Source organism: Aotus nancymaae, unplaced genomic scaffold, assembly GCF_030222135.1.
Source record: "Aotus nancymaae isolate 86718 unplaced genomic scaffold, 86718_ANA_hifiasm-v0.15.2.pri h1tg000016l, whole genome shotgun sequence".
Classification (NCBI taxonomy): domain Eukaryota; kingdom Metazoa; phylum Chordata; class Mammalia; order Primates; family Aotidae; genus Aotus; species Aotus nancymaae.
The window spans coordinates 74,659,189-74,731,277 of record NW_026988428.1 but is presented as its reverse complement, the minus strand read 5'-3'; the positions used below and the strand labels follow the sequence as shown (position 1 = coordinate 74,731,277).

General features: G+C 40.1%; 5 protein-coding genes and 2 pseudogenes across 5 annotated transcripts; 3 read left to right on the top strand and 4 right to left on the bottom strand.

The window, feature by feature from the left end:
- Positions 1 to 3,699: 3,699 nt before the first annotated feature.
- Positions 3,700 to 5,364, top strand: LOC105704811 (salivary acidic proline-rich phosphoprotein 1/2-like). The gene is made up of 3 exons (XM_012434270.2): positions 3,700 to 3,763; positions 4,694 to 4,729; positions 5,090 to 5,364. Exons 1-3 carry the CDS (start codon positions 3,700 to 3,702, stop codon positions 5,362 to 5,364), a joined length of 375 nt encoding a protein of 124 aa, XP_012289693.2.
- Positions 5,365 to 21,295: 15,931 nt separating this feature from the next.
- TAS2R10 (taste 2 receptor member 10) lies at positions 21,296 to 24,796 on the bottom strand. The gene has a single exon (XM_012434290.3). It carries the CDS (start codon positions 23,642 to 23,644, stop codon positions 22,721 to 22,723), a length of 924 nt encoding a protein of 307 aa, XP_012289713.1. The 5' UTR covers positions 23,645 to 24,796; the 3' UTR covers positions 21,296 to 22,720.
- Positions 24,797 to 25,163: 367 nt separating this feature from the next.
- On the top strand, positions 25,164 to 26,988 carry LOC110568510 (putative POM121-like protein 1). The gene is made up of 2 exons (XM_021671985.2): positions 25,164 to 25,356; positions 25,661 to 26,988. The coding sequence occupies exons 1-2, from the start codon at positions 25,164 to 25,166 to the stop codon at positions 26,986 to 26,988; spliced, it is 1,521 nt and encodes a 506-aa protein (XP_021527660.2).
- On the bottom strand, positions 26,771 to 33,411 carry LOC105704817 (breakpoint cluster region protein). Its single transcript, XM_064376816.1, is given in 9 exon segments — positions 26,771 to 28,316; positions 28,319 to 28,351; positions 28,354 to 28,419; positions 28,900 to 29,013; positions 29,954 to 29,971; positions 29,974 to 30,087; positions 31,135 to 31,274; positions 32,544 to 32,680; positions 33,277 to 33,411. Coding segments are annotated over 9 exon segments (852 nt in total). The 3' UTR covers positions 26,771 to 28,221.
- A 10,517-nt stretch (positions 33,412 to 43,928) lies between these two features.
- LOC110568517 (E3 ubiquitin-protein ligase ZNRF2-like) lies at positions 43,929 to 44,903 on the top strand (annotated as a pseudogene).
- A 4,532-nt stretch (positions 44,904 to 49,435) lies between these two features.
- TAS2R14 (taste 2 receptor member 14) lies at positions 49,436 to 51,281 on the bottom strand. Its single transcript, XM_012434273.2, has one exon. The coding sequence runs from the start codon at positions 51,223 to 51,225 to the stop codon at positions 50,266 to 50,268; it is 960 nt and encodes a 319-aa protein (XP_012289696.1). The 5' UTR covers positions 51,226 to 51,281; the 3' UTR covers positions 49,436 to 50,265.
- Positions 51,282 to 70,062: 18,781 nt separating this feature from the next.
- On the bottom strand, positions 70,063 to 70,960 carry LOC135275309 (taste receptor type 2 member 46-like; annotated as a pseudogene).
- Between the last annotated feature and the right edge of the window lie 1,129 nt (positions 70,961 to 72,089).

Sequence of the window (72,089 nt, the reverse complement as noted above, 5' to 3'; positions counted from 1 at the left end):
AATTAACTGTGTGAGTATCTTTATATGAAGGCAAGGAGGAAAACAGGTTACTGGAAGCCTATGTAAATGTACTTATGATTTAAAAGAAATTTATTTACTCAGGAAAAAATTTATTTCTCACCCCACCTGTTAAGGTCTTAGGAAAGTATAACCTTAATAATCTCCTAATGCCAGAAGTTATTTTTCTTCTCTGGACCTCATTCCCTCTCACATTGTATTGAAATGAATAAATGAATTGCAAGTAAATAGGAGGGCACAGTAAGCTCTGAGAGCTGACAGCCTCTATTCCACTTACTACCTTTATAAAAACCTTGGTATGTACCTAAGTCATGTCATCTATAAAACTAAGGTAATAATAACAATCATATCTCCCTAATAAAATGGTTTTGATGATTAAGTGGAATATAGTAAAATTTTAAAAAATGTTTTCTATTATAACCAATTTGGCTAGGATAGGTGGAAAGAACAGAAATATACTAAAATAATTTTGAAATATATAATATATATTTATGGGGCATTGACATCAAGTTAAAAAATACAGAATCCATCATAACAGTGTAATCAAAATTTTTAGAAAGTCAAATCAAGCTGAAGTCTCAGCAACTATTATGCTTATTTGCTAACTGTACTATCAGAATGCTTCGCTAATACAATGAATACAGTAATTCTTCCAATTCACATAAACTGCCAGACAAGCGACTCAATGCAATTCACTCACACTCTGAGAAGTTTATCCACTCTGTCAATGTTCATCTTTCCTGGCAAACCATCCTTTAGTATTCCAAGCAAACTAGAGCAAGGTGAAGTTGAAGAATGCCCAGCCATGCCTCCAACCAATTCTACTTTCTGTCCCATTCAGAGAGCTTCCGGGTCTTCAAAAGAGAGGGAGTCATTAGGATGTGAAAGTGCTAAGGTATGAAATTTGGATCTTTCCCTAAGTCCAGAAGGAAAAACAGGGGATTTGAAGCACCGAGTGATATGACCTAATTTCTACTTTTAAATACTCACTCTGACTGTTGTGAGGGAAGTGATATGGGATGTGCTGGGGGAAGAATGTCACCAAGACCAGCTGGAGGCTGTTAAAGTCCTCCAGGAGACAGCTTCATGGGCTGAACAATCACCTTCCAGTAAACAACATACAAGTGGTCATATTTGCGACGCATTTTGAAGATAGAGGCAATTAGATCTGGTAATGGGTAGTGCCTGAGGGAAGTGAGAATTTTTGAACGACTGCTAGGTAAATGCCTGTCAGTGACCGAGAAAATGTTAGGATGTGTTATGAGGGAGTAATCCTAAAATTTCATTTTTTGAAGACTGACCTTTCAGGATCTCAGAATACGAACATCCATATAGAAGGCAGAGTGCCGAGGGCTGCCACTCACCTCTAGGTGCCCCAACCCCCACAGCAGTCCTGCTTCTCCCTTCCACCCACACTCACTCACAAACAGTGTCCGTTTCAGCTCTTCCATCATCTCTGTATTTGATCTCTCTGGTGAGTTCATAGCTGATAGTTAAGGATTCCTTATACACTAGTCTCTTTTGCTGATTGCTGACATTGGAGGAGGTCAGGGAACAGGCCGGAGCTGAGTGACCTTTAGGGGCATTACCTGTTCTTTTCCTGTACTCTCCTACCAAGGAGAAACCTTTCTTGCACCAGGCCTGCAGCTTCCTTAGTTGCCCACATTATCAGGCAATATCTGCCTGGCACTCCTCTTTGTTCCTTTATTCTGACCTTCCTTTTTGATATGATGGTTGACCTGAAGTCACCTAGACAGGACTGCTCATCTCCAGGCCCTGCGGAAAACAGTATCTGGTGAAACCAGAGACAATAATCCCAGTAACACCGTGGGAGCTGCTGGAATCAAACAACTACTCTCTGTCTAAGATACAACTCATAAAGGCCCACTAGAACGGATCCACTTCCCACAGTGCCAGAGAAGAACTGCCAATTAAGAATGTAATCCCTCTTCAAATATGTCTATTTCATTCAAAGGAAAATACCAATCTGCCTGGGTCTCTTGCAAGAACAATGTTGTCTGTAGCAAAATCTAATCTATTAGGAAGCCGTCCTGTATTATTACCTGCAACTCTTCTAAAGGGCCAGAGCAGATCCTCCTATGCACAGCAGAGGATCCACTCAGGCACACCTGTCTGGGGGCTTGTCTTTATGACTTCCTGTCACGGCCTCCCTAGTCATGCCTCCAACCAAACTATCCTCAAATTAAAATTAGCCATGCACAAAGAGTGAAAAATTACACAAGGTCTGAAATGGTAAGTGGCAGCTGGTGATACTGACTAGTATATTTTATGAACTGATGAACAGGAAATTTCTGGGTATCACGGAACAATCAGGAGATGAGAAGAGAACTACCAATCCAGGATCTTGAAAGGGCTTTGTGAAAACGTGATAGTTTACTGTACAATTGTACAGACAAAAATGAAAATAAAGGTAGTAAGGAGTACCATACACCATTACTTAGAAGATTAAATAAAGCATATTTCCCAAAAGTCACGTGGGGAGAAAATAAAAATATAGGAAGAAAATTACACATGGCAAGGTAGACTCAGAACATAAAATGTAACAAATAAGAGCCAGAAAGAGAATGAGGAGGAATTAATATTAGAATATCATAGAAAAAATCCTCTGTGTGAAATGACACTATGATGAAATGGGTGAATTTAAACACTGAGTAAAAAACAAAAGTCCAGTCAATGCATTTAGGCTTGCATTAGCATATCAAATAATCTTAGTTGAATTGTGGCCACTTAATTATCAGTGGTGGGGAATGCAATATTTCTTAGGGGAAATAAAGCAGAGGATGAATTCTATAGAATATTCTGGAGAAAGTGGAGGTCTTAGCGATATGACATCATGTGGCTTACTTAGGAAAACATGTATTCAGTTTGTTCAGGCCTAGAAATTCCTTGGTGGTTTCTGTGTTCAGTTTTGCCTTAATAACCCTTAAAAGTATTTTAAAAATACAAATTGTTTAGCTTTCCTGTGTTGTACAGCACCAAGGCTTGCCTGAGCAGAGTGAGACCACAGAAGTTTGGACAATTCCTGTAGCCCGTGCAGGCTGCAGAGTAGCTTTCTGTCATCTATTAGTGCCGGGAGTGTGCTGTGTCCACACATCTCACAGATACGGAGAGACCATCTCTATTGCATGAAAAATTAAGCCAAATGTGAAACTATTCATACACACGCAGCATGAGAGATGGAAATAGGCTATGAAGAGTGAGAGATAGTGATCGTCTTCACTGTTAGCTGTAGGATCGCTGTCCTCACCCCCAACATACACACACAAACACACGTATGTAGAAACGAAAAGCACGGTGGGAAGCAGAATAGCAGTCTACCAAACAGATTGAAAACCAAATGATGTTTAAAGTTCAGTGCTGACACTGTGCTGATTGCTTGGACACAGTTCCATCAGAATCTTTGTCCAAGTCATAAGTTGTGCCTTTAAAAAATGAGACATCAACAACATCCTACCCAGCCCTTCCTGCTGGGTTAGAATCTCAAAAGAAATGAGGGATACACTTGACCTGAAGTAAGCAAAGCAGAACCCAGTCTCTGAGGTGATGAGCTCTACCCAGTAGGGAGCTCAAATGTGCCTTTGTTCTGCTTGTCTTTATAAAGGGAGCTGCCATGTTTTCTCCCAGGACAAAGCTGGGAGCAACACCAGAGCCTCCTGCAAGATGCTTGTGATTCTGCTGTCAGTGGCCCTGCTGGCTGTGAGCTCAGCTCAGAGCTTAAATGAAGGTAAGACAAATTGGGGCAAGATCTTGTGACTCTGATTGGGGTTTAGAAGCTCATGCTATAGAGAGGGATAGTGAAGGGAAGAGAGGAGGATGAGAAAACAGATGGCACTGCAGAGTTCTCATGCCAAGGATCAGAAGACTTGTGCCCTCATTCCTCACCAAGGTCTCATAATTTGTTTATTTCACAAATAGAACCCAATAAATAATTTGTGTCAGGGGAGAGAGAGAGTGAGATTTGCATTTATAGAGACATGGGGCTGCCATGAAAGATGCAATGGAGAATGCAAGACAGATTCAGGGAACTCCAGCTATGAAGATCCTGTACTGATCTCAGTATACAGGGATGATGCTGGCCTTGCTGTACAGTGGATCAGCATCAATGAAGAATATAAACAAATATGAGAGTTACTGCAGAGACAGAGAAATGGGTAAAACATTGTCTCTGTCTACACAGAGAGAGAATAATCAGAGTGAAACATTGTCATTTTTCTCTTCCCTACATGTAGTATTTCAATGTGCTGGGAACGGCATGTGTAGGGTTGCATGTATCCAAATGTTTTTTCCTGGTGGCCCTTAATGAGAAAGCTTGCAAACATCAGCAACATGTTTACAGAAGAGGGCAAAAGAATCCCCAAGTATGACATTGAAATACTCAGGGCAGTTGAACTAAATAAGCACTAAGGCTTGAGGAATCACAGGGAGGACAAACAGGGGCCCTTCTATGTTGAGTTCCTGGTTGATGCTCAGCACAGTAACAACCCTGCTTCCCCTCACATCTTCCTCCACTTCCAGTAGCATCACAGACAGTGGCTGATGACGTCACTTAGGGGATGCACAGGGCGTGATCAGAAGTCCCTTTTCCTCAAGAACACTATGAGCCCTGAAAGATTCACCAAGTAACTTTTCCCATCATCCTGTACTTCTTTTCTAGATGTCAGCCAGGAAGACGTTCCCTCCTTAATATCAGGTAAATCCCAATAAATTCTTAGTAAACTTTGTCTCCATTTTTTCCTGAAGAATAGATCAGTTCTCCAGTGTCTTCTTATCATCATTTTCTTCTCAGGAATTGACTAATGTTAGTGCCCCCAGACATAGAAACAGTTTTCTCCCAACCTTGATTCTGGGGACCACGAGCAAAGGCATTTGGTTTTTCATCACCCTCATGTAAATTAAGGGGAGTTCTAATCAGGAAGCCTTGGAAAGGTGGGAGGCTGACAGCTGAGAGGCAGGTCAGGGAGACATGGGTTGTGTGGTGAACACAGAGAAGTATGAAGACAGGAGGGCCTTCCAGCACTGAGCTCAGCTCTTTTGGTTTCAACTCATACAGATGAAGGGGACTCTAACCAGAGCTCAGATGAGGAGAGTCAGAAACCACCTCTTGGAGGACACCCACCTAGACCCCCTGCTGGTGATGGAAACCAGGATGATGGTCCTCAGCAGGAACCACCCCCACAAGGAGGCCACCACCGCCACGGTCCACCACCTCCTCCAGGAGAGCCACAAGGACCACACCCACAGGGAGGCCACCACCACCGCGGTCCACCACCTCCTCCAGGAAGGCCACAAGGACCACCCCCACAACAGGGGCAGCCTCCCCAGTAATCTAGGATTCAATGACAGGTATGATTCCAGTTTAAACTCCATCAAAGGCCCCAACTACTACAGTTCTCCAACTTCATTGTGCCAATGAATCCACTGAAAGCCTGTTAATATTGCCTCGTCTGGGCACGCATTTCTAAAGATTTTTGTTCAGATAGTCTGGGGTAAGGTAGCAAGACCTTGTTTTTAAACAATCGCTTGAAGGCAGTTCTGATTTTGGGAATCACTGTCTTCAGATTGCCTCTCCTATGAAAGTTTGACAATGAGGACGTAGAACCGTGTCCTCCCTGCGGTGCTCTGTCTTCTTTCCTCAAACTCAAAGACCTCCCATTTATTTAAAGTTCTCACCTGAACACTCCTTGCTCAGTCCTGCCTCACACCAGCCTTTCAAGTCCAGTATTCCTGCTAAATGGTCCTTGGACTTTCAGCTTTTAAGTGGTATCTCATTTTTAAAAATACATTTAAAGTCATGCACGCTTAAGCTAACAAAAACTAATCTCGCTGAACGGAACACTTTTTACTCTGTGGATCCTTCTTTTTGAAATATTTTTTGCTACATAAATATATATAATGCCTTTTTTTCCCCCACCACTAATACCATATATTCAGATCTTTGTCTTACTCATTAGAAAAATTTATTTCTTAAAAAACTTTCACATGAGTTCATTTAGATCTCTTCAGTGGTTATCAGTTAGTTTGGTTTTATAATTGTATACTACGCTATTGTTTGGTTGTTCCATAATTTATTTAACTAATCCATGTCACTGGACATTAAGGTTGGTTTCACATTCTCGCTATTACAGGATATGTTGCCGTGCCCATCTTTGTAAAAAATAACCCTTAACATATCCAACAGCCGCAAAGCACGAACAGCCTAACAATAATCATTGACATAACCTCAATGTGCTGTTCCCAAAGTATGCCTGACCTATGAAAGTTAACAACGCCAGCTGGGCATGGTGGCCCACGCCTATAATCCTAGCACTTTGGGAGGCCAAGGGTCATCTGAGGTCAGGAGTACAGCCTGGCCAACATGGTGAAACCCTGTCTCCACTAAAAATGCCAAAAATATTAAAATTAGTTGAGCATAGTGGTGCATGTCTGTAATCCCAGCTACTTGAGAGGCTGAGGCAGGAGAACTGCTTGAACCTGGGAAGCAGAGAATGCAGTGAGTGGAGATTGTGCCACTGTACTTCATCTTGGGGAACACAGCCAGACTCTAAAACAAAAAAAAATAGAAGAAGGAAGAAAGAAAGTGAGAAAGAGAAAAAGAAATAAAGAGAAAGAAAGAAAGTTAGCAACATCAAAAAATAACTTTCCTATAAGAAAACATAGCAGACATTGTATAAACCTTGTGATCAAGTGAATATCACCTAACAAACAAGACACAGAAATATCAGGTATCCTCTGATGTGACACACTGAGGAAAAAAAAACAAAGTAATTTATAGATCCAATGCTGTCTCCATCAAGCTACCATTGACTTTCTTCACAGTATTGGAATAAAATACTTTAAACTTCATATGGAACCAAAATCAGAGCCTATATAGCCAAGAAAATCCTAAGCAAAAAAGAACAAAGCTGGAGGCATCACATTACCTGACTTCAAACTATACTAAAAGGCTACAGTAACAAGAACAGCATGGTACTGGTATCAAAACAGATATGTAGACCTACGGAACAGAACAGAGGCCTCAGAAATAACACCACACATCTACAACTATCTGATTTTTGACAAACCTGATGAAAACAAGCAATGGGGAAAGGATTCCCTATTTAATAAATGGTGTTGGGAAAACTGGCTAGCTATATGCAGAAAACGGAAACTGGACCCCTTCCTTACACCTTATACAAAAATTAGCTCAAGGTGGATTAAAGACTTAAATGTGAGATCTAAAACCATAAAAACCCTAGAAGAAAACCTAGGCAATACCATTCAGGACTTAGGCATGGGCAAAGACTTCATGATTAAAATACCAAAAGCAATTGCAACAAAGCCAATTTGACAAAAGGGATCTAATTAAATTAAAGAGCTTCTGCTGAGCAAAAGAAACTGTCATTAGAGTGAACAGGCAACCTACAGAATGGAATAAAATTTTTGCAATCTATCCATCTGACAAAGGGCTAATATCCAGAATCCACAAGGAACATAAAAAAATCTGAAAAAAAGAAATGCCATCAAAAAGTGGGTGAAGATATGAACAGACACATCTCAAAGAAGACATTTCTGTGGCCAATGAACTTATAAAAAAAAAAAGCACATCATCACTGATAATTAGAGAAATGCAAATCAAAACTACAACTAGATACCATTTCATGCCAGTTAGAACGGTCATCGTTAAAAAGTCAGGAAACAGACCGGGCGCAGTAGCTCATGTCTGTAATTCCAGCACTTGGGAAGCTGAGATGGGCAGATCACCAGAGGTCAGGGAGTTTGAGACCAACCTGATCAACATGGTGAAACCCCATCTCTACTAAAAATGCAAATCAAGCTGGGCATAGTGGCACATGCCTGTAATCCCAGTTACTTAGGAGGCTGACGCAGGAGAATCACTTGAACCTGGGAGGCAGAGGTTGCAGTGATCCGAGATCACACCATCGCAGTCCAGCCTGGGCAATAAAGAGTGAAACTCTGTATATATAAAAAAATACAAAAATTAGTCGGGCACAGTGGCAGGTGCCTGTAGTCTTAGCTACTCGAGAGGCTGAAGCATGAGAATCCCTGGAACCTGGGAGGCAGAGGTGGCAGTGAGCCAAGATCGGGCCACTGCACCCCAGCCTGGGCAACAGAGTGAGACTCTGTCTCAAAAAAAAAGTTCAGAAAAAAGTAGATGCTGGAGAGGATGTGGAGAAAAAGAAATGCTTTTACACTGTTGGTGAGAGTGTACATTAGTTCAGCCATTGTGGAAGACAATGTGGCAATTCCTCAAGGATCTAGAACCAAAAATACCATTTGATACAGCAATCCCATTACAGGATATATACCCAAAGGATTATAGATCATTCTACTATAAAGACACATGCACACGTATGTTCACTGCAGCACTATTTATAATAGCAAAATCTTGGAACCAACCCAAATACCTATAAATGATAGACTGGATAAAGAAAATGTGGCACATATGCACCATGGAATACTATATAGTCATAAAAAAGAATGATTTCACGTCCTTTGTGGGGACATGAATGAAGCTGGAAAACATCATTCTCAGCGAACTAGCACAGGAACAGAGAACCAAAAACCACATTTTCTCACTCATAAGTGTGAGTTCAACAATGAAAACACACGGACGCAGGGAGGGGAACATTACACACCTAGGCATGTCAGAGGGTAGAGGGCAAGGTGAGGGATAGCATTAGGAGAAACACCTAATGCATGCGGGACTTAAAACCTAGATGATGGGTTGACGAGTGCAGCAAACCGCCATGGCACATGTATGTCTGTGTAAAAAACCTGCACATTCTGCACATGTATCCCATAAGTTAAAGTATGTATATACTGTGTGTGTGTATATATATATATGTAAGTACATATACTTTATATATATACACTATATATATATTATTATATATATATACTTTAAGTTCTTTGAGATTATCAGTGGGCACAGGGGTAGTTTTCTAATTTTTGTTTCCATATATATATGTATATAGAAACAAAACCAAAATGAGATATCATCTTACTTCAGTCATAATGACTGATTAAAGGGGTGAAAAATAAAGAGCTGTTGGCAAGGATATGGAGAAATGAGAACTCTTACACGCCCTTGGTGGGAATGTGAATTAGTACAGCTTCTATGGAAAACAGTATGGTTTCTCAAAGAACTAAAACTAGAACTGCATTTCCATGCAGCAGCCCTACTACGGGGTTATCTTCCCAGAGGAAAAGTAGTCAGTGTATCAAATACATACCTTGATCTGTGTGTTTATTGTAGCAACATTCACAGTAACAAAGATTCTGAATCAACCAAAGTATCCATCAACGAATGATTGGATTAAAAATGTGATTTTATGTGCACAAAATAAACATATTTGGAATTTATAAGGAATCCAGATAGATTTCATAGATAGATAGATAGATAGATAGATAGATGCTGTCTTTTTCCTATAGTATGAAATATATTTTTAATATAATTTAGGAATTTTTGTGCTTTTAAATTGACATAACAAAAGTATCTGACAGAAAGACCAGTGATGAAAGTAAATGGTAATAGGAGGTACCTGTAACAACAACGGTTTTTGACTTCCTGAAGTGAAAAAATTACAGGTACTGCTGGTATGTTATGTGCTTGTTACTTACATTCAAGACAGCAGAAATACTAGATTTAAGTCAAGAATTAATAAAAATAAGTATATAATTTGGTGCCCCTTCCAGTTCATTCATCCCTCATGCCTATGGATCCTTTCATTTAAATACTCTACCACTAAATCCTGTGGCAGCTGTTTTCTCTCTCACACTCTAATAGAAGTGGGTCTAAAGCTGCGGTGGGTGTTTTTCTTTCTGGTTTTGTAACTTGCAGATTATTCTCCTTCTAAATATATATATGTGCTTAGGCTGTTCTTGAACTCTTGGTCTCAAGCAATCCTCCTGCCTCGGTCTCCCGAAGAGTTGAGATTACAAGTGGGAGCCACCGTGCCTGGCCAGATAATTTTCCCTCTAATTCCTCACAAGATATACAGTAGTTCATTATCTCCAGTCATTACTTTATACAAAACATTACTCCTTGTCACAATCATGAGCAAGTCTTCCTTCTTTGATTTTTGCTTTTTACGTGAAATTAAGTAGTTGAATATACTCAATTTCACCACCATTTCTCTCGCTAAAGTTCCCCCAACTATCTTTTTGTTGGATGAAATTATCATCTTCTGTTTCTAAAAAAATTCACTCAGTAATCTTGTTCATTGTATTTTTAATTTTTTAAAATTTAATGATTATGGACATATAATAGTTGTGCAGATTTATGGGGGTACATATGAACCTCATGAAAACAGAGTAATATAAAAACTGCCCTGTTGAGAGGAACATCACACACCAGGACCTGGGGTGTGGGGGGGCTATGGGAGAAATAGCAGCGGTGGGGGTGTGTTGGGGAGGGATAGCATTAGGAGAAATATCTAATGTCGATGACCGGGCAATGGATGAAGCAAACCACCACCATGGCACATGTATTCCTATGTAACAAACCTGCACTATCTGCACATGTACCCCAGAGCTTAAAGTATAATGAAAACAAAACAAAACAACAGGAAACAACAACAAAAAAACCTTCCCTGTTGAGAAGGAATACCATGAATGAGAAATATACATGTCTCTTTAAGAAAAAGAACAGCCTTAATTAATGGAGAACTATTTAGAGGCAATCATTCAAGCATAAAACACTTTATTACAATAGCATATAGGGAATAGTCTTGTCTGTTTGTATAAAAATGGTGGAGAAATAGAATATTTGGGACCCATGGAGACAAATAATTTATTTGCTAAATAACAAAGTTTGGGCAAGGCTTGAAATATATATAACGGTTAAGAGCTTCAGCTCTGATTCCAGACAGTTGAAGCTCATTCTCAGTTTTAATGGTTGTGTGATTTAGATTGTATCAAATGTGTAAAACATTGATCACAAAACTATCTCACAGAAATACTATACTTAAATAAAATCTTGATTTAAAACAGAACAGTTTTTACCATATATAGTAAAAAAATTTTAGGTATTATTACTGTTGATTTTTTTTGGCATTCAATTCAATAAATCATGATTCTCTTATCCAGTTGTTTTGCTATAGAGCCTTTCTCAATGTGTCTTAATTACAATTTCCTATCTATAATATTTGGCCAAATTTCACAGTTTATGATTGCCATATTTGAATATTTGTATTCTCTTCAAAATTCATGTGGAAATATAATCCCTAATACAACAATATTAAGAGGTGGGGTCTTTTAGGAGATGTTTATAATGGGTCTGTCATTATGAGGGGATTAATGCTTTATAAAAGGCCTGAAGGGAACTAAGCAGGCCGTTTAAACTTCCTCCTCTTCTGCTGTGTAAAGATACAGCATTCAAGGTTCCATCTTGGAAGCGGTGACCAGTCCCTCACCAGACACCAAACCTGCCAGTGCCTTAGTCTTGAACTTTCTAGCCTTCAGCACTATGATAAAATAAATTTCTGTAATTTATAAATTACCTCATCTCAGATATTGTCTATAGCAGCAAAATGGACTAAGACAATGCCAGTCATATGAAATCATAAAATATGGCAGCATAATAATGGTGATTTAACAATTTGTTTTCCATTACTCACTGAAAATGTAAACACATTTAAATGGACTTAGTTGTGTTTTTCCATCATATGTAGTTCTTCTCTTTATTCAACATTAATACCCACGACATCTCGTAATATTAATGGACAAGTGGCTATTTTGTTTCTCTTTGCAATGGCATAAATAAAATGATTTTAACAGCATTTCAACTCAAACACAATAATATATTTATTTATATTTGACAACACACTTAAATGTTCAGGTTAAGTAAAAATATTATCAGATGTATAGGTTTCAGATGTTTACTAAACATAGAACTTTTTTCAACATTTTGGAAGATGCATTAAGAAAAATTTAAATGTGGAGTAAAGTTTATAACAAATTGTGTAAGGCTTAGTATGTCAAGATTAAAAAAAAAAGTTAAGAAAAGAACATCTGTATACTATGAAAATCTTAAAACTCCAGTTGTAGGGTACAAGATCAACACACAAAACTCTGTTGTGTTTCTAAACACCAGCAATCTGAACAGTAAATATACAAGGTAAATTAAGAAAACAATTCCAAAATAATGAAATAACTAGGATTATAACCAAAGAAGGAAAATACTTACACACAAAAATGATGAAATATTGCTGAAAGACATTAAGGAAGACACAAGTAAATAGAAAGACATCCCAGGTTCATGGATAAGATAACTTGATATTGTTAAGATATCACGCTATGGCTCATATGTGTAATCCCAGTACTTTGGGAGGCTGAGGTGGGCAGATCACCAGTTCAGGAGTTCAAGACCAGCCTGACCAATATGGTGAAACCCCGTCTCTACTAAAAATACAGAAAAAATATTAACTGGGCATGTTGGTGTGAACCTGTAGTCCTAGCTACACAAGAGGTTGAGGCAGGAGAATTGCTTGAACCAGGGAGGCTGACGTTGCAGTGAGCCGAGATCGTACCACTGCACTGCAGCCTGGGCAATAGAGCGAGACTCGGTTTTTTTTTTTTTTTAAAAAAAGAGAGATCAATACGACCCAAAGCAATCTATAGATTCATTAAAATTCCTATCAAATATTTCCACAGACATTTTTTTCAGAAATAGAAAAACTAATCCTCAAATTCAGGTGGAATGACAAGGGACCCTGAATAGCCAAAACAATCTTTTAAAAGAACAAAGTTGGAAAACTCACACTTAATATTTTTCATTTATTTTATTTTATTTATTTTATATTTTTTCTGCAGGCCTCATTAAGGCTCCTCTGATCCCTGGGCTGCCATCTGTCATGGCAAATATTAGAAGGAGCAAGCCTGGTCCTGTTCACGGAAGCTTCTACTCAGGGCAGAAGCAGAAATAACAAAAGGGGGAGAAGTCCAACTCACATCCCCAGGCCGTGGTGAGGAAGGTCTGGTGTGAGGAGAAAGCCGATGGTATCGAAGGGCCTTCCAGTCCTGCTCCTTCTGCTTGGAAGTGGAGAATCTGGAGAACCTGGGAGATGCAAGATGGACAGGTTGTTCCTTGAGAACATCCGGTCTCCTAGAGAAAATGGTTGCTGTTTAGGTGACTGAATGAACTCAACTATGCCTTGTTCTTTTAAAGCCTACTGCCTGCTTCCTGAATTTTCAATCATTGTAGTAGAACCCATTGGGAGAAGCCTCTTGGCTCATGAACTTTAGCTACAGCTGACTGAATTAGGGGTGAATACCTAAGCCAAGTGGGGCCAATCTTGTTCTGTACCCACTGCAATGTAATATGTAAAACAGGTATTTTTGTCTCATTGGATCAGTGCTGAATCTTTAGTGTCTAGAATTCTGCCTACCACACAGTAGAGGCTCCATGAATATTTAATGACCAAAAGAATGCATAAATAAGTTTCTGTGAGGAATTTGGAATTTTGAACTTGGAAGCACAGAGAATGGGAGTTGTGGAAACTGAGTCACATTGGTTGCATAAGCTGGAAAGATACCCACTCCTTCCTGCGTCTGAGGTCCTTGGAGCTATCACAGTCCTGACTCTTTCTAAAGATAATTGGACTTCTCTTAACTTTCAGACAGATTGTTCAACATCCTAACTATAAAACTCCTTCCTCCTTTCACGCTTACATTCCTTTCTGTTGCAATCAAAAACCTTCACCAACATGCTGAGAAATTTTACCCTTTGACATATCCTGTTCCCCACCCTAGGAGCTTCTCTAGGAGTCATAATCACTCCTGCCTGTACCTTGGGCTGCATCTAAATCTGCCCCACTGTCACCACCCCAGCTCTGTAAGCTCTGGCTTTAAGACTACAGGGACCTAGAGGCAGAAAAGTGTGGCATCATGGAATTCCATGTCCTCTAGACTGTATGGGAGGTACTATACCTCTTCTCTTTCCAAGAACCCTCACTCCACCCTGGCCTCAGACATGGCTCTTGGGCCCCTCAGGTCAGAGACTCCTAATTTTTCATCTGATTCTACCCTACAGACACAAAGGGGAGGTGCCAAATAAATCTACAGATTTATTCAAATCCTTATTAAAAATTCCCACAGACTTTTTTCAGACACAGAATAATTGATCCTCAAATTCATATGAAATTACCAGAAACCTTGAATTTCTAGGACTAATCTTAAAAATGGAGAACAAAGTTGGAAGGCTCACACTTAATATTTTTAAAATTCACTACATTACTTCTCAGCTTTTGGCTAAGATCAAGTATAAAGCTTACTACAAAGCTATGGTAATCAAGACTGTGTTTTATTGGCATGAGGATAGATCTATAGACCAATGTGATAGAACTGAGTCTTGAAGTAAGCCCATATATCTTTGACTAATTGATTTTGACAAGTGTGTACAAATTCATTAGGGCATAAAGAGTCTTTTTGACAAACGATGCTAGGACAATTGGATATCCACATGCAAGAGAATGAAGCTGGACCCCTACCTCGTATCACATACAACACTTCATATGGATCAACGATCTAAATATAACAACTAAAACTAAATACACCTAGAAGAAAATCTAATGGTAATCTTTATGACCTTGGATTTGGCAATTGATTCTTATATGTGACATGAAAAAATAAGCAACAAAAGAAAAAATAGTTAAATTAGGCTTCCTGCGGAATAACATGTTTGTGTATCAAAAGCCACTGCAAGAAAATGAAAAGACAATCTACAGACTGGGGGAGAACATTTGCAGATCATATATTTGTGAAGGGTTTAACATTCGGAATATGTAAAGAGCCTTTACAACCCAACAAAAAAAATCCCATTTTAAATTGGGCAAAAGATTTCAATGGGCATTTCTCCACTGATTTACAAATGTCCAATAAGAACATAAAAAAGGGCCGGGCGCGGTGGCTCAAGCCTGTAATCCCAGCACTTTGGGAGGCCGAGGCGGGTGGATCACGAGGTCAAGAGATCGAGACCATCCTGGTCGACATGGTGAAACCCCGTCTCTACTAATACAAAAAATTAGCTGGGCACGGTGGCGCGTGCCTGTAATCCCAGCTACTCAGGAGGCTGAGGTAGGAGAATTGCCTGAACCCAGGAGGCGGAGGTTGCGGTCAGCCGAGATTGCGCCATTGCACTCCAGCCTGGGTATCAAGAGCGAAACTCCGTCTCAAAAAAAAAAAAAAAAGAACATAAAAAAGATACTAAGCATCATTAGTCATTGGGGAAATGCAAACCAAAACCATAATAACATATCACTTCACATTCACTAGAATGGCTACAGTAAAAATCCTGGAAAAGAACAAGGTGGGCAAGGATGTGGAAAATTTGGAACTGTCATACATTCTGGGTGGGAATGTACAATGATAAAGCTACTGTGGAGAACAGTTGGTGGTTCCACAAGAAGCTAAGCATAGCCATTGCTATATTATCCAGTAATTCCACTCCTCATGTATATTGAAAACAAGACCTCAAACAGATACTTATGTGCCAGTGTACTTTGCAGCATAATTCACAATAGCTAAAAGGTAGAAATCACCCAAGTGTTTTTCAACTGCTGAATATCTAAACAAATTGTGGTGTGTACACACGATGAAATATTATTCAGTCACACAAAAGAATGATGGTCTGACATGTTAAGATATGGGTGAGCCTTGAAAACATGCCCTGTGAACTAAATAAGACACAAAATGAGAAAATCTGTGTGATTCTACTCATATGAATTATCTAGACAAGGCCAATTCATAAAACCAAAAGACAGATCAGAGGTCAACAGGAACTGTGGGAAAGGAAAAATAGGGAGTTACTGCCTAATGAGTACCAAGTTTCTATTTGTGGTAATGTAAAAGTTTTGGAAACAGTGGTGATGCTTGCACAACATTGTGAGTGTAATTAGTGCCACAGAATTATACACTTGAAATAGTTACAATGACAAATTTGTTATACATATTTTATTAAAATAAAATTTTAAAAAATGCATAAATTTAAAAAACCTTAATATTTCAGACCATAACAACATGCAGCGTGGAAATGACTATTGGTAGATAAGAACAAGTTAAAGTTTTAATTTTATATAAAATGAAGATAAGAATATCAATTTTAAATCAAGCACATAAAATTTGATATCAATAGAAGATAGGAAGGGGAAATAATACTAAAATAAAGCATTAAAATACAGTAAAAAAAGAAATGAGAAGATAGAAAACAATATAATCACAATTACATTAAATGTAAAAAATTTTTTTTTTTTTGAGACAGAGTCTCACTCTGTCGCCAGGCACCAGGCTGGAGTGCAGTGGCACAATCTTGGCTCACTGCAACCTCTGCCTCCCAGGTTCAAGCAATTCTCCTGTCTCAGCCTCCCAAGTAGCTGGGACTACAGGCGCACGCCACCAAGCCCAGCTAATTTTTGTATTTTTAGTAGAGACAGGGAAATAATTTTGAGATGACATTATTAAAGTGTCAAAAGTGAGACATTTGTTTTCTACAAGAGATATTTAAAACATAAAAATGCAGAAGTGTTGAAAATGCAGAGGTAGAAAACCCATAATCTAGAAATGATAAATGTGCAAAGTGATGGATATCCTAAATATCTTGACTTGATTATTACACATTATATACATGAAACAAAATATCTCATGTACCTCAAATATTTGAATAAATATGTATCAAAATAAAGTAAAATAAAATGTAACAAAATAAGGGAATTTGCCAAGGGCAAAATAAAATTTAAAGCAAAAACTTTCATGACAAGAGTTTTTAATATCAGTAAAAATAATCATGAAAAAGTAATCACCATGAATAAAAATGCAATAGTCAACAATGCTTCAAGTAAAATGCAATTAAAAGTGAAATAATTATGAGCATAAACAAATAAATCATTAATTGTAAATGTGTGTTTATTAATTATTGGAAATTGTCATATATCAAAGGTGTAAACAAGTAATACCATTAATATTATTCATATAATGTATAGTATCTAACACCATCAAACTCATTTATAGAAAACATGACTCATTCACAAAAATGGATCATATATTGGGCCAAACAGATCTTAACCTAGGTCAGATATCACACATATATGCTGTCTGATCCAACTTAAATAAAATATCAATACAAAAGTTACCTTTAAAAAACTCATATAGCCAGAAAATTATTGTTAAATATCTTTTGCATTAAAAGGAAAGTGTAAAGAATATTTCTAAATTCGTTGAATTGAATGACAATATAAGAACCACGTGCCAATGTTTGTGGAGTACATAAAAGTTGATATTTGGGCAGAAAACATACAATTATGAAAACCTTTACTAAAAAAAAAGAGAAAGATTGAACAAAGCTAGTGAAACAAACTTTTGCCTTCAAAAGTATGGCAAACTGTTACCCTAAGCAAATTAACTCAGAGACAGAAAACCAACAATCACATGCTCTGGCTTATAAGTGGGAGATAAACATTGGAAACACACGGACATGAAGATGGAAACAGTAGACACTGGCAACTACTAAGTGGAGAGGGAGGGATGACAGGGGTCGGGGGGCAAGGACTGTCAAACTACCTCTTGGGTGCTATGCTCAGTACCTGGGTGACGGGTTCAATCATACCCCAAACTCAGCATCAAGCAATATAACCCTGTAACAAACCTGCATGTGTCCTCCCTAATCTAATATAGAAGTTGAAATTATTTTTATAAATTAAAAAAATCTGTATGAAAAATATACGGAAAACCAGATGTCTGGAAAAATCCTTCCAGTCCAGAACATAAAGATACCGAAAAAAAAAAAAGCCTTCAGAAATATTTTTAAAAGTGCATGGTCCAGCTGTCAAGGGAGTTAAAAATAAAGAAATCCTCTAAATCCTCAGTTGCCAAAAATAGTGGAAAAGTGCAAATCATGAGGGGAAACAGTGCTAAAGTTAGAGTTAGTCCCTAACTAACTATGTTGACATTAGATAGAGGTGGTTATCTAGGAGAGGGTGTTGTCACTCTCCTTTAAACCAGTGTTTAACTATTTTTTATTTTGTTAGTTTTTAAAATTTATGTTCTGCAGTGAGAAGATATATGCCAAGCTACCCCTAAAGGCTAAGGGAGCTGAGAAGCCAAAGAAAGAGGCTAACAAATCCAGTTTATCAGAAAGAAATATTCATTTATTTATTTATAATTTTTACTTCAACAACTTTTGGGGTAGAAGTGTTTTTTGTTAAGTAGATGAATTATTTAGTGGTGAACTCTGAGATTTTAGTGCACCTATACCTAAGTAGTATAATTGTGCCTAATATGTAGTGTTTTTTTGTTATCCCTATCCGCCCTTCCAACCTCCCCTTTGAGTCTCTAAAGTCCACAATATCACTCTGTACATCTTTGCACACTCACAGCTTAGCCCCCATTTATAAGTGAGGGCATACCGTTTTTGGTTTTCCACTCCTGTTTTACTTCACTTATAATAATGGCCTCCAGGTCTATCCAAGTTGCTGCAAAAGATTTTTATACGTATACATATATATATATATATATATATATATATATATATATTTTTTTTTTTTAAAGAAAGAAATATTTAATAGAAACTTACAAACAGAGGCAATGTCTTGGGTGCCCACAAGACATTGGATCCCCACATGCATTCTCCAGAAAATATCCTTTATATGTTAAGCTTTTTGGGTAAACATGTGCAGCTGTTCATACCTCAGACTCACTTGCTAAAACTTGTGACCCTTAAGAAGGTTAGATAAACATCTTTATGACGGGCTATCTATGTCACAGGCATTGTTTAAAGAACTTGCTGCAGAACACCTTGGTCTGCAAGAGTTAAACATCAGTCTTCATGGTAGTTTTGCCTCAGGATGGCATCACTCTTCCTACGCAACAGGCTGTTTTTTTACATTATATGATAATAACTGTACATATTTGTCAGGTACATAGTGATGTTTTGAAACATATAATGTTTAGTGATTAGATAGGTTAATTAGAAGATCTGTCATCTCAAACGTTTATCATTTCTTTGTTGGGAATATTCAAATCCTCCTTCCTTATATTTAAAACTATTTATTATTATTGGCTATAGTCATTCTACAGTCCTATAAAACACTAGAATTTATTCCTCCTATCCAGCTGTATTTTGTATACTTTTATAAAGCCCTAGCCTTCCCAGCTTCTGGCATACTCTGTTCTTCTTTTTTACTTCCACCAGGTCTTCTTTTTTTAGTTTTCTTACGTGAGCGAGAATATGTGGTGTTTAACTTTTTGTTTCTGGCTTATTTCATGTACAATAATGTCTTCCCGTTTCATCCATGTTGATGCAAATGACATTTCACTCTTCTAAGAAAATTGTTATGGCTAAATAGTATTCCACTGCATACATATACCACATTTTCTTCACCCATTCATAAACCAGTGTTTAGGTTTTAAAAGACTGTATGCATTTAGGATAATATACCTGGCTTGGATCTCTCCAAAATTAGAAGTGTGGTTGGATACTACCAATAAACCAAGATCTCTGAAAGGCAAAACCTTAACAGGCAAGTGAGAAAATAATGTATGTCCAGCAAAAGGTTAAAGAAGTTCTTAACACTCAGCCAGGGTACTGAGATGAAAGCGGAATGTAAATATTTGTTGCTCTAAGAATTTGTAATAATAGCCTTTTACTCATGTATATTTGGGGCTAGAAGTTAAATTTTATACAGTCTAAAACATTACAAACTGAAAAGTTTAGCTTAAAGAAGTTGAGACTGGAAGTTACCCCAGTCAGCTTTCACAAAGTCAAACTCTTTCTGGCAGACTACGCTGTAAACCTGACCTCAAAGAATTCCCACAGATAATATTCTAATAAAACTGAGTTCAAAATAAAATCATAAAATGTGAGGTCCAGGTCAACATAATTGAAAGTAAGTACAAACAACAGACCTACAAAGGCAGCAGACATCAGAATTAGCGCTTAGACAGTCTGCACAAATGCAAAGGAAGGTTCTTTCTCTTTCTCTTGTTTCTCAAAGCAAGTATTACTAACAGATATTTCTTCACATGCCTCATCTTTAATTATATTTTTCTTATGACATAAATTATTGCACAGAAAATTACATCATACTATAAGAAAATAAAAACTACGTATAATCCCAATACCCACAGATAAAGAACCTGTCCATCCAGTTTATATATAAATCTCACCAAAACAGATTTTTAAAAGTAATATGATTATTATCTAGCTGTTATCTATCTTGAGATCTGTCTTACAATGTATGTAGAAACACATTAACAATGGTTAGTTGAGTACTGTAAATGTGCATAATCAAATCTTCTTTATACATTTTTGTGTTTTCTAATTTTAGATGCAATGAAACTGTATTTTATAGTACAAAATGGAGTTTTTGATAAAAGGAACAGGTATCAATTAAAATAAGTGAATATTGGCAAAAATAGCAGAAGAAAACATAAATTAATATGAGATCATATAAATTACCCACCTGTTTTCCCAAACATTATAAACTGAGTTACTTACTAAACATCAAATTAAGAAAAATCATAACACATATATAGCATAGTGTTATTATATAAAGTAGTTACAAAATTGGTAAGAAAAACTATCAGACATGAAAAAGTAAGAATAAACAAATGAACAGTTCCCAAAAAGTATATGCTATTGATTAATCCTGTAATAATGCTTAACTTCACTAGTAAGCAAATATATGAGAAGTAAAGATATTTTTGTAATCAAGGTAATGACATTAAAAATAGTAACCTTCTTAATTTTGAGATTGGAACAAGAGGAATATTTTCTCACTATTAACATGGGTTTACTCTTTCTACAGGGCAATTTATCAATTCTGAAACGAATTTATCAAATTTCTCCCCATTGGAATTTTCCTTAAAAACAATTTTCATACTGTTCTGTCTGTGTACTAGTCATACCGAACATTTGGTTTCTGGAATGCCCTCCATTCCTTGTCTCAAGACCTCGACACGATGCTTTCCCATCCCAAATTTCTCCTCCTTTGTCCACCTTACTCCTCCTACACATTATTCAGATTTCAAACTAAACCATCTTAACTTCAGTGACATCTTGTCTATTCCCAAGACCAGGTCAGGTCAGCATCTTATAGTTTTTCTCTCTCAATATCGTAAGTTTATTGTTCAAGTTAGCTAGCTAGTCATTTGCTTTCTATTAGAATATATTATCCATTATATTGGTTTCTTGTTCACTACTATATCCTCAATACCTAGCAGAGTTAGCATTAAAAATATTTATTGAATGAATGAATAGCATTCGTGCTCTGTAATACTGTTTATTTCTAACAGTGGAAAACCAAAGACAACTTAACTGTAAATAATATGATAAACATTAAGTATATTATTGTATATTTGCAAGGGGAGCTATTATGTACCTCTTAAAATTATTATTACAAATAATTTTTTGAAAACATGAGAAAATGAATAAATTCTACATATTCAACATAATCTATATGGAGAGCATAGTTCTTTATACAGTATAATTTCAAATAAGTTAACCTGATATATTTGGTTGAAATAGGCAGTGACATTAGGTTTTTGTTTTCCTGTTATCTTTTAACTGTCTGTATATTCTAACACAATAGTTTAAAAATATAAAAATATTGATTTGGAAACCTGACATAGAAAATTAATTAGTGGAAATTCTTATATTTGGAAATATTTCACTCATCAGGCCATAAGTATGAGATCAAGGCACTTTTGGAAGTTGCCAAAATAAGTCACTGAGTTTATAACCTGGGTTGGACATAAAAATCCACTTTAAAACTCAAAATTTGAAACATGTCTGTGAGTGCAAGTCTGTGTATATGAATGTGTGTGTGTGTGTGTGTGTGTGTGTGTGTGTTTGCATATATGAAACCTTAAGGCAGAACATTTCATATTTCACACACATTCTATCCTGTGTTCATCTTGCGTCCTTTGGTCAGGGACTGTGTTGAATCTTGCATCCTTTGGATTTATGCTTCTAGAAAAATCTTAAATTTAATTGGTTCATAACCTGCCTTATCTCAAGTCACTGATTTTTTGAAGAGTACATTTATTTCATCAGTGTTTTGATCCCATATCCCCCAACTAGACTCTTATTTCCCTAGCTATATTTCACATGACTACATCTATTACTATGACTATTTGCTACACATCAAACATACAACAATAAAAAATAATGTTAGATTAAAAAAATGAAAACAAAAATAATCCTTTAAATAATTAAAATAGCACACTGAAAAGAAGCATCCCATCTGTCCTCACTTTCATGTCCTAAATGTCAAGATTGATCTAACTTTCTTTCTTTCTTTTTTTTTTCTTTGGGTTGTCTTGGAGAATGAGTCTCCTTGCTTCCGAAAAGTCAGGTAAAGCACAACAAGAAGTCTTGTTTTCCAACTGCTTCTCACTGTTGTAATCTTTACAGCGAACAATCTCCAGGTTGATGTTTTTCCTCCAGGCAGTTTCTAGAAAGAAGTTGCAGGGTAGGGAAGCTGACCAAGCCACTGAATTTGCATGTAAGATTAAAATCTCCTCAAAGACTGAGATTCCCTGAAACGTAGTCAAAACAATTATGGAAGATTTCAGTGATCTTTAATGACACTGTTAAGAAACAACGCGAGAATGCAGTGCAATGAAACATATCTTCAAGGATTTATTCGCTGGATTATTTTCATGGAACATTCATTTGTCCTGAAGATGTCTACGTGGCTCTGAGACTGTTCCGTTTTTCACAGCACTTTAATTGCTGTAGTGCCCTCGAAGAGGCTTGCTTTAGCTTGCTGTTTCCTAGAATTAAGATAAATGAATGACCCCAGGGATAGATGACACTGGTTGTTATTCCAAACATAAGCAGAAGTTTGTTTTCTGGCACAGAAAAAAATGATATTTCTATGGTAATTCCTACAAAATACAAGATAAAGAGGATGATGAAAGATATCAAAACTTTCATTGCCTTCACATGAGCTTCTGTACTGACATCTCTGAATCCTGTCAGATTCGATTGCATCTGCCTGTTGTGTCTCCAAAGAGAAATGATTAACAAAACACATGTGATTAGGGATAGTGTAAAGAAAAAAATGACTCCCAGATTTAGCAAAACCTGTTTAATAAAGTATTCACTTCTACTCACGTTGAAATGCCAGACTGTGGCATTCTTCATTTTATGATCATTAATCATCTTCGCAGTGTGTGGAAAACTAAATAACCATGAAATAAGTAAGCATCCCATCAGAAAGGTAGGAATCCTGTTTATTCTGCTCTTCAACCAGAGAAATATGGTGTTGGAAAAATTTGCTATCTTCAGGAAATAGAAGATGCTGAGGCTTGTGGCAAACCATATACTTGATTGATTAATAATTAACCAAAAGTAACTAATACATTCAAGTAGGTTACCAGATAAATATATATCTGGAGAGAATATATGTATAAATCCATCTGTAATTAGTAACCATATCAGACAAATTCTAGAAATAGCTAAGCCAGTTAGAATAAAGCCAATCATAGAGAACTTATGCTTGACACAGTCAATGCAGTTTACAAGTCCAATAAATCCATTCCCTAAAACCCCCAGTACTGACTCACTAATTACAACAAAAATGAAGATGCCATCCACTACACTTAGCATATCGGCTAATCCTGAATATTACTTCTGTTACATCTGTCTTAGATTACCTGCTGCAGAATGAATCCTATATTGGCTGTTTGATGGAAGTGTGACTTTCTTCTCATTCATTATATAAAGACTTGAAATTGCCCCAGTAATGGCTTGTGATGGAATCAGAAATATCTTGATGAAGACTTCTCCAAATATTTCTACAAAATATAGCTAGTCTAGAGAACGTATGTTCAGACTGAATGCCTATCTATAATTTGTTAAGATGCAAATGAAAGTTTCTGTTTCATGGATTTTACATGTCCTCCTGAGACTATTTTGCATTTAGTAGTTGAATTTTGGAGGAGTGACAAACATATACCTATAGAACATAATGCATAACAGAAACAAAAATTTGACTTTATCTTTTTAAATATCAAATTATAATTTATGTTGTTTATAATCAATTTATATATGTAAAGGAAAATATAGAAGTGAAAAACAAATTTAGCCATTGTAGATACCTACTCTAAATGATCAATTTAATTTTTAATTAAAATTTAAGCTCAACTCTGGGTATGGCAAGTTTCACAAATATATCATAAATCTGTTGCTATTGTCAATTTTTTTTATTTAGTGAATTTTTTTAGATATTAAGCTAGCATTCCCTCCTCCCAACAAATAGTTCACAATACTTATGAAGATTCTTGGTTGTATAACTAGAAATCAATTTAATTAGAAAAATAATTCGTTGGAAGGTTATGGGTGCTCTCTCATGATTGTGAATAAGTCTCACGAGATCTGATGGGTTTATCAGGGGTTTCCACTTTTGCTTCTTCCTCATTTTTCTCTTACCACTGCATTTAAGACATGCCTTTTGCCTCCTGCCATGATTCTGAGGCCTCCCCAGCAATGTGGAACTGGAAGTCCAATTTACTCTCTTGTTGTTCCCAGTTTTGAGTATGTCTTTATCAGCAGTGTGAAAACGAACTAATAAAAGCTGGTTGTTGCTCTTTATCTAATGGGTGACCCAAACCTTCATTTCTGAAGGTTTTCGGCCCTGCCTGTGAGTTATTGAAGTTTTCAATTGACTTAAACACAGGAACATGGTAATACTAAGATGTTTCACACACACACATGCATGTGCACGCACAAGGACACATATATATATTTTTTCATTGTTTATGCTAGACTTTACTCTCCTGTTTATATGCTCAGTGGAGCCCCGTGACCAGGTTTTTTTGTAACACCAATAACTTGACCAACTTGACAATACAATCCTAAGATATTTGGAGGAAGAAAATGCTAAGAGGGATCATTACATGGTAAAATTGATTTTTCACTCATTCAGCTACTCTGTGTCTTTTGATTGGAGAGTTTAATCCACTTACATTCATTATTATTATTGGTAAGTAAGGACTTACTCTTTGTTTTCTGGTTGTTTTGTGGTCTTTTTTCTTGCCTTCCTGTCTTCCTTTAGTGAAGGTGATTTTTCTCTGGTGATATCACGTGCAACAATCGCTTACGTGCAACAATCGCTCAGATTTGAATGATGCATTTCCTGGCAACAGGAGAATGTTCTCTTAGCCTTCGGCCGAGTTGGCAGCAGACAAGAGGACGCTCAGAGCCCAGCTCTCGAGAGTTCAAGGGTCTGAAAATACCCCACTGCTCCCAGGAGCGGTTACCTGGACACTCTGTGCCCCTTATCCCTGTCCCGGTCCCGTCCCGGGGCCGAGGACCGGCCAGTAGGACTCAGGTGCCTTGAGCCTGCTGCCCGCATCCCTCAGTTCATTTTCCTTGTGGGACCTCTCCGTTGCTCCTGCCCCTGGACGGAGTGGCAAGCCATCCTACGAGTACCCAGACACACGGAATCAGCCTGGTGTCGAAAGAACTCCAAGGTTTTCTGTATCCTACAAGCCCTGTGTTCCGTTCCGGCGATCCTGCCTTCAATTTGAGGCACAGGTACTGCAGCAAGCCAGTGCTGTGTGCTCGCAATCCTGCAGCTCAGCGAGTGCACTGAGCATAAGGACTCTTAGTGAGGCACTGGAGCAGGTAGTCACCGTTTCGGGGCCCACAACACCCAGCTGTGCCCCACATTCCTATCCAGAGAAATCATGTCGAGGGCCCTCAAGGTGAGTGGGACAGGGATGCCTGAGCAGGACAAGGACCCCAGAGCCCAAGAGAAGCCTGATGATCAGAAAGGGGGCCCTGAGGGCACCAGGGATGCACTGTCTGCATTTAGGCCGCTGCGGGACAATGGAGGCCTCTCTCCCTTCGTGCCCAGGCCTGGACCCCTGCAGAGAGACCTCCATACCCAGAGGTCAGAAATCCCAGCTGACAACAAATCCCAGCCCTCCGGGATGAGCTGCTGCACCCAACGAAATGCCATCTCCAGCTCCTACAGCTCCACGGGAGGCTTCCCGTGGCTAAAGAGGAGGAAGGGGCCAGCCTCATCCCACTGCCAGCTGCCCCTCACTTCTTCAAAGACAGTGAGTGAGGTCAGCCCTCCGGCTGTCTCTCGGGGTCAGACCCAGTGTGAAAAGGCGGCAGATTCAGCACCTGGGGAGAAACCGACCCCCAGGAGTGGCTCCCAGACATCTCAGGCCTCTAGGCCTCCTAGACGAAAGTTCCCTCTGCTGCCACACAGGCAAGGGGAGCCTCTGATGCTGTCACCTCCCTTACAGCTGGGGTTCCGGGTCACTGCTGAAGACCTGGACCTGGAGAAAAAGGTGGCGTTGCTGTGCATTGACAGTGCACTGCGGGGTGAGGCCAAGGGCATCTCTGACTGCAGAGCCTCACTGCTTTCCCACGCTTTGTCCTCACCTGCAACAGGGACGTCTTCTTTGCCTTCTGTCCCTAAAGCACCCAGCAGGGATGCACAGCAGGAGAGATGCAAGTCCCAAGACCGCCGGGACCCTGTGGCCCTCCTACCATCTGCTGCAGGGTCCCCCTCTAGACCTCCTGTGTCTGGGAGGAAGCGCAAGTCAGCAGACCCCTTGGTCTCCTCCTCAGACCCCCTTCCTGCCACCTCTGCACACTCGCGGGACTCAGCCCAGGTCACCTCGCTGCTTCCTGCCCGCTTCCCAGCTGCAAGCAGCACCTTGAAGCGGGCTCGTCCATCTTCAGATCTAGCTGCTTCAGCTGCAGCCCAGGCCTCATCTTCTGCTCCAAGACAGCCAGCCCAGGGCCCCACAGCACACTCAGCTGCAGGGGTTTCCTTACCCACCACTTCCACCTCGAGCCCCCCCGCCAAAAGAAAGTCGGCCCGGGCTGCAGGCCCGGTTGGGACCCTACCTGACCCAACTTCTACCTCTCTCCGTGATGCACATGCTGCCTTCTCACGCTGTGGCTTGGCCAAAGCTAGGCGGCTCCGCTAAACACTTGGAAGCAGGACCCTGGCGCCCTCGAGGTAGGTGGTTTCTGTAACATAAATGGGGCTGCAGCAGCAAAGTGGCAAAGAGAAAGGCCCTGAGACCCACAAGGCAATGCAACGTGAGGGGGCCTGAAAATGAGGCCCCCCACCAAAGGCAGAGCACCCCCATGGTGACTGGGGGACCCAGCACCAGGAGCAACTCTGTTGGGTGGCACTTTTGTCTTTACTTTCCATCATATCCCTGGGGGACCATTTAAAGAGACACCCCGAATTGCAAGGCGGAGACCCAGTGCCACTGCAAACAAGGCAGGCTTCAGGTGCAAGTCTGGGCCAGCCTCTGACCCTACAACCCCACTTCCCACATAAGCATAGCAAGGAGGCCTTTAAGGTTTTCTCATGCGCTGTCCAGAGTTCTGCTGCACACAGGTCGGCTGGGCCATCCTCCAGTTCATCCTTCTTTATATTGGAGTTTTGAGGTCTTTGACATCAATTCCTTGCCTAGAGCAAGGTCCGGAAGAGTTTTCTCTAGGTTTCTTTCTAATATTTTTCTAGTTTCCTATCTGACGTTCAAGTCTTGGATCTATCTGGAGGTGATGTTTGTATATGGTGAGAGATACGGATCCAGCTTCATTCTTCTGCATGTGGTTATCCAGTCCTCCGAGTACCATTCATGAAGAGGGCGTCCTTTCCCCAGTGTGTGTTTCTGTCAGCTATGTTGAAGATCAATTGGCTGCGAATACGTGGCTGTCTTTCTGGGCTCTGTCATGTGTCCCATTGATTTATGTGTCTATATTCCTGTCAGCAGCATGCTGTTTTAGTTACCACACACTTGCCAAAAGTTTTTTCGTTCTAATTCGTAGTGAAATGGGATGCCTCTAGTTTTTTTCTATTTGCTGAGGAAGGCTTTGGCTCTTTGAGCTCTTTTTTGGTTCCATATGAATTGTAGGATTTTCCAATTCTGTGAGTGATGACATTGGTATTTTGGCAGGGGTTGTATGAATCTCTAGACTGCTTTGGGCAGTACGGTCATTTTAATGTTACAAGTTTCTTCCATCCGTGAGCATGGGATGATTGTCCATTTCTTTCTGTCTTATTAAAGTTTTCATCAGTGTTTTTGTAGTTTTTTTTGTAGAAACCTTCCATCTCCTTGGTCAAATTTATTCTGTGGCATATCTTTTTTCATTTTGTTGCTACTGTAAATGGGATTGTTTTCTTAATTTCCTTCCCAACTAGACCATTATTGGGTCGGGGTGGCATGGGCTGGATGGAGCCTGTCTTCCCACACCTGGGACATGACCTCCAAGGACCAGCTGTCAGTCATGGTGATGGGCCGCTGGGATTGGAAGAAAGCTTGCTCTCCTTCTCTGAGGCTGGAGCAGCGTGGGGCCAAAGACCATGGCGAGGTTGTGCAGGGACTTTTATTGACTGCCTTTTTCTTACCACCCTGTTGAGGACCAAAGCAGAGGGTGCTGTTTCCACACCACCACCAGGAAAGAGGCAGAGGGGCTGGGCCGTGCTGGAGTCCTCAGGGAAGGAGTGACCTTGACCCTGGCTGTGCTGCAAGCTGATTCCGGCCCTGGTACTTGTGGGTCTCAGTGGCCCAGGATGAGGGGTTAGCTCTGGGCTGGTGGGGAGGTCTCCTCCACATTTGGGGAGTGATGGAGTTGTGGGGTTCAAGTGCACTGCTGGCCATGGCCAAAGCTCTGAGCTCTTTGTGAACCCACAGTGCAGAGGGGGGAGCGGGGCAAAGAGGAGAGGCTGGGGCAGGGGTGACAGTGGCGCTGGTCCCCAGAGGCAGTGAGGGACTGCAGATGGGTTGGGGTAAAAGGTCCTCGGTGCTGGGGGTCTGATGTGAGAAGAGGGGCACCCTGTGGCCTGGGTTTTTGTAGCCCTCCCTGGGCAGCCATGAGAGAGCTGGGCTACCTTTCCAGGTGGTCCAGAAGGAAAAGGAAGGTGAGCAGGTTGGCCTCTAGCTGGGACAAGGGCAGGTTAAGCATGGAGTTCTCCTTTGCAGTGGGGTCTGAAATTACTGCAGAAGGTGGTGGGTTACTCCTCATGGTCACAACGAGCTGGAGACCTCTCCTGAGGTGGTGACATGGAGCACCCGGGACACGTGTTCGTGAATACTCCAGGCTTGTCATCATCCTCACTCCCACAGCGCTAGCCCCCAGTGAGGACCCTGTGAAGGGCACCAGTGTGGGGTATGACCCACCTGAATGCCTTTTCTCTACCTCACAGGGGTCAGCAGCACCTAGAGAACAGTACCAGGAGGTGGCATGAGAGCAGTGGTTCATGGGCAGAGCTGCTGGTGGGAAACTGTGGCTGCCACCCCCTCCCCAGGGCAGCCCAAGTAGTGGAGGCTCAGTATAAAATGACAAAGGGGAGTGAGGGACACAAGGAGGTGGGAGGTGGGTGGCCCCAGCCCCACACAGTAAGCAGAGACCCTCTCTTCACCCTAGACTCCACAGGGGCACCTCAGGCTGGTAGACCAGGTCCTCTGTGTGTGGCCCCGGGAGGCAGACCGGCTCTAAGGGTCATGCAGAGGATACAGGGGCCACACACGCCAGTGCCCTGCTTAGACATCAGCCTCCAGGTTGACTCAGGGTCAGGCCAGGTTTGATCATGTGCTTGACTGGGCCAGGACCCGTGGCTAGAGCACCTGGGGACCCTCGTTCAGCCCTGGTCTGCAGGAAAGGGGACAGCAGACTTTAGGACCTCACAACACAGCAATGCTGACCATTTTACTCTCTTGGTCTCCTCGAAGAATAGGACAAGGAGTCCTCTGGGGACAGACAAGAACTTAAACAACAGCCTTGGTTCCGGCCCCTGCTTTCTGAGCTTGGTTAAAACACTGACCATGGTAGAAAGGGCACAGTTTGGGTTCCCACACCTCACTTTTCACAGCCCCCAATGGCAGCAGTGCACATGGAGGAGACGCCTCCTATGATGCCAAGGCCTCCAGTGCTCACCGATGCCCTCAGCAAATTTGGGTATAACTCATCGGTGAAGAGGGGCTTGGGCAGTTCACAAAAGTAGAACTTCAGCGTGTCTGTGATGGCGTGTATGTCCATCTCACTCATCATCATCAACACGTCCCTGTTATCTGGAAAGAACATGGAAGTGCTGCGGCCTCCTTGAGAATCCCGAGTGGGTTTCCCACCATCCCTGCCTTGGCTAAAGCACCGTCCCTGCAATGCTGACCACTGTGCGGGTCCCTCCCTGGCTTTGAGCAGTTCGCCTTACTCCTCCCAAGAGCTGTGCATGGTTCTGTGTCTGTGTAGAGGTGATGGAGGGGTGTGTGCATCCCCATATTTCTCCCCTACTTGGCCCAATGTGATGGCCAGGAGGAGGCCAGTGCAGCAGGACTCAGAGCCTGCATGGGAATCGGGTGGCTCTGCCCTGTATACAGCAACCACCCCTGTACCAGTCTTCTGGCAGCAGGAAGGCTGAGGGAGAATCCGATAGGTTTCAGTGTTTGAACCGGTGTCTTCCTTTGGATCCAGTTGACCACTGGAGCTGACCTCCCCACCACAGGCCAGGTCCATGCTGGGCCCCCAGAGGGAACTGAAACTACCGCATGGCCCAGCCAGGGCTGCTGGGCATTCTAGGGGTCTTGGTCTGGGTGGGTGGTGTGTGCCCCAAAGAAAGGTCTGCAGGCACAAAGTCCTGTTGCTTTGAAGTTGCTGGACAAAGACACTCTGGGTTCTCAGTGCCCTCCCCTGGCATTTGGGACAGGTCCAGGTCCTTCATACCCCATGAGGGTTGGTGAGATGGAGGTGGAGATGGTGCAGCCCTGGCCTGAGCTGGGTCCCATCAGTGCCCTCTGCCCACTGCATCCTCACACAGGGCAGTGGACAGAATGCACTGGGTCCTGGGCTTCCACACCTCCTGTCTACCTTCAAGGGAGGAAGGCCAAGGCCCCATGGCAGCCCCTCATCCACACAGCAAGTGGCATGGGTGGGTAGGATGGTTCAAACACTGGCTTCTACAGAAGCTCCTTCTACAACTCTTGTCTTCTCTTTCTTAAAAATAATAAAACAGTAAATGAAGAAAAGACACAGTGAAGAATGTAACGTGACCCGGCCATGGAGCACTGTGAGATCTCATCGAGGACACAGACGCCGATACCTCCATCCTGACCCGATCCGGCTGGTGACAAAGGCAGCCTTCAGTGCCTGGATGTCCGTGGCCACTCCAGACACGCAGTAGATGCCCACCTCCTTCATGCCGTGATGCTTGATCTACTCCACACATTGGTGCAAGGTAAAGGGCACCTTGGACCTCTGTCTCCTGTGGGAAAAGGAAATGTTCTCAGTGTCCTGACAGCCCTACTTGGGCCACAGCACAGAAGACCTGCCCCTTATCTGCACACCCGGAGCGGGGCTGAAGTGGGTGACGAAGGTGCCCAGGTCAGGGGCTGTACACAGGGCCTTGTGCATGCCCGCCCTCCCTCTGCAAGCTCAGTCCTCATTGCATGTACTTTCTCAGGACTTTTCTAAGAGGCTGAAGCATCCATACCCCTGCGAGTCACACATGGTCATTGGGGGAAGCTCAGGAGGGTTGTCTAAGTCAAGTCAGCACAGGAAGGGCATCTGAAAGATTCCAGGCCTGGAGTTAGCAGCCTCTGCTCCCAGCTGGGAGATCAGACACAATGTTGGTCCTGCCACCCACGTTCTGTGCAAGAGGAGATTCCCTGACCACTGACATGGACCCAGGCCTTAATACATATCCGACGAATGAATGAAGTGGTGTCTCAGCACCAAGTCCTGCTCCAAGTCCTGCGAAGCTAAGTGCTTTTCTCCTCTGACTCTTGGCAATGAACAATTTCAATACCCCACACAGGACACTAGAGTAAGAAAACTTCAAAGTTAGAAGGCAGTGCTGTGCTGAGACCTTAACTTTAGTTCTGTTTTGCCACTGGACTTAGGAGCACATCGAAGCTGCTTCTCAAGCCACCCTTATTAGCAGTGCTTATGTGGGGGAGCTGCTGAGGGAGTCCTCACTGCGCATGCCCAGAATTCTCCCAGAGTGCTCTGCAAGTGGCTGCTGTACAGTCACGGGAGGGGAGTGGGGTTCAGACATAGAAAGGATTCCAGGGTATGACGGATGGCGGCCTGGCCCACATGACCAGGAAGTTCAGGGGCCCAGCCGGATTCCATCCTGGGGAAGCAAAGAATTCTCAGAAGATGTGGTCTGTGTCTGCAAGAACTGCTCTCAAACCAACAAACTGGCTTCTCTTGGCAACTAACTCATGACAAAGGGGCAGGGGTTATGACCATTCAACAGGAACCTGGGACCATGACAAATTCCAGGTGAGGGCAGAAAACCCTGCACTTGGGCAGCTCCTGGAACCAGATTACTGCTTCCAAGCAAGACGACAAGAACATTCCTGACCTGGTTTTGAGTAAACACAGGAGGTAGCTAAACAGTTCCCTGGGGTCTGACTTCACTGTGCAGAGACCACGCACAGAGAGGAGAGACACACAATGCTCTTTCCTGCAGAAATAGATGAAGGCACAGGCACCCTCGCTGCATGAGCCGAAGCCTCTTCCCTCTCACTTGGCGACCACAGCAATCTTGACTCCGAAGATCCCTGTCTGTTTCCGGGATGACATTGTCTTCAAGCTGATCTCCCTGCTGGTGAACTTGACCGAGAGCTTTACTTCAATGACAGTGGAGAGAAGGGGCACAGTCCTCTAATCCTCCTGGTCCTCAAATCCAGGTTCCCAAGGCCCTCTGGGGGGTCTCATCAAATATTTCAAACCCCAAGGCATGCAGAGGTCTCAGCCTCAGGTGGGGCCAGCCCTCGGGGAAGCCCCTAGTCTGCTTCAGCAAGGCCAGGATTGTTGAAGATGGTGTCAAGGACTGGCTTCTGCAGAGCCACCTCCTAAAATCCCCATTGCTTCTCTTGCTTGCTTCTTCTTCTTCTTCTTTTTTTTTTTTAAGATAAAGGATCTTGCAGTGTTGCCCAGGCTGAACTCAATCTTTTGGGCTCCAGTGATTCTCCTGACTCAGCCTCCAAAGTAGCTGAAACTATAGGTGCACTGTACCGGGCTATCTCTTTCTTAGTAACAATTAAAATTAAATAGGAAAGACAGAAAAATATAAGAAAAAGCCAAGAATTATCAGCTATTAACATTTCACCATACATACAGGCCTTTTTGAATGTGTCATGCTTTAAATGGCTACACATTTCCAGGGTACCTAAAGACAAGGCAACGTTCTCCATTTCTTCAGCCAGCCCCCAGGTCCTCAAGTGGAAGCCCCACCTGTCCTGGTGGTGCCATCAGACCTCCCTGAGAGGAGGGATGCTCAGGGCCTGACTGGTACCTGCATCCCAGCCAGTGAATGAAGATTCCTGCGCACGGCTATTCTGCTCTTTGGGGCCCTCCCTCCTCCAGCCAGGCTCCCTTTCAGATGCTGGCATAGGCTTAGTTAGCCACTTCTTAGTGGTTTGAAATGAACACAGACCACCTTATCCTTCTGGGGAAAGTCAGGGCCGGGAGAGTCCCATAGACATGTACCCCATTCATGATGATGATGGTGCGTTACCAGTATCTGTCCTGCAGGGCCTGTGGGTCCAGCTGAAAGTGCCAGTCATGATTGGCAGAGGCCCTGGGGTCTGTGCAGAGGCCCCACGGGGAAGCAGCCCATACCCGACACTTCTCTAGCTCTTAGTCAGAGGCAGAGTCCTAACTGCAGCCAGCACCTCCATCCAGAGGCCAAGAGAGGTGGAGTAAGAAGGGGACCTGCCAGACACCTGTGGAATCCAGGGCCCCACTATTCCCAGAACCCTGATGCCTGGGGCCTCCACCCACTCCTTCCTCTGCCCCTCCCAGTTGCTAGCTGAGGTTCAGGCTAGCAGGCATTCTCCAGCCCACTCCCATTACCACGGGTGCTATGTGGAGCTCGGTGAAAGGCGAGTTGTTCAGCAGCAACTTCAGTAGCAACTCCTGGGGGACTGGCACCCACGGCTGCTGTCTGGGAAACTGTGTTCTCCTCCTGCACAATGAACAGCTTGTGGCAGGAGGAGCCTGCAGGCCATGCCAGTTCCATGGTTGAGTATCAGGCCTAGAAGGACCCAGAGCCAAGCACTAAATCAAGCAGCTGGTGAGGGGACCAGGAGGAAGCCCCTCTGTGATGCCTTTAACTGATACCCCACAAAGCACTGTCCAGGCAGCTAGCCTGCAGAAACTTGTCCTTTAGTGTCACCTGAACACAGTATTTGCTGGTAGGAAACACCCTGACCATCACGCCCAAGCCACATGTCCCACGTCCATGAAGGCTCTGTTTCCCACTTTATGGGGAGCACAAGCTCTATGTCAGCAGTTCCTGGTTATACTGAGACCACGGGCTGGGCCGGGCGAATGAGCAGCACCTGGGGTGGGGGAGGGATCTTGTTAAAAAATACACCTTTGCAGACTCTACCTGAAGAGAACTGGATTTATAATCTGGGTGGGACCTGGTATTTGCACAACTAGAAATGCCAGGTGGTTCTGGAGTGAAGCAAGGGATGGAACACCTGGCGTTCTGACCTGCCAGGAAGCCACCGTCTGACTCCATACAAGGCCACTGCATCTGGGCGTGTGTTTCCATCCCTTGCTTCAGGAGTGCTTCATTTCAGCCATAACGCAAGCTGCCTAAGAGCAGGGATCACACCTCATTATGTCTGCACACATTCACGTGTGTGCACATACACATACACACATATGACAGTGCTGAGTACAGCACCAGGCTGGCAGGGGAGCTGAGGATGGGCATCATATCCACTGCAAGGGACCCTAGAGGCCACAGCCACCTGGGCCTTCTGCAGGTGAAGTGGCTAGAAAATGAGGAGAAGCTCTGGAGCAGGTCAAAGAGCCCAGCCAGATGCTCATACTTCACAGGTTTGTGCACCTGGGCCTCCCTCCCTGCACCTGCTCAGCACGAAGGCTCACCACAGGCACATCTGGAGGGTGACCCCTCCTCACCTCTTCTTCTAGGTCCTACTGGTTAACGTTTTTCAATTATCTGAAATGTGCATCCAGATTTGCACAGTAAAGCACAGGGTGGCAGGACGTCCCCCTCCAGGGGTTATGTGGTCACAGGCTCTCATTCTGCATCTGACCCTGAAGATTTTCAGAGGTCACACTCCAGACCTCGGGGACCCCACCCTGAGAAGCAGCCTCTGTAAGCGGGGACCTGTCAGTCACAAGCCACATACAAAAAGGAATCTCTCAAGTGGCGCTTTCCCCAAGAGTGAGCCCTAAGCAGAGGCAGGAGAGGATAACATGAGAAATGGGGAAAGAGTGCCCTTTCTCTGAAAAGTAAGAGTTTAATACCACTGCTGGGAGCTTTAAAAAATTAAAACCATGCCCGTTATGTCAGCACTTTGGGAGGCCTAGTCAGGAGGATCACTAGAGCCTATGAGTTTGAGAACATCCTGGGCAATATAGTGAGATATTGTCTCAGTTTAAAAACTTTTTTTTTCAAAAAATTAGCCAAGCATGGTGGCATGTGCCTGTAGTCCCAGCTACTTGGGAAGCTGAGGTGGGAGCACTGCTTGATCCTGGAAGGTGGAGGCTGCTGTGAGCCAAGATGGTGCCATTGCACTCCAGCCTGGGCAACAGAGTGAGAGACCCTGGCTTTAATTAACTAAATAGCTACCTGGAAACACAGAAACATTTTAAGCAAGAGACATTCTTCCCTTTTCCTCAAAGAACAGCCATCACTGGGCCACTCTTCCCTTGAAAACCCAGAATTGGCAGAAGCAGCCAACAAGCAACTCAGTCCAGGTAAGCCAAGAGTGAGAAAGGGAAGCTGTCCAGACATCAGGCAGCTGCCCCTCCAAGCCCACCTGGAACCAGAGCCCACGTGCTAGCCTATTAATGAAATAATAATGAAAACTACTCATATCTAACAAGAGAATTAGACATCCAGATACAGGATAAAAATATCCCCAAAGAATGCAATGCAAAGGGTCTTTGCCATGGCAAACTATAGTCAGACTATCTAAAGTCCCTGTGAAAATGCAAATGTTAAAACCACCAAAAGAAAAGCATCTAGTCACCTGTAAAGCAAACTCCATCAGATGAAGAGAGAATTTCTCAGTCAAAACCTTATTGATGAGAAGAAAATATAATGATACATTAAAGCACTGAGAAAAGTTAGTCAAGAATGGTATTTCCAGCAAGGTTACCCTTTCCATAAATGAAGGAGAGACAAAGTCTTTCCCTGAAAAGCAAATACTGAGGGAATTCACCATGACTGAATCGGCCTTACAGAAAGTGCTCAAGGTAGTCCAAGATGTGGAATTGGAACTTAAGAGTGGTGATTTAGCATAAGTGCAGGAAAAGATTTTTAAGTAGCAAAGTATTCAAGAAGTGTCCTGGCTGCTTGTAACAGCCTAACTGAGAAGTGGGAGCAAAGAAATAACTTAAATATCAAATTTCTATTTAAACAGGATGCAGAGCATCAAAGTTTGGAAAAATTTCAGCCTGACCATGTGGCAGAGAAAGAAAAAGCTTTTTTTCTTTCTTTCTTTTTTTTTTTGAGAGAGAAACTCAAGCAGGCTGTGGAGCAATAACTTGCTGAGGAGATTTCTGTAACTAAAAAGGAGCCAAATGCTGATAGCAAAGACAGTGGCGAAAAGGCCTTGAAGGCATGTTAGAAAACTCAGAAGCAGCTCTCCCATCACAGGCCCTGAGGCCTAGAAGGAATGTAGTCTCCTGGACCAGACTAATGGCCCCACTGCCCTGTGCAGCCTTGGGTCACTGCTCCCCCCATGCTGGCAGCTCTGGCTCCAGCCTCAGCACAAATGGTCCCAGATGTAGGTAGAGCCTCCACTACTCTGGAGGCTGCAAGCCTCAAGCCTTGGTGCTTTCCACTTGGTGTTTAGCCTGCAGTGCACAGAGTGCAAGTGTGACGCAGGCTTGGAAGCCACTGCCTAGATTTCAGGGAATGTGTGGGAAAGCCTGAGTGTCCAGGTAGGAGCCTGCTGCAGGGGCAGAGCCATCTCTTAAATTTTCTTTTAAAGGTACTGGTGAGGTCAATGATATTCATAGATTTTTATAATGTTGACCAACAGAGGACCTCTACTAGGGCAGACTGGGGAGGAAATGTGGGCTTGGAATCCCCACGCAGAGCCCCAGTGGGGCACTGTCTAGTGGTGCTATAGGAAGGGGGCCACCATCCTCTAGACCCCAGATTGGTAAAGCCACTGACAGCTTGCACTCACCCTGCACCTGGAAAACCTGCAGCCACTCAACAACCTGTGAGAACCACCTAGGAAGCTGAACTCTGCCAAGTAAGAGGGGCAGAATCCAGAAAGACAGCCCGCCCTCCCTCTTGAGCTGAGGGGGTCTGGAGAGGTCCCACTGCTTGCTGTAAAAAAGGAGAGGCAGCTCAGGTTTGCATGTGGCCCTGACCAGCTAGCCAGAATGTTCCAGCCTGGTCTTTTCATTCCACTTCCATTCTCAGGGCCTTCCACTCCCACAAACACCCTCTCTACCCCCGAGTTGGAGGCAGCTTTCCTGGCTGATGCTCCACGCCTTTCTCTGCCCCTTCAGGTGTCTGATCTCACCCAGACCTTGCCTCTCAATGGGTGGTATGTTTATCACTAATTCTGTCTTCTGGAGACATCAAAGTCCCCTGACTCCTCCTTCCTGGGTCTCCACCCCTCCTCCTGGGCCTGTGTGCACCATCGGACTGCTCTGCTCTTCTGCCCATTGTGCACCTGCTGCCAGCCTTCTGTTTCTTTTTTATTTTTTTTGACACAGGGTGTCACTCTGTTGCCTGGGCTGAAGTGCAGTGGTGTGATCTCAGCTCAATTCAACTTCTGCCCCCCGACCCTGGGTTCAAGTGATTCTCGTGTCTCGGCCTCCCAAGTAGCTGGGATTACAGGTGCAAACCACTATGCCTGGCTAATCCTTGTATTTTTAATAGAGACAAGGTTTCACCATGTTGACCAGGTTGGCCTCAAACTCCTTGACCTCAAGCAGTCTGCCTGCCTCGGCCTTCCAAAGTGCTGGGATTACAGGTGTGAGCCACTGTGCCCAGACTAATTGTTTCATAATATGCCTGTAGACTCCTTTAGATGTTTTTGTGAGATCCTTCATGTCCCTAATAATGAGAGCTTTGTTTCTTGGTTTCTGATCTCCATGGTTTTGTTTTCCTCGTTCATTGCTCTGGCAAGGGCACCCTCCCCACAGTGATGAACAGAGTGGTGAGTGGGCTCCTGACGTTATGGGGGATGCCTCCAGTATCTTCCAATTGTTATTTATGTCAACTGTAGGTTTTCCGTTGATGTCTTTATTTGGTTAAAGTTTCCCCTGGTCCTAGTCTGTTCAAAGGTTTCTTTCTCTTTCTTTCTAATCATTAATGAATGTGACATTTATCAAAATTCTTTTGTACATTCATTTCTGAGAAAAATAATATTTTTCCCTTAAATGTACTGGTGAGGTCAATGCCATTCATAGATTTTTAGAATGTTAAACCGTCCTTGCATTCTTAAGATAAGCCCAACCTGGCTATGATTTTTATACTGCAATGCAAATTATCTAATGGTGATAGGATAATTCAGTCTTTCTACATCTTAAATCAATTTGTTTTGAGACAGAGTCTCATTCTCTCACCTGGGCTGGAGTGCAGTGGCACCATCTCTGCTCACTTCAACCTCTGCCTCCCAGGCTAAAGTGATTCTCCTGCCTCAGCCACCAGCTGCACATCTCAATGGTAAATTGTGTGTTTTGCATATTCTGCCACATTAAAACAACAAGACCAGCTGGACACAGTGGCCCACATCTGTAATCCCATCCCAGCACTTTGGGGGGCTGAGGCAAGCAGATCACCTGAGATCAGGAGTTTGAGACCAGCTTGACCAACATGATGAAACGCTGTCTTCACTAAAAATATAAAAATTAGCCGGGCGTTGTGGTGCCCGACTGTAATCCCAGCTACCCAGGAGGTGGAGGCAGGAGAATCCCTTAAACCCAGGAGACAGAGGTTGCAATGAGCTATTTACTAATTTGAACTCAGATGGGTTTATGCATTAGTCCATATCTACTGCTATAACAAGATGGCAGACTGGGTAATGATAAAGAGCAGAAATTAGTTTCTCAACGTTCTGCAGGCTAGGAAGTTTAAGATTAAGGTATCAACACATTCAGTGTCTGGTGAAACCTGCTCTCTGCTTGCAAGATGACTCCTTGTTTCTGTGGTGGAACAGGGGCTTTAAAATTCTAAGTAAAAATAGAAACCTAGAATCCTATATTCAGTCAGGTAATCATTTAAGTGTGAATATCACATAACACATCTGCCCACATGACAAATCTTGAAAGATTTTGCTTCTTATATGCTGAAGCTATGCTACCATGTGTTTCACAGAAGAAAAAAAGCAAGGAAGAGGAATACAGTAACTCAGGATATGCATTTTCCTACTTAACGGGAGAAATGGGAATTTCAGAGACAAAAGCCAATTTTCTGACTTTTGAGAGTGAGGAAAGTTATACTAAGAGGGATTTTGCAGGTCCCTTGGAAGTTGAAGGAAGACTTAGATGTTTTTAAAACAAAGCAAATAATCGAGAAAATGGATAATTACTCACTTTGTGGTTGGGCATGGAAGGTTTTCTAGGAAAGAAATTTAAATGTAATTAACATATAAATTCAGGTACAGAGTAGTATTGACCTTGGTGACTGTAGGATACAATTATGAACACAAAGCAAAGAAAAGCTCATTCTAAAAAATGAAAAATAGTTCACTATCAAAGAGATATCAGCAGTTGGAGCTGTCATTTGACTTTCAAGCAGGGCTAACTAGGAGGTAGCAGAACCATGCCTATCACTCACCACTCAGGTCTCCATATTGGAATCAACTCTAGAACAGTGAGCTTGTTATGGAAGTCAGGTGAGGACTGAAGAACTGGAGGTGGGAGACTTCTTTCTCCTCTCTAGGTGTCTACTCCTCTGTTGTGTCCAAGGAGAGAGATGCTTAGAGATTCACTCCATAGACCTGAGACACATGGCAGCTGGGTGTGCCCAGTGCAAGTGAATTGAGAGAGAGAGACAGAGAGAGAGAGAGAGAGAGAGAGAGACAGGGAGACAAAGAGAAGGCAGGAACTGAACAACAAAAAATGAAGCCATAGTTTCTTTTATAACTTAATCTCAGTGGTAACATATCATCATTTCTGCCATATTTTATTGGTCACACAAACCAATCTGATATAATGTGGTGGGGACTACATAAGAGTGTTAATATTAGTGTGAATATTGTATTAGGCTATTTCAGAGTGCAATGGTTTGATAAATAATTAATACAGGTTTAGGAGAATAAGGGGTTCTGTGTATTCAAAGAATGCTTTAATGTGGTAAGATTTGAGTATATTTGAATAAAATGCAAACACATGCTTGATAAAGTTAGGAACAAACTTGCTATGTTGAAAGAATGTTAAGAAGGCCAGCCATAGTGTCCAAAGAAATCAAGATTCAATGCAATCCTCATCAAAATACCAATGTCATTTATTACAGAATTAGAAAAAAAAAATCCAAAATTACTTGTAGAGCAAAAAAAAAAAAAAAAGGAACCCAGAGATTCAAAGCAATCCTAAGCAAAATGAACAAATTGGGAAGTGTCACATTGCCTGAATTCAAATTATACAAGACTACAGTAATGAAGAGAGGATATGACTGGTATAAAAACAGGCATAAAAGTCAATGGAATGGAATAAAATATCTGGAAATAAAGTGATGTATTTTCAGGCAACTGATCTTTGACAAAGCAGGCAAGAACACACACTTGGGAAATATCACTCTTTTCAATGAATGGTGCTGGGAAAATTGAATTGCCATATACAGAAGGATGAAGCTGGATCTCTATCTCTCACGTCTCTCATACAGAAAAATAACTCAGGATGGATTAAAGACTTAAATGTAAAATGTGGACATAAAATAATACAAGAGAAATTCTTCTGGACATTGGCTTAGAAAAGAACTTATGACTAAGACATCAAAAGCTCAGGCAACAAAAAGCAAATTGGACAAATGGCACTTCATTTATCTAAAACACTCTACACAGCAAAATAAATCATCAACACAGTCAACAGATGACCTGCAAAGAGAAAATATTTGTAAACTATGCATCCGACAGGGAACTAATATGCAGGGTATACAAGAAACTCAAGCTACTCATCGACAACAAAATAATTCAATTAAAAACAGACATAGGACATGAATAGATGTGTTTCAAAAGAAGACATACAAATGGCCAAAAGTAACTAAAAATATGTTCATCAAAGTAATACAAATGAAAACCGCATCCCATTTGACAATCATGCCAGGAATCTGGCCAGGGATCTGGCAACATGGCCAAATAGGAACAACTCCAATCTGCAGCTCACAGCAAGAGCAACACAAAAGGCAGGTAATTTCGGCATTTCCAACTGAAGTTCCTCATTCATCTCATTGGGACTGGTTAGACAGTGAATGTAGCACACGGAAGGCGAGCAGAAACAGGGTGGGGCATCACCTTACCAAGAAGTGCAAGAGGCTGGGGAACTCTCTCCCCTAGCCAAGGGAAGCCGTGAGGGACTATGCCGTGAAGGACTGTCCCTCGTGCCCATACACTACACTTTTTCCCCGGTTTCTACCACCTGCAGACCAGGAGATTTCCTTAAGTGCCAACAGCACCAGGGCCCTAGGATTCAAACACAAAACTGGGCCGCTCTTTGGGCAGACACTGAGCTTGCTGTAGGATTTTTTTTTTCATACCCCAGTTGTGCCTGCAACTCCAATGAGAGAGAACTATTCACTCCCCTGGAAACGGGGCTGAAGCCAAGGAGCCGAGTGGTCTTGCTCAGCGGGTCCCATCCCAGCCCAGCAAGCTAAGATCCACTGGCTTGAAATTCTCACTGCCAGCACAGCAGTCTGAAGTCAACCTGGGACACTCAACTTGTTGGCAGGAAAGGTGTCCACCATTACTGAGTCTTGAGTAGGCTGTTTTCCCCTCACAGTGTAAATGAAGCCGCTGTGAAATTCAGACTGGGTGGAACCCACCACAGCACAGCAAAGGCTCTGTGGCCAGACTGTCTCTCTAGATTCCTCCTCACTGGGCAAGTCATCTTTGAAATAAAGGCAGCAACCTCAGTCAGGGGCTTATAGACAAAACTTTCATCTCCCTGGGACAGAGCACCTGGGGGAAGGGGCAACTGTGGGTGCAGCTTCAGAAGACTTAAACATTCCTGCCTGCCGGCTCTGAAAAGAGCAGCATATCTCCCAGCACAGCACTGGAGCTCTGCTAAGGGACAGACTGCCTCCTCAAGTGGGTCCATGACCCCCATGCATCCTGAATGGGAGAAAAGTCACAGCACAGGTCAACAGACACTTCATACAGGAGAGCTCCAGTTGGCAGCTGGCAGGTGCCCCTCTGGGATGAAGCTTCCAGAGGAAGGAGCAAGCAGCAACATTTGCTGTTTTGCAGTCTCCACTGGTGATACTCAGACAAATAGAGTCTGGAGTCCACCTCTGGCAAATTTCAGCAGACCTGCAGACGAGGGGCTTAACTTTAAAAGGAAAACTAACAAACAGAAAGCAATAACAACAAAATCAATAAAAAGGACACCCACACAAACACCCCATCCAAAGGTCATCGGCATCAAAGATCAAAGGTAGATAAATCCACAAAGATGAGAAAAAAGCAGCACAAGAATGCTGAAAATCCCCAAAACCAGAATACCTCCTCTCCGCCAAAGGATCACAACTCCTTGCCAGGAAGGGCACAAAACTGGACGAAGAAAGAGTTTGATGAATTGACAGAAGTAGGCTTCAAAAGGTGGGTAACAACAAACTCCTCCAAGCTAAAGGAGCATGTTCTTAACAAATGCAAGGAAGCTAAGAATCTTGACAAAAGGTTAAAGGAATTGCTAACTAGAATAACCAGTTTAGAGAAGAAAATAAATGACTTGATGGAGTTGAAAAACACAGCATGAGAACTTCATGAAGCATACACAAGTATTAATAGCCAAATAGCAGAAGAAAGGATATCAGAGATTAAAGACCAAATTAATGAAACAAAACTGAAGACAAGATTAGAGAAAAAAGAATGAAAAGGAATATACAAAGCCTCCAAGAAATATGGGACTATGTGAAAAGACCAAACCTATGATTGATTGGTGTACCTGAAAGTGATGGAGAGGATGGAACCAAGTTGGAAAACACACTTCAGGATATTATCCAAGAGAACTTCCCCAACCTAGCAAGACAAGCCAACACTCAAATTCAGGAAGTACAGAGAACTCCACTAAGGTACTCCTCAAGAAGAGCAACCCCAAGACATATAATCATCAATTCACCAAGTCTGAAACTAAGGAAAAAATGTTAAAGGCATCCAGAGGGAATGGTCAGGTACCTACAAAGGGAAGCCCATCAGACTAACGGCGGATCTCTCTGCAGAAACCCTACTAACCAGGAGACAGTAGGGGCCGATATTCAACATTCTTAAAGAAAAAAATTTTCAACTCAGAAATTCTTTTTTTTAAATTTTTTATATTTATTTTTTATTTTGAGACAGAGTCTCGCTCTGTCGCCCAGGCTAAAGTGCAGTGGTGTGATCTCAGCTCACTGTAACCTCTGTCTCCCAGGTTCAAGTGATTCCCCTGCTTCAGCCTCCCAAGTAGTTGGGATTATAGTTGCCCGCCACCATGCCCAGCTAATATTTTGTAGTTTTTTAGTAGAAACAGGGTTTCACTGTGTTGGCTAGGCTGGTCTCAAACTCCTGACCTCAGGTGATCCACATACCTTCGCCTTCCAAAGTGCTAGGATTATAGGCATGAGCCAACATGCCCGGCCCCAACCCAGAATTTTATCTCCAGTCAAACTAAGCTTCATAAGTGAAGGAGAATTAAAATCCTTTACAGGTCCGCCCTCCCGGAGCTCCGGGCGCTACGCGCCGGCCCGGCCCGGGGCAGGACGGACATGGGCGCCAAGCAGAGCGGCCCGGCCGCCGCTAATGGCCGCACGCGCGCGTACTCGGGCTCGGATCTGCCTTCCAGCAGCAGCGGAGGGGCCAATGGGACCACCGCGGGCGGCAGTGGCGGCGGCTCTCGGGCCGCCGCCGCGGGGAGGTTCCCGGCTCAGGTGCCTGTCACGCACCAGCCTGCCTCGGGCGGCGCCGCAGCGGCCTCGGCGGCCCCGGCAGCCCCGGCCCCTCGCAGCCGCTCCCTTGGCGGGGCCGTGGGGAGCGTGGCGTCGGGGCCCGCGCGGCGCAGTCCTCCTTCAGCATCCCGAACAGCAGCAGCGGCCCGTACGGCTCGCAGGACTCGGTGCACAGCAGCCCCGAGGACGGTGGCGGCGGCGGCGGCAGGGATCGGCTGGCCAGTGGGAGCCCCGGCGGGCCGCATCTGGTGATCTGCTCCTTACCAGCTCTCCTCTCGCCGCACATGTTTGGAGGATTTAAGTGCCCCGTATGCTCAAAATTTGTACCCTCAGATGAAATGGATTTGCATCTTGTAATGTGTTTAACAAAGCCAAGAATAACCTATAACGAAGATGTACTGAGTAAAGATGCTGGGGAATGTACAATATGCCTTGAAGAACTGCAGCAGGGAGATACTATAGCAAGACTGCCTTGTCTATGCATATATCATAAAGGCTGCATAGATGAATGGTTTGAAGTAAATAGATCTTGCCCTGAGCACCCTTCAGATTAAGCATCAACTTCCTGTTTTATAGGTTTTCTTGTCTTTACAAGATGCTTGAAAAACCAAGAGAATATGAAGATATTGTCTCTGGAGAAACAAAAACGCAGGCATACTCAGTCAGAAATCTGAGTTTTGTGAGGACTTGGTAATACAGAGATGAACAATTGTACTGGGGAAAGACAAAAATCCCACTGAAGAGAGGACAGTGACCACAGAACTCAGTGTACCAAACATGCATATAAAGGACACACAGGGATTTTTGAAAATGCTGCACATCCCTTAATAGTCATTTACGTAGGTAATACTGATAAACATTTTGTATTCAGACGCCAAAGTTAACTGATTTAAAAGTCGAGTTACTTTTTATTAAGTTCTCCAGAGCGGCACAACTAGTTATGTTTTGATTTGTTTTGTTGTTTAGTTTGGGATCTCTTTGTTTTCTCCAACGTAATGTTTCTGCATTCATCTGTTCTTAAATTGCAAAACATATAATTTACTTCTTATAAAGTCTTAAATGTGAAACCAAGAAATTTAATCAAGCAGTAAAAACATTCTCTGAATGTGTAGACCATGATTTCAAGTCCTTCCATTTTTTTCCCCCAAGAGTGGAAAATAGACTTCTACATAGGAAAGCTGTGTTAATATTTTTAAATTGAAGGTTTAATATCAGAATGCAGTCCAAAGAGTAAATCACATTATATAATTACATTTTAATTAAATATAGAATACTCTACTGAATTGCAGTTTATTAAGTATACTTATCCTCTTAAATAAAACTGCTCAACAGTTAATCAGCAGTGAATCATCTTGCAGCTATGCAATTTAAAAAAAAAATACAGATTACCAATTTATTTTTATTTTTATTTATTTATTTTTTAATTGCATTTTAGGTTTTGGGGTACATGTGAAAAACATGCAAGGTTGTTGCATAGGTGCATACGTGGCAGTATGATTTGCTGCCTCCCTCCCCTTCACCTATATCTGGCATTTCTCCCCATGCTATCCCTCCCCAACTCCCCACCCCCCCCCGCTATCCCCCCTCCCCCCCAACAGACCCCCGTGTATAGTGCTCCCCTCCCTGTGTCCATGTGTTCTCCTTGTTCAACACCCACCTATGAGTGAGAACATGTGGTGTTTGATTTTGTGTTCTTGTGTCAGTTTGCTGAGAATGATGTTTTCCAGGTTCATCCATGTCCCTACGAAGGATGTGAACTCCTCGTTTTTAATGGCTGCATAATATTCCATGGTGTATATGTGCCACATTTTTCCTGTCCAGTCTATCATCGATGGGCATTTGGGCTGGTTCCAGGTCTTTGCTATTGTAAACTGTGCTGCAGTGAACATTCGTGTGCATGTGTCCTTATAGTAGAACGATTTATAATCCTTTGGATATATGCCCAGTAATGGGATTGCTGGGTCAAATGGAATTTCTATTTCTAGGTCCTTGAGGAATCGCCACACTGTTTTCCACAGTGGTTGAACTAATTTACACTCCCACCAACAGTGTAAAAGTGTTCCTATTTCTCCACATCCTCTCCAGCATCTGTTTTCTCCAGATTTTTTAATGATCGCCATTCTAACTGGCGTGAGATGGTATCTCAATGTAGTTTTGATTTGCATTTCTCTAATGACCAGTGATGATGAGCATTTTTTCATATGTTTGTTGGCCTCATGTATGTCTTCTTTTGTAAAGTATCTGTTCATATCCTTCGCCCATTTTTGAATGGGCTTGTTTGTTTTTTTCTTGTAAATCTTTTTTAGTTCATTGTAAATTCTGGATATCAGCCCTTTGTCAGATGGGTAGGCTGCAAAAATTTTTTCCCATTCTGTTGGTTGCCGATTCACTCTATTGACTGTTTCTTTTGCCGTGCAAAAGCTGTGGAGTTTGATCAGGTCCCATTTGTCTATTTTGGCTTTTGTTGCCAATGCTTTTGGTGTTTTGGTCATAAAGTCCTTGCCTACGCCTATGTCCTGAATGGTTTTGCCTAGGTTTCCTTCTGAGATTCGTGGCGCTCCCTTGCCCGGGGTCTCCTGGCTTGGCTCCCTGCTTCAGCTCCCCTTGCTGGCTCAGAGGGAACTCTGTCTCTCTCACTCTGCATAAGAAGCCACTGCCCCCCGCCCCAGGGCATAGGCTGAGCAGCCACACCACTCAAACCAGCGGTGCTGGCGACACGTGGGGCTTCTCCTGCTGTGAATCTCCTGGTCTGTGGGCAGTAAAAATCCGTCTGGAAATGCGGCGTCCACTCACCCTCTGCGCCTTTTCTCAGAGCTGCAATCCTGACTTCCTCCTAAGCGGCCATCTTCGTCGCAATTGCACTTTTAAAAACTCTGCTCATTAATTTTAATTGTTATCAATGATATTAAAATTCAGTGCATAGAACTTTAACATATAATAAATATCTAAATTAGTAGATGGAGTGTGGTGAGCACTAAAATCATCTCCACTGAGGAATGCTGAGGGAAGACTGAAGGGATATTTTTATAGTTTATCCAAAGATCTTGTAATTCAAAGCATTCAAGTTTCCTGAATGAATCCAGAGAAGCTATAACTCCTAAATGCTGAGTGCTAATAATTTACATTTATTTATCAATGAGTTGTTTGCAAGTGCCCATAAACACATAACTTGCAGAACAACCTCGTGGGATTATTGCCCAGAAGTGACTGCATTCTTTTTGGCAATAAGAATATAGAGCTCAAGAAATTATATGGATTCAAAACCGCTGATTTTCTAATAATTAGTTATTTCTTCCTTCATTTATATTTATTAAGCTTCTCCTGCCATTTAAAAAATTAGATATCAAAATATCCTTAAAACGTAAGTATTCTTGATATTCTCTAATACATAACTGAAAATATCCAGGAAACTCTGAGAACTATTTATAGGGCTTATGAAAACTGATAGAACTCTATATTAATTCCACAAAGCAGTCCCTTAGTTAAAGCCAAATACGGACAATACTGAGGATGCAGATGGTCATCGGCAGAGCATGAATAGTCCTAATTTTGTGCTTCTTCACTACTCGGTGTTACCCACTTTCCTATAGCTATCAAAGTCCTTTGGGTTTTATTCAGCTTCTCCACACCTCTGCTGAACGACGCCTGCTCTATGGCTGTTTAATCTTACTCCAAAGTAAGTAAGTAAGTACAGGTTTCCTAAACAACATGGTGGACTTAAATTGTAATATATTCTTATTTCTCGAAGAAAATTTTTAAAGCAATAGAGAAGCAATACATTAGCAAAGCCCTATAGAACTGTCAATATTATCCTTGAATTTGGAGGGATCCAGACTGAGGAGTTAAGGAGGCAAAAATAAGAAATTTTAAGGATAGGAAACTTGAAGGATAGGAGCTCCAACACATGACCCAGGCAGAGGCAGGATGGGCATTACAGGCTTGGCATCTTCCAGGATATTGAGCTGAATTTGAGGAATACACCAACCCCCACAATAATGTAAATGGGGTAATAGAGTAGGCTCTAAAACTGAACTTTCATGGGGTGTTAGATGAGGAAACTGAACCTAGGCCCCAGGAAAGGTAGAACTCACCTCAGAGGAGCTCTCTCTGTTACTGCTCTCCTATCCCCCACCACACACATGCACGCATGCATGCACGCATGAATACACACACCCCTGCAGCATTCTGCCCTTAAAAACTTACTGTTGGTGAAGACAAGCCAGTAAGGTAGATAAGACAACAAGAATTCCTAAATATTTCATTCCAGTAAACATAAGGCCCAGGCTAAGATCAAAAAATAAGAATAGGAAATAATGAGATTTGATTCTTCCAAAGTTGCAAAGAGAAGGTTTCTAAGAATTCATATTTGTCTGCAGTTTTCCTCCTGAACTGCTTCTAATACATCACTTGAGGTATACTTGACATGCAGTAAGTTGTACATATATAAAGTGCACAATTTCATGCTTATCACATGTGAAGCCATCATCACCATAATTAGGTAACAAACATATATATTACCCCCAAAAGTTTCCTTCATGATCCTGTGTTATTCCTCCTACTTACCACTGCCCAGTCTTTATCAAACCCCCAGTTCCCAGGCAACCATGGATCTGCTTTCTGTCACTATATTTCCAAATTCTAGAATGGTATATAAATGGAATCATACATCACTGTCTTTTCTCTGTGCCCATTTCTTTCTCTTCTTGTAAAGACACTAGTCATGTTGCATTAGGTCACTGTATGACCTAATTTAAACTTAAATACCTACTTGAAGGCCTTATTTCCAAATACAGTCACATCTAGAGTATGGGCTTCAACACACGAATTTTGGAGACAAACAAGTCTGTCCACAACAGTCTTCCTGTTTAGTAAATAGCCCTCGTATTTTTTTAAGAGGAGAGGGGAATGATATTATTTAATTCAACCCCAGAACAAGTTTCTAGCAAAGAATTCACGTTATAGTTACATACCTTAGCCCACGTAAAATGAATCAATTGTCTTCTGGTATACAATTTTTTGATAAGACTTTTATGTTATTTAAATTGGGATTATTTTCTCCTCTTGGAGATTACCTCTCATTACCTTGCAGTTACTTTCTGAATTCCAGTTTGCCTCTAAGCTTGCAATTTTATTCCTGTCTCTGTCTCTGTCTCTCTCTATGTGTATGTATGTGTACGAATATGTATATTGCATTTTATTAAATATAGAATGCATAAACTGGAGCACATATCACTGTTTTATGTACACCATTAACAAATACTGTATTTTATTTGGCCAGAGGAGAGGGAAAACATGATCATCTTAATAAACAGCAAAAAAAAGTGATATTTTTAACAGAGATTTTATTATAATACCACACAGAGAAAAATAAGAAGACAAAGATTCTCTGTGAAGATTATTTTTAAAAGAATTTATCTCAAACCTGTCAGTATAATGTTTATTGTTAAAACACTAAAAAACACTCCATTTGCAAAGATAGCAGTTACTGCTTCAATTACTTGACACTTTGAACGTTCAAACCATTTCATTATACAAACAGATACTAAAAAAAAAGAATTCTAAGTACTAAAATGAAAAAGTAAAATAATCATTATAAATCACTACATGCAGATGATAAAATTTTCTATCTGCAAAGACAAGAGAATGAACAAAGCACATGATAGTTTAGTAAAACAGCTGGCTTCTAATTCAACAAACAAAGCCAATTACTTTTTTGTATACACATTAATCAGGTACTAAATATTATTAAAAAATTAAGAAAATTTAACATGGTACTAAAATTTCATATTATTTTATGTGCTTCATCTACCAGATTGAGATGTAGGTTTAAGCAGCCTATTTTTAGTAACTGTGTCACATCCATACAATACACATAAACATTATAGGTTTTTCATTTAAAAATCTCAAAAAAGGTTAATGATTGATACAAAATTTGTATTATCTGTTTGTATTAGAACTCTTTATGGAATTCACATTCTTCTGTGTATGGTAAATATACATACTTTCTTATATTGTAATTTGTGATAGTTTGAATGGTGTTAATTCCAAATATACCTTTGTAAAATTCACGAAGTTATATACAATGAAAGAAACTTGAGGAAGTATAAATTTATATAACATACAAGAATTTCTTAGGAACTATTTTTTTCTAATATATTCAAGATGATTCCCTAAATTCTCTACGGCCAGAGGGCTCCCCATCTTTGAACCTGCACGTCAGCCACGGCAGCACTGACAGACAGGCCTGTCTCAGCTTCTTGTTTCCAAGAATCAGGACACATGAGTGACCTGAAGGATAAGACATTGTCAATACTTGGCAAAAAATAAAAATTAGATTTTCCTCCAACAATTCAGAGATCCAAAGTGGTATGAAAAAAGACACGGAGAAAATGGCATAGAGTAGGAGGGAAGTGATCACAATTTGTATGAGTTTTCTGTGGGCCTTGGTGCTGGCGTCTCCGGATCCTTTGACTGTGTGGTGCATCTTCTTGAGATGTTTCCACAAGGAGAAGTTTAGCAGAAGAAAATTTGCCAGGGACAAAGTAAAGGGTATCAAAGAGAACACAGTGCTGGTTAATACAATAAGACAGGAAAATCGTGCAAAGTTATTTGAACCAGAACTGCAAGTTCTGTTTCCTCTATCTTCATTGATCCCGGCATCCATACGGACGTTTATCAGTGCAATATTTAAAAACAAAACAACTGAAGTCCCAAGAAGCAGCACTAAAACCACCTTTTTAACTTTCCACTTCAGGTAGAGAAAAATAGAGTTAGAAAAATTGGCTATCTTGAAAAAATACAAAGTACTGAGACTTGTAGCAAACCAGACACTAAAATGATTGATCACCGTCCAGGTATTAATAAACATTCTTAACATTTTTTCAGTTAAAAATAAAGCTGGATAAAGCACAAATACACACCAACTTACAAATATTAACCAAACCAGACCAATTCTGGAGATTGCCAAAGCAGTAAGAATCTGATCAGCTAAAGAGATCTTTCTTCTCTTGACCCAATTGATACAGTTCACCAGTGCTATGAAACCATTTCCTAAATTTCCAATTATAAATTCCACAATGAAAATGAATGTTAATGTGCTCTTTATGACACCACTCATTGCCTGTAAGAGAATACCCTAATGTCTAATATCACTGCTGAAGACTTCTTAATGCATTCATCTAAAATGCTATGTATATCTGATTCTTGAAAATTCAATAGTATAGTCCCTTAAAAAAAAAAACTCGTGTATATATTGTTAAACCAGCAACCACCAAGATTTGCTAATCAAATCACTCGGTTTATAGCTTTCTTCATGAAAATCTCTGTATTTCCCCAAACAGCTCAGCTGAGCTTCATCCAGATACTGTGTGCCTTATACACAGTAGGCTGAAGTCTTTTGTAGTTGGTGACAAAGGAAACACTGAATTCTCATTTGCTAACATGCAAATAAAGATGTATTTATTTTCATTGTTTTGGTTTTTTGGTCTTATCTACATACTTTGGAGAGAGAAGTATCATTACAAAAATTGGTATATGGAACAACCTAAGCACTGAGATTTTTTACATTCTTCTGAGTTTGGGTGGGGAAAAATGGGGAGATGATTATTAAAGAGTACAGAGCCTCAGACAAGAGGAATAAAATTTGTTTTGCTTTTTTGAGATCTATTGAACAGCATTGTGAATATGGTTAATAACAGTGTATTGTACATTACAAAATTGATGAAAGAGTAAATTTCAAATGTTCTCACCGTTAAAAAAGATAGATATTTGTTACCTATCATTTGTTAATATATCATTTGAATATGTTAATTAGTTTCATTTAAATATTCCACGTATTCATAAATCATAACATCACCTAATACCCCATAAATATATGGAACTAAAATATGTCAATTTACAATAAAAATAAAGAAAATAATGAAAAATCCAATGGTTTTTTAAAGGTTAGGTCTGTAAAGGGGATTTATTCATAGTTATCCAAAGCTCCTCCCCAAAAATAGCAGAATTTTCTAATAATTTTGTGGAAGACATTATCCCTAGAATGCTGGGTACCAAGAATAATACTTTTCTATTATTTTACTTTTTACAAGTATATGCACACCAAACGTGTGCATGCACACACACACACATACACAAACACATACGTTTATTTGGGATCCAAATCTTTTTCTCTTTTCACTTTAATAATTCAGGCTTTTTATTTTCAACATTTATTGTGCATATAGTTCATGTTTAGTACTGTGATAGTTTTAAACACATTTAAAAGGACTTGCAAGTTTATATTAAATAGTATTCAATGTAAATATTTTGGAAACTTTGGAAACATTTTTTCTGTACATGTGAGAAGAGGTGGAAATGTATTTGTTGTCTCATAAAGCAGCCACTGTGTTTGAATGAGTTTGTCCACAAAGCAAGAATCCTTATTCTGTGCCTCTCCCCTGCCCAGTAGGGTACATTGGTCCATCAGCACTAAATACCTTGACGTTTTTTCCACATGCACTCATTCTCCCAGCAACGTGTGCTCCATGATCCTCACTACAGGCACCAATCTATGCAAAGGATGACATACTGTCTAGCCAAGATGGGGAGCTAAGCAGCATGGCACAGTCATTCTTCTTCAATTGCTATAAAAGCAAGTAAAATGAGCAAAGCACCAATGAAACAAATTCAGCAACAGTTACCAAAGAAAGTAGAAAAATATGCATCATAAACTTCAAAGACAACAGAGAAAGATGTAAGGTATTCCACTGTGAAGAACTGATCCCTCACCTTCGGTCCCCTGAAGCAATGCTGAGCAAAAATAAAATAAAATAAAATAAAACTAAAATCTCTTGAAAATTACCTTACATTTAGTCAAGAGAACTACTGAAAAGGCAAACTCAGCTAGCATGGGTAAATATTAATGAAAAATCCCTAAGACTAGAAGTACAAACATACTATCCTTGTAGAGACAGGAAGGTCACCATGGCCTGACTATGTTCAGGTAACAAAGATGAGTTTGGGAAAGAAGACAAAGAGAAGTACAAACCACTATGCTCAATGCTGCTGATAGGGCACGCAAGATGAAGACTAATAATTGGTAACACAGACTTACTGGTGATCTTGCAAACATTGGTTTCAATGAAGTGCGGACAGCAACAGCCATGTTGGAATGGGTTTATAAGCCAACAGTTGAAGAGGCTTTATACTTTTATAAATACTTATAAAACAAGAGAAAAAGCGGAGCTGGAAAACTGATTCCTGAAGTCAGCCTTTGAATTGTCACCAACTACAAAAGACTTCAGTCTACTGTGTATAAGGCATACAGTATCTGGATAAAGCTCAGTTGAGCTGTTTGGGGAAATACAGAGATTTTCATGAAGAAAGCTATAAACCCAGTGATCAGTTTTCAGAACTGAGCCAATTCAGAGAACCAGAGTTCAGTAATTGGAAGGGAAGCTTAAGTTCCATTGAGAAAGGATGCTGAGAATTCACCACAAGAACATCCAAGATGTATTCATATGATGCTTAGTCAAACACTTGTAGCTGTTTCCCAGATAACAGTACCCAGAGGAAAGGACACAACATACATACTATCTGAAAGTTTTAGGTATGGGTCCTGAACTAACACTATTATCTGGGTACCTAAAAAGACACTCTGGTCCATGGGATGGAGAGTGAGTTTTTGAAGGTCAGATGCTACCTAGAGCTTTGGCTCATGACCATCCCAAGGTGGACCTAATGAGTGTCCTTATCACCTCTCTCTGAATGTGTAATTGGAATGGATAGATTCAGCAGCTGGCAGAACTCTCACATTGTTTCCTGACCTGTATACTTAGGGGCATTATTGAGAGGAGAAACAAGTGGAAGCCTCTGAAACTCATCACTCCTGGCAAGACCAAGATGAAAAAATAATAACTGCATTCTTCAAGACATAGAATCAGGCTGGGCACAGTGGCTCACGCCTGTAATCCCAGCACTTTGGGAGGCCGAGACGGGTGGATCATGAGGTCAAGAGATCGAGACCATCCTGGTCAACATGGTGAAACCCCGTCTCTACTAAAAATGCAAAAAAATTACCTGGGCATGGTGATGCATGCCTGTAGTCCCAGCTACTCAGGAGGCTGAGGCAGGAGAATTGCCTGAACCCAGGAGGCGGAGGTTGCAGTGAGCCAAGATCGCACCATTGCACTCCAGCCTGGGTAACAAGAGCGAAACTCTGTCTCAAAAAAAAAAAAAAAAAAGAAAGAAAAGAAAAAAGAAATAGAATCAATCACTGACACCACAACAAACTTGAAAGTTATGGGGGTCGGGGGTGGCAGTCCTATTCATATCCCTATTGAGCTAACCCATCTGGTCTCTGCAAATACCAGATAAATTATACCACGAATTGCAGATTACCATAAACTTAAATTGCACTTGCAAATACTCTCCAGGGTACAGCATATTCACTGAGCAGAGCATAGCTTGTGGTAAATATAGTAAGAACAATACCACTGCTTCACTGTTTTGTGTCAGGGCTATGTCACATCTACTTTTAGTTTAGTTGACATTTTGCAAAACATCATTCAATATATTAATAATATTATATTAAGTAGAACCCATAAGCAAAAAGTAGGAAGTTCCTTAAATGTAGTAAAATACTGTAACATTGAACAGAAATAAAATACCAGAAGAAAAGATAAACCTCAGCTGATTCAGGAACCTAAAACACAGATGATGTTTTTAGGGGTGCAGTGTCCTGGTCCACATGTCAAGACATCCTTTTTAAAGTAAATAGCTTCCAGTTTCATCTATGTACCTACAAAGGACACGAACTCATCATTTTTTATGGCTGCAGAGTATTCCATGGTATATATGTGCCACATTTTCCCTGTCTAGTCCATCATTCTCAGCAAACTGATACAAGAACAGAAAATCAAACACCACATGTCCTCACTCATAGGTGGGTGTTGAACAATGAGAACACATGGACACAGGGAGGGGAGCATCACACACTGGGGACTGTTGGGGGGAAATAGGGGAGGAACAGCAGAGGGTGGGGAGTTGGGGAGTTGGGGAGAGATAGCATGGGGAGAAATGCCAGATATAGGTGATGGGGAGGAAGGCAGCAAATCACACTGCCATGTGTGTACCTATGCAACAGTCTTGCATTTTCTTCACATGTACCCCAAAACCTAAAATGCAATAAAAAAATAAAATAAATAAAGTAAATAGCATATTGCCCTATATAGTAAATAGCATATTGCCCTATATATACTTCCTATCACTAAAGAAAAGGCACAGTGTTTTGGGGGTTTATTTGGATTTGGGAGACAACATATGCCACATTTGAGGACATTGCTCTGACTTACTAACAGTTTCCCTGAGGGCTGCTGGTCTCAGGTGGAACCCAGAACAAAAGAGGGCTCTACAACAGTTACAGGCTCTGCCCCAAGCTGCTCTGCCCATTGTGCCAGATGATCCAGCAGAATTCAAAGCTGCTAGAGGCATGCACAGTGGGCATTATAGGACTCTGTGCGTATCTCTGTCAAGTCCATAGGAGAGAGGAGAGCAAAATCCTAGAGAATTAATGTAAGACCATTCCCTCTTCAGCAGAGGAGTGCCCTCTGTCTCTAAAACAAAACAGCAGGTGCAGAACATTAATGCAAGCATAGAGTCCCTCTAAGTACAAGCCCTTCTAAGCATAAGACCTTGTGCAACTGCTCATGTCATACGCTTATACTCATATGCCAGCCATAACTGGAGGGCATGAGCACATCTGAATGGCATAAGGAGTGAACCGTCTACCATTCCCCTGGCCAACACTTTGCCTGACCCAGATCATCCTTCCATTTTGGACTTGAACAGATCACCACACAGTGGGCACAAGGTCTGAATTTCATAACCACAACACAGGGACAGAATGATGGAAGGCAGAATAGCAGAGATGGTAGTTCTGCCTTAGGAAATCCCTTGCCCAGGGGAAATGGAAGGCAGATGACAGCTGAACAGATACATTCTCCCTACTCTTTCTCTTCTATAGACAAATGCTGGCTGTAGTTCCCCCTTGCAGCCCTTATGGAAAAGTATTGAGAGCCAAGTGCATGTATCTGATGACCACCACCCTGTCTCTCTCAACTCATTGTGAAGTGGATACCAGCAGTGTCATACCATAATCACCACACATTGTTTTACATTTGCTCTTGCCTCAATTTCCACAGGTCCCCACCATTGCTGCCCTGAACTTACCTTTCAAGTAAATGTCATTACTTTAATATCAGACATTGTCTCTAGTTCTAGACCCCTGAGGCTAAGATATTTATTCAGTTCTATAATTATAGTTCATTCACTTTTCTGTAAGTTTACAATATGGCAATTAAAATATTTATTTAGGAAGGATACTAAATAAAACTATATACAAAAAACATTGTAGTAAGATGTTTGGTAATTAATTGAATTTTCTAAAATTAAATGTCATTTCTGTTTATACAATAACCAGCTAGAAAATATCATAATACAAATATATCATTCAAAATAAAAATACATACAAATATACAAAAATCTTTACTATGCCTTTTAGAAAGTACTGTAATAGGTGCCATCTGATTTTCATGTTCTACTTTGTCTCCACATCACACATCTGATATAGTTTCATCAAGTCTATATTATAGTGATATTTCCCCTAGAATTGTGGAATAGCCACACTTTTGCTCTAAGAAATGCTTTTTCTTGGATAAGCATGTAATCTTAACCTGAAAGCAGAACAGGAAAATTCATGCCACTATAGATTTTGTGATGACTTTCATTTTCATTGGTTCACCATCACAATGTAGTTAATTTATTCATGTATTCACCAGTTTATTGTTCATCAAAATATCATTTTTGAACACTTATTCTATGTGCCGTCTTTTATGTCTGGGGAGTCAACAGTAAGCAAGTTCTGTATGACCTCTGGTTTTATTGGACCAGGAAAGATGTGTGATAAGCAAATAACTAAATCACATGTAGAGATGATTTATCTCAGGCTTTAGATAACATTGTAAAAATTTTATAACACCAAGAATTAATATAGTCATGTAGAATCTATTTGTTGAACACGGTTATACATTTTCTTACTATAATACAAGTTACTATCACTAAATATGTCAACATACTTTCTCTCATTTCATCGCTACAAGATTACAATAAAATATATATTTAAGACATTTTATATCATCAATACATAGATTTGATAGATGACATTTTAACATTTGCAGAAAGTTTCCTTTCATTATATTCGATAGTTTCTATACCATATTTACACTGATTTTTTTTTTTTAACATGGGAAGATTTGAGTTCTTTCACATAACATTTAATAAGCATTTTAAATGTGGAAGATAAAGGAGATAATTGGCAAGTCAGAGGCTCTGAAGTGGGTTAGGAATAAAACTGAAATATTCGACATCAGATCCTACTTAAAAAAAGTTTTTCTTTAATTCAAAAACTGAAAGAAATTACATATTTAACTGCCTGTTGAGATGACAGCACTGAAGAAGTCATAATTACATTGCTTTCTTCATTCTTATTATATAAATTTTTTTCTCAACTGTTCACATACTTGCATCTAATCTAACATTCCTCAGTACCATTTATATTAGACATATACAAAATGTATTCTAAATATATTTGTCACCCTTGAATTTTATGGTGTGAATCGTTTTCTAACAATAATTCTGTTTACCTTAAACTAAACTAAATTATAATTCATGATGGAAAAAAAACAACCCCAAAGATAAAACCTCATTATTGATTTAGAATTAAATGTCCTTATTATCCAAAAATTAGATGTTCAAATAATGATAGTCAAGCACACTGTGGTACATATATGTGGTACAAATCACAGTGGAAAGGAGCAATGATTTCTTGACATAAGCTGTCAGTTCTTAAAAATTATAAAGAGAGATCATAAATTTTTCAAATAAAACATTATCACAGGAAATGTATATGTGAAATACACATAATTTCATAATTCTGAGAAACTTATTATCATATTTTGTATAACTTGGCAGTTTGGAAAAAATTGATTAATATTAAAGGTGAAGAAAAATAAGATTGGCTAAATTGGCAATCTTGAGCAAATAAAATGTGCTGAGGCTAGTAGCAAGCCAGATGCTGAAATGGTTGGTTACCGTCCAGACATTATAAACAGTAATTCTTAATTCTAAACTATATGAAGCTGGATTCAACACAGTTGAATACCGTTGTAACAATACTATCCAGAGCAAACCAACTCTGGAGATGACACACCAGTGAGAATTTGATCAGCTGAGGAGACCTTTTGTCTCTTTGCCCAGCCAATAAAATTTACCAGTGCTATGAACCCAGTGGCAAAATTTCCAATAACAAATAGGACCACTACAAGAATTGAAACAACAGCATGTAGAAAAGTTATCATATCTGAACAGAAAAAAAGAAAAAAATACAGGCCTAATATCACAGATAGTAATTTCTTCAATGGCTTGACCTTAAAATTTGTTTATACTTGATTTCTTTATGTATCATAACATTCTTTTTACTTTTAAATACTGTGACTAATGTCAAATAAAAATGCCAGCTTATGCTAATGGATGAATTTAATACTGTCTTTATGGAAAACATTCTTATTTTCAAAACAGCTCAAATTAACTTATTCATTCCATGTCTGTTCTTGTAATAGGATGGAGTTATTTGTACTAAAGTTGAAGTGAAACCTGAATATTTATTTGCCAGCATGCAAATAAAGACATATTCTCTTTCATTGTTTTGCAATGTTTTGCTTGTCTAACCTATACACAATTTGTGTTCAGCAACTCTAGTTGTTAGGGAAATTTTACCACTCAGTAAGTAGTTCATACAGTAAATGTCTAAATTGTTAAAGAGAGCTTTGAATCATCACCAATAATGGACTGACTTTTACACTAGATTTAAGTACATAAAATCCAAACATTTTTATCAAAATTATCCAAAGTTTTTTTGAGAAACACAGAAAGGCCAATATACCTTAAAATCTGGTTGCTGCTAACCAATACTTTTTATGAATTTATTGTTACCAAGCTCATACACACACACACACACACACACACACACACACACACACACTTAACACCCCTCTTGGATAGAAGGAATTATTTTCTTAAATTTCCAAAATGGAAAATGAGTTTCCAGGAGGTCATTCTGGCAAAATTAGTCTTATTTTCCCACTCAGCATTTTCAGCCCATACTAAAATATGTATCAAACATGTATCTCCCATGCTTCAGCCCTTAGTAAAGTCACTCTCAAGTCTATCTGATGTTCAAGTATATATTACTTCATTAAAGTATTTATCAATTTTATAAAAGTTCCCATGTATCACACCTTTTGATATTTCATCTTGCAATATCCTCCCACCACAGGCAAGGTAACTACGTTGCCCCTGGATTCTCAGTTCACTCACATAACTTATTTGATGAACAGAATATTGGTAGAATTTACACAGGGATTTGAGATGGTTTCTACATTGCTCTGTTCCAATTATCAGGAGAACATTGCCTGGCTACTACACTGTTCCCAGAAGGAGAAAAGAAACAAATGGAGTCAGACTGTCCCTGCCTGATCCAGCCTAAATTGGTGAAACTTTAGCTCCAAGATGCAGAACTTGGCCCATCTCAAACCACCAGAGTCATACACCAAATTCATCTTAGAAAAACTGAATCCAAAGACATGGAGATATCAATATCTAATGTAGTTTTAAAAATGGTAAACACAACAAAGTATCATAAACACTTATGTAACCGTCATGCAGGGCAAGACATGGAACATTGCAAAGAGCATAGGTCCACCTCTATGCTACTTTTCAAGCCCCTAACATTTCTTCACATCTCCTGAGGTAAGCAATACACATAATTTATGATGATCATTTACTTGATTGTCTTTATACCTTACCATCTAGATATGCAACTCTAAACTCCATAACATAGTTTTACCTACTTATTATCGTATGTAAATGTAGTCCTGTATGTTCTTATTTATGGCTTCTTGGACTCAACTTTATGTTTCTGAAATTTTTTTTAACACATATTTTATTGCATTTTAGGTTTTGGGGTACATGTGAAAAACATGCAAGATTGTTGCATAGGTACATACATGGCAATGTGGTTTGCTGCCTTCCTCCCCATCACCTATATCTGGCATTTCTCCCCATGTTATCCCTCCCCAACTCCCCACCCCCCACCGTCCCTCTCCTAGTTCCCCCTGACAGACCCCAGTGTGTGATGCTCCCCTCCCTGTTTCCATGTGTTCTCATTGTTCAACACCCGCCTATGAGTGATAATACGCAGTGTTTTATTTTCTGTCCTTGTGTCAGTTTGCTGAGAATGATGGTTTCCAGATTCATCCATGTCCCTACAAAGGACACGAACTCATCGTTTTTTATGGCTGCATAGTATTCCATGGTGTATATGTGCCACATTTTCCCTGTCCAGTCTATCATCCATGGGCATTTGACTTGGTTTCCAAGTCTTTGCTATTGTAAACAGTGCTGCAATGAACATTCATGTGCATGTGTCCTTATAATAGAACAATTTATAATCCTTTGGATATATACCCAGTAATGGGATTGCTGAGTCAAATGGAATTTCTATTTGTAGGTCCTTGAGGAATCGCCACACTGTCTTCCACAATGGTTGAACTAATTTACACTCCCACCAACAGTGTAAAAGTGTTCCCATTTCTCCGCATCCTCTCCAGCATCTGTTGTCTCCAGATTTTTTAATGATTGCCATTCTAACTGCCGTGAGATGGTATCTCAATGTAGTTTTGATTTGCATTTCTCTAATGATCAGTGATGATGAGCATTTTTTCATACGTTTGTTGGACTCATATATGTCTTCTTTTGTAAAGTGTCTGTTCATATCCTTCACCCACTTTTGAATGGGCTTGTTTGTTTTTTTCTTATAAATCTGTTTTAGTTCTTTGTAGATTCTGGATATTAGCCCTTTGTCAGATGGGTAGATTACAAAAATTCTGTTGGTTGCTGATTTACTCTAATGATTGTTTGTTTTGCTGTGCAGAAGCTCTGGAGTTTAATTAGATCCAATTTGTCTATTTTGATTTTTGTTGCCAATGCTTCTGGTGTTTGAGTCATGAAGTCCTTGCCTATGCCTATGTCCTGAATAGTTTTGCCTAGGTTTTCTTCTAGGGTTTTTATGGTGTTAGGTCTTATGTTTAAATCTTCAATCCATCTGGAATTAATTTTAGTGTAAGGTGTCAGGAAGGGGTCCAGTTTCTGCTTTCAGCACATGGCTAGCCAGTTTTCCCAACACCATTTGTTAAACAGGGAATCCTTTTCCCATTGCTTATTTTTGTCAGGAACTTCAGGCCAATATCCATGATGAATATAGATGCAAAAATCTTCAGTAAAATACTGGCAAACCAATTGCAACAGCACATCAAAAAGCTTACTCATCACGATCAAGTAGGTTTCATCCTGGGGATGCAAGGCTGGTTCAACATATGCAAGTCTATAAACGTCATTCACCACATAAACAGAACTAAAGACAAAAACCACATGATTATCTCAATAGATGCATAGAAGGCCTTTGACAAAATTCAACAGCTCTTTATGCTAAAAACTCTCAATAAATTAGGTATTGAAGGAACACATCTCAAAACAATAAAAGCTATTTATGACAAACCTACAGCCAATATCATACTGAATGGGCAAAAACTGGAAGCATTCCCTTTGAAATCCAGCACTAGACAAGGATGCCCTCTCTTACCACTCATATTCAATATAGTATTGTAAGTTCTAGCCAGAGCAATCAGGCAAGAAAAAGAAATAAAGGGTACTCAATTAGGAAAGGAAGAAGTCAAATTGTCTCTATTTGCAGACGACATGATTGTATATTTAGAAGACCCCATCGTCTCAGCCCAAAATCTCCTGAAACTGATAAGAACTTCAGTAAAGTCTCAGGATACAAAATCAATGTGCAAAAATTACAATCATTTCTATACACCAATAACAGACTTAAAGAAAGCCAAATCAAGAATAAACTTCCATTCACAATTGCTACAAAGAAAATAAAATACCTAGAAATACAACTAACAAAGGATGTAAAGGACCTTTTCAAGGAGAACTACGAAGCACTGCTCAATGAAACAAGAGAGGACACAGATGGAGAAACATTCCCTGCTCATGGTTAAGAAGAATCAGTATCATGAAAACGGCCATAGTGCCCTAAGTAATTTATAGATTCAATGCTATCCCCGTCAAGCTACCAATGACCTTCTTCACAGATCTGGAAAAAACCACCTTAAACTTCATATGGAACCAAAAGAGAGCCCTCATAGCCAAGTCAATTCTAAGTAAAAAGAACCAAGCTGGAGACATTATGCTACCTGACTTGAAATTATACTACAAGGCTACAGTAATCAAAACAGCATAGTACTGGTACCAAAACAGAGATATAGACCAATGGAACAGAACAGAGGCCTCGGAGGCAATGCCACACATCTACAACCATCTGATCTTTGGCAATTGCCATTCTAACTGGTGTGAGATGGTATCTCATTGTAATTTTGATTTGCATTTCTCTGATGACCAGTGATGATGAGCTGTTTTTCATATGTTTGTTAGCTGCTTAAATGTCTCCTTTTGAGAAGTGTCTGTTCATATTCTTCACCCACTTTTTGATGGGGTTGTTTGTGTCTTTTAAATTTGTTTAAGTTGTTTGCAGATTCTTGCTATTAGCCTTTGTAGATCTTTGTAGATTTTGATATTAGCAATCTACCCAGCTGACAAAGGGTAGATTGCAAAAATTTTCTTCCATTTAGTGAACCTACTGGCAGAAACTCTACAATCAGGGGCTTATATTCAGACATTTTTTTAAAAAAGAATGTCAAACCAAGAATTTCACATCCAGCCAAACTAAATTTCATAAGTGAAGTAGAAATAGGATCTTTTTCAGACAAACAAATGCTAAGGGATTTCACTACCACCAGACCTGCCTCACAAGAGGTCCTGAAGAGATTACTAATCATAGAAAGGAAAGATTATTATTGCCCACAACAAAATCACACTTAAGTACATAGGCTAGTGTACTATAAAGTAACCACAGAAACCAGTCTGCATGATAATCAGCTAACAACATGATAAAAGGATCAAATCCCCACATAGTAATACTAACCTTGAATATTAACAGGCTAAATGCCCCAATTAAAAGGCACAGAGTGGCAAGTTGAATAAAGAAGCAAGACCTAATGGTATGCTGTCTTCAAGAGACACACTCACATGCAATGATACCAATAAGCTCTAATTTAAAAGATGGAGAAAAATCTACCAAGCAAATGGAAAATAGAAGCAGGGTTGCTATTCTAACTTCTTTGTGTGTGTGTATGTTTTGGTTGTTTGTTTTGAGTCAGGGTCTCACTCTGTTGCCCAGGCCATAGTGCAGTGGTGTGATCTCAGCTTTCTGCAACCTCCACCCCATTGTCTCAAGAAATCCTTGCAACTCAACCTTGCAAGTAGCTGGGACCACAGGTGTACAACACCATGACTGGCTAATTTTTGTATTTTTTTCTTGATAGAAAGGACATGAACAATTTTCAGGTGAAGACATACACACAGCCAACCAACATATAAAAAAAATGCTCAATATGACTAATCATTAAAGAAATGCAATTCAAAACCACAATGAGATACCATCTTATATCAGCCAGAATAGCTATTACTAAAAACTCAAAGAAAACAACAGATTCTGGCAATGTGTGCTGAAAGGGAATGCTTTTATACTGGTGGTGGAGATGTAAATTAGTCCAGCAATTGTGGAAATTGGTATGGCAATTTTCCAAGAAACTTAAAACAGAATTACCATTCAACCCAGCAATCCAATTATTGGATATATATCCAAAGAAATGTTAATTGTTCTATGATAAAGATACATGCATGCAAATGTTCACGACAGAACTATTGACAATAGCAAAGACCTGGAATAAACCTAAAAGCCCATAAATAAGAGACTGGATAAAGAAAATATGGTATATATACAACATGGAATACTATGCAATCATTAAAAAACAAGATGATGCAGCAACATGGGTGGAGCTGAAGGCCATTATTCTAAGCCAACAAACACAGAAACAGAAAACCAAATACCACATATTCTCAATTATAAGTGGGTGCTAAACGTTGAGTACATATGGACACAAAGAAGCGAACACATGACATCAGGGTCTATGTGAACAGAGGGAAGAAGGATAGTGAGGATCAAAGAGATATCCATATCCATCAAGTACTCTGCTTATCGCCCAAGAGGCAAAATAATCTGTACACCAATCACCTGTGACATGCAATTTACTTATGTAACAAACCTGCACATGTACCCCTGAACCTAAAATCAAAGCTACAAAAGAAAAACCCTGCAAAGTGAAATGAGATTTCTCTTTAAATAAGGTAGTATTGGAAGCTCAATGATTCAGTGATATTGGAGGAGTGACAATGTTTAGTGTTGATATCTGAGAAAGAGCAATCCAAGAAGAAGGGACACAATTATGAAGTCCCTGAGCCAATGCTTGTCATATTCCAGAAATGACACAAAGGCCAGTGTGGCTAGCATGAGATAAGCCAGGTGTTTCAGGACAGACAGGCAGACAAAATGAGATTCTTCAAATGATTATAAGATTTTGTAAGGATTTGGCCTTTACTCTGAATTAGATGAAAGCCACTGAAAAATCTGGAGCAGAAGAATGGCATGATCAAATTTGCGTCTTCACAGGCTCTGGTTGCTACCCTGAGAAGACATCAGAATAAAAGGATGGGCAGAACTAGAAAGAATAATTAGAAGCTGATAGCAAATATCCTTTCAAAATATGCAGAAGTTTATATGAGTAGGGCAGAGTGATGACGGGGATTCGATTCTGCATGTTTTTGAAGATAGAGTCAACAAAATTTGCTGATGCCTTAGAGATGAGTTCTGAAAGAGAGAAAATGTTGACTCCATTTTTTTAGTCTAAGCATCTGAAAGTCTGAAGTGGTTATTAACAGAAGAGGGAAAGACTATAGAAGAAACAGATTTGAAAACTGGAGGGAAGATCAGTATTTTGATTTGGACATTTTAGTTCAAGTTCTTGTTACACAACCAAATAAAGATGTCAAATAGTCTATTAGAGAATGGATTCTGAAGACCAGGGTTGAGATCTGAGCTGAAGGATTACATGTTGGCATCATCAAAACATAGAAAGTAAGTAAGACCATGACTAGATGAACTTACCTAAGAAATGGGAGTAAAAAGAGAAGGAAAAAGACATAAATTTAAACTCTTATTTCCTACCATTCACAAAAATTAAATCATAAGTAAATGATCATAGAGTAAAACTTAAGAAATGAGATATTGACAGATACTAAGACATTGTACAAAATGCAAGAAATAAAAAATGGGTTAGTAAATCATAATTCTATCTATGAATTACTTCACTGGTATCATTATGTAATTATATATAGATTATTATATACTTAAAATCTCCTGCCTATCAATCTATCAATATCTACATTGATATTTTAAATAAAACTAAATTGGATACAGAGTCACCATAACTCTGAATAGGTAGAAATTCAAGTAAAAACATTATTGTTGCTCCCACCTTCTCCCTAGATTTTTGGTCAGATTATTTTTAAATGTAACTTTGACATTTGAAGAAAAAGGAGTTTGCATAATTTGTCATATGTAAATAGATGTACATAAATACATAATATATATGATTATGTAAATGAATAACCTTATTCCTCTCTGTTGAACCGTTTGGCTACATTATCAGTAAGGGGAGTGCATGAAATCACCAACAAAACAAGCATGATTGATTAAAGATTGTAGAATTCAGACCTTGGACAGTGTGATATTTTCAGTTTAAAGACAAGGGGAAGAACTAGTAAAGGAGACTGAGAGGTGGTGCCCAGTGAACAAGGATAAAATCAGAAGAGGGCAGAATCTTGAAATGCAAATAAATTACGTTCGATACTGCTAATAGAGCATGCAACATGAAGACTAACCATTGGCAAGGCAACACACCTCACTGGTGATCTTACAAATGTCAGATTTAATGGAGGGTGACAGCAACATCCTCACTGGAATGGGTTGAATGGCCAATAGCTGAAGAGGTTGCGTACTTTGCTAAATAATTATTAACCAAGAGGAAAATAGAGTTGAAAAAGTTGAGTCCTGAGGTCAGCCTCTGATGTGAAAAATCAAAGACTCTCAGCCAGTTCTCAGAACTGAGCCAATTAGAGAAGCAGAGATAAATGACTGAAAGAAATCTTAAGTCCTCCTGATAATGAACAATGGAGGTGGTGTTACATTTTGTATTCCTATTCAGTTAACCTTTCTGCCCTCTTCCAAAACCAGATGGATTATAGAATGAATGCACATTAGCATAAACTTAAATTGCACTTGCAGATGCTCTCTAGAATGTGGTATCTTTACTGAGCAGAACTTGGTTTCTGGCACTTTGTATGTGGCTTTTGATTTGGTGAATGCTTTTTAATCTAGGCCCATTGTGAGAGAAAATCAAAACAATTTGGTGTGGTAAGAACAAAAGAACTGCTTCACTGTTTTATGTCAGGGCTATTTCACTTCTGTTTTCAGTTTAATTGGCATTTTGCAAAACATCATCCTAATTGACTATATTAATAGTATTACTTTAATTGGTACCCATAAGCAGGAAGTGATAAATTCCTTAAACATAGTAAAATAGTATAACATTTAACAGAAGTAAAATACCAGAAGAAGAGAGATATAAACTTCAGCAGATTCAGGGACTTGTAATACATGGTGCTTTTAGAGGTCCAATGCTCCTGGTCCTTATGTCAAAACATCCTTTTTAAGGTAAATGGCATGTTGTCTGGTATATAATTCCTCTCACCAAAGGCACAGTGTTTCGGGGCCTATTGGGATTTTGGAGTCAACATATTCCACATTTCAGGATATTGCTCTGATTCACTATTGGAGTTTCCAAAGGCTACTGGTCTCAAGTGGAACCCAGAACAAAAAAGAGTTCTATAGAAGATATAGGCTCTGGCCCAAGCTGTTCTGCCCATTGTGCCAGATAATCCAGCAGAACTCAAACCTGCTAGAGGCATACATAGTGGGCATTATAGGACTCTGTGCAAGTCTGTGACAAATCCATAGGAGAGGGGAGAGCAAAACCCTAGGGAATTAATGCAAAACCATTTCCTCTTCAGCAGAGGAGTGTCCTCTGTCTAAAAAACAAAACAGCAGGTTCAGAAGATTAATCCAATCATAAAGCCCTTCTAAGCATGAATGCCTCTAAGCACAAGATGCTGTGCAACTGTGGAAGTTATATGCCCATAAAGCCAGGCATGTTTGGAATACATGAGCAATGCAGAGTGGTACAAGGAGTAGAGAGTATTGGACACAAACATGTGCTTCCTCAGATTCACTGGGCTGTCTCCTACTCTCTTGGCCAGCACCTTGCCTGATCCAGATCATCCTTCCTATTGGGAGGATGATCCCACACTGTGGGATGACGTCTGACTTTCATAACAGCCACCAAGGGACTGGATGATGGAAGGCAGAACAGTAGAGTTGGTAGTTCTGCCTCAGGTAAACCCTGGCCAATGGGAAATCGACAACAGAAGACAGCTGAGCAGATACATTGTCCCTCCTCTCTCGTGTCCATGGACTCGTGCTGGCTATGGTTTCCCCTCGTAGCCATTCTGGAAGAGCAGTGGGAGCCAAGTGTACATGTCTGATGACCACCATGCTATCACTCTCACCTTATTGTGAAATGGCCACAACGCAGTCACACACACACAGCACATTGTTTCAATACATCACAACACATTGTTTCACATCTGCTCTTGCCTCAATTTCCATGTGTCCCCACCATTGCTGCCCTGGTCTTACTTTCCAAATAAATGTCATCACTTTAATATCAGACATTGTGTTCCAGACCCCCAAAGCTATTTATTCAGTGGCATAATTATTATTCATTCATTTTTCTGTGAATTTATAATATGGCAATTAAAATGTTCATTTAGAAAGGATATTAAAATATTATGTAAAAATCACATTTTAGTAAGGTCATTGATAACTAAATCAAGTTTTAAAAATGAATAGCTATTTTCATTACATAATAACCAGCTAGAAATATCACAATACAAACATATCATTCACAATTGAAAAAATATATGCAAATATCCAAAAATCTTTTATGTGCTTTTTTAAAGGTTTTGTAATAGGTGCCATCTGATTTAGAGGTTCCACCTTGTCTCCATCCATGTCTTTCATCTGATGTAGTTGAATTGAGGCTATATTATAGTAATATTTCCCTTACAATTATGGAATAGCCACACTTACTCTGAGAAAGAATCCTGTAATCTCAACCCACGCTTTTACTCTTAGATAATCCTGTAATCTCAACAAAAAAACAGAATAGGAAAATTCATGCAACTGTAGATTTTGTGATGTTTCATTTTCATTGGTTCACCACCCCAATATATATAATTTATTCATGTATTTACTAATTTATTTGTTCATCAAAATACTTTTGGATACCTATCTTTTGTGCAATCTTTTAAGTCCTAGGTGTCAACAGTAAGGAAGATCTCTATGATCTCTGCTTTTACAGTGCTTACAGTATACTGGGAAAGATGTATGATAAGTGAATAACTAAATCAGATGATTTATCTAAAGGTTTCAATAACACTGTTAAAATTTCATAGCCCCAAGAATTAACACAGTCTGTTGAATTTACTTGTTTAATGCTGTTATACATTTTCTTCCTATAATGGAACTTGCTGTCACTAAATATGTCAACACTCTTTATCTCACTGCATTATTTGCAACTAGATTATAATAAAACAAATATTTAAGTAATTTCCTATCATCAATACATAGATTTCATAGATGTCATTTTAACATTTGCAGAAAGTTTAATTCAATGATTTTAATAATTTCTATACTATTTTTACATTGATTGTTTTTAAGTAATAAAGATTTGAGTTCATTTATGTGATGTTTACAAAGAATTTTAAATGTGGAAGTTGTTGAAGATAATTGGCAATTCAGGGACTCTGAGGTGGTTTAGAAATAAAACTAAAATATTTGACATCAGATCTCAACTTCAAAAAAGGTTTTCTTCACCTTAAAAATTGGAAGAAATGACCTTTCTAACTGTATATGGAGACTTATGACAGCACTTGAGGTCATCAATGTGTTTCTGTCCCAATCACAGAAATGACTTTTTTCTCAATTGTTCACATATTTGTATAAAATCTAATATTCCTCAGTACTGTTTCTAATAGACATATACAAAATTTATTCCAAATATATTTTTCATCCTTGAATTTTATTTTAAGCATAGTTTTCTAACAATAATTACTTGCTTTAAACTAAACATAAAATTAGAATTCATGATGAAATAGAAACTACTCCAAAGATAAAACCTCATTATTGATTTAGAATAGAATTCTCATATCACCCCAAAAACTAGATGTTCACATAATGATGTTTAAGCACACTATGGTACACATGTATGATACAAGTAACAATGGAAAAGAGCAACATTTTGTGAACTAAGCTGTAAGTTCTTAACAATCATAAATGGAGATCATAAATTTTTCAAATAAGACATGATGATATGAAACGTATATGTGAAATACACATGGCTTCATGATTTTGAAAAATTTCTTACCATATTTTCTATAATTTGGCAGTTTGTAAAAAAATGATTAAGATTATGTTATTGTCACTGTCTCTTAAGTGTTTCATATACACATACACATGCATAGATAGATACTTTTTTAGACTAACTTTAGGTAAAAGACTTTTCTAGGTCTACTTTTGGAAATTACTGAAAGACATACACTACAAAAAAGCCAGCAGAAAGTATAAAATGTTCCAGACACCATCCGTTTGTTTTGTCTTGGAGACACACGATGTCCCACTTGTTAATCCAGAAATTTAAGAGTTTTGGTCTTTTACTCAGCACCTGCTCTGACACAAAATCAAAAGGAAGGTCTGTTTTAGCTTCTTGCTTCCCCAAATTAGGATGAATGAATGAAATGAAGGATATATAATTGCAGTAATTTGGCAGAGCATGAGGACAGGTTCATTCTGCAGCATCCTTCTAAGATACCAAATTGACGTGGTTAGGGAAAGAACATAAATAACAACAAGAGGAAGGAGATCACAGTTTGCAAAGCTTTTATGTGGACCTTGATGTTGAGATCTGTAGATCCTTTGCCATAGAGCTGCATCTTCTTGAGATGTTTACTCAGAGAACAGATTAACAGGAGAAAAGATGACAGGGATAGAGTAAAGGATTTTAAGTTTCTAAGTGTGCTTACAGTCATATCAGACAGATGCATTGTGTCACTCAATTTGATCTTCCAACTCACATTTCCTTCATATTCTTTTGTCCACATACTCTCATCCATGTTTACCATGACAAGATGACAAACCAAAAATAACAAAGCCCTGAATAGTATCACTGGAATGACACTCTTAAGTCTCCTCTTTAGGTGAAGAAAAATAAAGTTGGAGAATTGGTAATTTTGAGCAAATAAAATATGCTGAGGCTAGTAGCAAGCCATATGCTGAAATGGTTGGTTACTGCCCAGGCATTATTATTAGTAATTCTTGCTTCTAAACTATACAAATCTGGATTAAACACAGTTGCATACCAATGTAGTAGTATTACCCAGAGCAAACCAACTCTGGAGACCGCCAGAGCAGTGAGAATTTGGTCAGCAAAGGAGATCTTTTGTCTCTTGACCCACTCAATGGAATTTACCAATGCTATGAAGCCATTAGCAAAATTTCCAAGAACAAATGTAACCACTACTAGAATGGAAAAAATGATGGGTAGAAAAGTTATCATGTCCTAACAGACAAAAAGATAGAAAAAATGAAAGCCTAACAACACTGGCTGTGATTCCTTTAACACCCTGACCTTAAATTTTATATGCACCTGATTTCTGAATCTGCAGTAACATTCTGTTACTTTCAAATACTGTGACCAGTGTCAACAAGAAAGTACCAGTTAATGCTAATTGATGAGTTCAAAAAATGTATTTATGGAAGACATTCTAATGTTCAAACAGCTCAACTTAACTCATTCATTCAATGACTATTCTTGTTAGAGACTGGAAATATTCAACTGAAGTTGAAGCTAAGCCTGAATTTCATTTGCCAGCATGCAAATAAAGACATATTCTCTTTCAATGTTTGGCAATGTTTTCCTCGTTTCACATCTCCATAATTTGTGTTCAGCAACTTTAGCTATTGGTTATGGAAATTTTACCACATAGTTCATAAAGTAAATGTCTAAATTCTTAAAGGGAGATTAGTCATAACAAGGATCATAACCATGACCAATTTTATGCTAGATTTAAATAGACAAAATCCAAAATTTTTAATCCAAATCGTCCAAAGTTTTCTTGAGAACCACAAGAAGGTCAATACACCATAAAATCTTATTCCTGCTAACCAGTACTTTTGTATGACATTATTGTTAACAAGCTCATAAAACATACACAGACAGAGAGACAGACAGACAGACAGACAGACAGACACACACACACACACACACACACACATACACACACCCCTCCAGAAATAAAGGAATTTTCAGAATAATTTACAAAATGGAAATTGAGTTTTCAGGAGATCATCCTAGTAAAATTAGTCCTTTTATCCCACTCAGGGTTTTTAACCCATAAAAATATATCAAACATATCTCTCATGCTTAGACCTTTGATAAAGTTACTCTCGTCTATTTAATGTCTAAATATTTGTAATTATATTAAAATATTCATCACTTTTAGAAATATTTCTGAGTATCACATTCTTTGACATATAATCTTGCAATATTTTATCACCACAGACAGGGTGACTACCTTGCTCCTGGACTCAGTGCACTCACATAACTTGCTTTGATTAACAGAAAACTGGTAAACTTCACATGGAGATGTGAGATGGCATCCACACTGGAGTTTCCTTTTCTTTTC

Bases quoted from the DNA above. Each gene is read 5' to 3' on its own strand.
- LOC105704811 (XM_012434270.2), top strand. From the start codon at position 3,700: ATGCTTGTGATTCTGCTGTCAGTGGCCCTGCTGGCTGTGAGCTCAGCT. The intron at 3,764-4,693 runs GTAAGACAAATT...CTTCTTTTCTAG, and splicing joins AGCTCAGAGCTTAAATGAAG to ATGTCAGCCAGGAAGACGTT. The intron at 4,730-5,089 runs GTAAATCCCAAT...CAACTCATACAG, and splicing joins CGTTCCCTCCTTAATATCAG to ATGAAGGGGACTCTAACCAG.
- TAS2R10 (XM_012434290.3), bottom strand. From the start codon at position 23,644: ATGCTAAGTGTAGTGGATGGCATCTTCATTTTTGTTGTAATTAGTGAG.
- LOC110568510 (XM_021671985.2), top strand. From the start codon at position 25,164: ATGCATTTCCTGGCAACAGGAGAATGTTCTCTTAGCCTTCGGCCGAGT. The intron at 25,357-25,660 runs GTAGGACTCAGG...GAGGCACTGGAG, and splicing joins CCGGGGCCGAGGACCGGCCA to CAGGTAGTCACCGTTTCGGG.
- TAS2R14 (XM_012434273.2), bottom strand. From the start codon at position 51,225: ATGAGTGGTGTCATAAAGAGCACATTAACATTCATTTTCATTGTGGAA.